This window comes from Lolium perenne, chromosome 4 (assembly GCF_019359855.2).
Source record: "Lolium perenne isolate Kyuss_39 chromosome 4, Kyuss_2.0, whole genome shotgun sequence".
Taxonomy (NCBI): Eukaryota; Viridiplantae; Streptophyta; class Magnoliopsida; order Poales; family Poaceae; genus Lolium; species Lolium perenne.
In genome coordinates, this window is record NC_067247.2 from 85,032,067 (window position 1) to 85,104,155 (window position 72,089).

General features: G+C 42.9%; 2 protein-coding genes across 2 annotated transcripts; both read right to left on the bottom strand.

Annotated features, from left to right (window-relative positions):
• Positions 1–8,141: 8,141 nt before the first annotated feature.
• LOC127346960 (putative 4-hydroxy-4-methyl-2-oxoglutarate aldolase 2) lies at positions 8,142–11,341 on the bottom strand. The gene is made up of 2 exons (XM_051373196.1): positions 11,306–11,341; positions 8,142–8,597 (listed from the first exon to the last, which is right to left on the bottom strand). The coding sequence occupies exons 1-2, from the start codon at positions 11,339–11,341 to the stop codon at positions 8,142–8,144; spliced, it is 492 nt and encodes a 163-aa protein (XP_051229156.1).
• A 1,355-nt stretch (positions 11,342–12,696) lies between these two features.
• LOC127293177 (phosphoglucomutase, cytoplasmic) lies at positions 12,697–19,616 on the bottom strand. The gene is made up of 18 exons (XM_051322744.2): positions 19,394–19,616; positions 18,047–18,128; positions 17,643–17,698; positions 17,262–17,375; positions 16,831–16,893; positions 16,615–16,734; positions 16,424–16,524; positions 16,203–16,262; positions 16,020–16,119; positions 15,777–15,934; positions 15,604–15,699; positions 14,596–14,659; positions 14,443–14,524; positions 13,946–14,121; positions 13,788–13,864; positions 13,452–13,584; positions 13,099–13,215; positions 12,697–13,004 (listed from the first exon to the last, which is right to left on the bottom strand). The coding sequence occupies exons 1-18, from the start codon at positions 19,469–19,471 to the stop codon at positions 12,933–12,935; spliced, it is 1,749 nt and encodes a 582-aa protein (XP_051178704.1). The 5' UTR covers positions 19,472–19,616; the 3' UTR covers positions 12,697–12,932.
• Positions 19,617–72,089: the final 52,473 nt, after the last annotated feature.

A 72,089-nucleotide genomic window follows, 5' to 3' on the forward strand; every position in this document is an offset into this window, starting at 1 on the left:
TGAAGCAACACAATGGAAGATTAAGTTTCAGCAGTTGCTTTCAACTTGTAACATGTATATCTCATGGATAATTGTCAATGCAAAGCAATATAACAAATGCAATAAGCAAGTATGTAGGAATCAATGCACAGTTCACACAAGTGTTTGCTTCTTGAGGTGGAGAGAAATAGGTGAACTGACTCAACATTGAAAGTAAAAGAATGGTCCTCATAGAGGAAAAGCATCGATTGCTATATTTGTGCTAGAGCTTTGATTTTGAAAACATGAAACAATTTTGTCAACGGTAGTAATAAAGCATATGCATCATGTAAATTATATCTTATAAGTTGCAAGCCTCATGCATAGTGTACTAATAGTGCCCGCACCTTGTCCTAATTAGCTTGGACTACCTGGATTATCACCGCAATACATATGCTTTAACCAAGTATCACAAAGGGGTACCTCTATGCCGCCTGTACAAAGGTCTAAGGAGAAAGCTCGCATTGGATTTCTCGCTATTGATTATTCTCAACTTAGACATCCATACCGGGACAACATAGACAACAGATAATGGACTCCTCTTTTAATGCTTAAGCATTCAACAACAATTAATTCTTTTCTCATTAGAGATTTGAGGATTATTGTCCAAAACTGAAACTTCCACCATGGAACATGGCTTCGGTTAGCGGCCCGATGTTCTTCTCTCACAATATGCATGCTCAAACCATTCAACTCAGAGTAGATCGCCCTTACTTCAGACAAGACGAACATGCATAGCAACTCACATGAAATTCAACAATGAGTTGATGGCGTTCCCCAGTAAACATGGTTATCGCACAACAAGCAACTTAATAAGAGATAAAGTGCATAATTACATATTCAATACCACAATAGTTTTTAAGCTATTTGTCCCATGAGCTATATATTGCAAAGGTGAATGATGGAATTTTAAAGGTAGCACTCAAGCAATTTACTTTGGAATGGCGGGAAAATACCATGTAGTATAGGTAGGTATGGTGGACACAAATGGCATAGTGGTTGGCTCAAGTATTTTGGATGCATGAGAAGTATTCCCTCTCGATACAGAGTTTAGGCTAGCAAGGCTTATTTGAAACAAACACAAGGATGAACCGGTGCAGCAAAACTCACATAAAAGACATATTGAAAACATCATAAGACTCCACACCGTCTTCCTTGTTGTTCAAACTCAATACTAGAAATTATCTAGACCTTAGAGAAACCAAATATGCAAACCAAATTTTAGCATGCTCTATGTATTTCTTCATTAATGGGTGCAAAGTATATGATGCAAGAGCTTAAACATGAGCACAACAATTGCCAAGTATCACATTACCCAAGACATTTATAGCAATTACTACATGTATCATTTTCCAATTCCAACCATATAACAATTTAACGAAGGAGAAACTTCGCCATGAATACTATGAGTAGAAACCAAGGACATACTTGTCCATATGCTACAGCGGAGCGTGTCTCTCTCCCATAAAGTGAATGCTAGGATCCATTTTATTCAAACAAAACAAAAACAAAAATAGAAACAAACAAACAGACGCTCCAAGCAAAGCACATAAGATGTGATGGAATAAAAATATAGTTTCAGAGGAGGAACCTGATAATGTTGTCGATGAAGAAGGGGATGCCTTGGGCATCCCCAAGCTTAGACGCTTGAGTCTTCTTGATATATGCAGGGGTGAACCACCGGGTGCATCCCCAAGCTTAGAGCTTTCACTCTTCTTGATCATAGTATATCATCCTCCTCTCTTGACCCTTGAAAACTTCCTCCACACCAAACTCGAAACAACTCATTAGAGGGTTAGTGCACAATAAAAATTAACATATTCAGAGGTGACACAATCATTCTTAACACTTCTGGACATTGCATAATGCTACTGGACATTAGTGGATCAAAGAAATTCATCCAACATAGCAAAAGAGGCAATGCGAAATAAAAGGCAGAATCTGTCAAAACAGAACAGTTCGTATTGACGAATTTTAAAATGGCACCAGACTTGCTCAAATGAAAATGCTCAAATTGAATGAAAGTTGCGTACATATCTGAGGATCATGCACGTAAATTGGCTTAATTTTCTGAGCTACCTACAGGGAGGTGGACCCAGATTCGTGACAGCAAAGAAATCTGGAACTGTGCAGTAATCCAAATCTAGTACTTACTTTTCCATCAACGGCTTAACTTGGCACAACAAAACACAAAACTAAGATAAGGAGAGGTTGCTACAGTAGTAAACAACTTCCAAGACACAAAATAAAAACAAAGTACTGTAGGTAAAATAACACATGGGTTATCTCCCAAGAAGTTCTTTCTTTATAGCCATTAAGATGGGCTCAGCAGTTTTAATGATGCACTCGCAAGAAATAGTATTTGAAGCAAAAGAGAGCATCCAGAGGCAAATACAAAACACATTTAAGTCTAACATGCTTCCTATGCAAAGGAATCTTGTAAATAAACAAGTTCATGAAGAGCAAAGTAACAAGCATAGGAAGATAAAACAAGCGTAGCTTCAAAAATTTCAGCACATAGAGAGGTGTTTTAGTAACATGAAAATTTCTACAACCATATTTTCCTCTCTCATAATAACTTTCAGTAGCATCATGAGCAAACTCAACAATATAACTATCAAATGAAACATTCTTATCATGAGTCTCATGCATAAAGTTATTACTCTCCACATAGGCGTAATCAATTTTATTAGTTGTAGTGGGAGCAAATTCAACAAAGTAGCTATCATTATTATTCTCATCATCAAATATAGGAGGCATATTGTAATCATAATCAAATTCACTCTCCATAGTAGGTGGTAACAAAAGACTACTATCATTATAATCATCATAAATAGGAGGCAAAGTATCATCAAAGTAAATTTTCTCCTCAATGCTTGGGGGACTAAAAATATCATGAAAACCAACTTCCCCAAGCTTAGAACTTTCTATATCATTATCAACAATGGTGTTCAAAGCGTTCATACTAATATTACTACCAGCATGCAAAGAAGATTTCATAGGTTTTTTAATTTTCGCATCAAACAATCCATGTTTTAAATCAGGAAATAGAACAAGAAGCTCATTGTTGTCCATTATGCCAAACTAGTGTAAACAAGAAACAAAAAGATGCAATTGCAGGATCTAAAGGAAATAGCTTCGAGCACACACACGACGGCAACAGAAAAATACTTTACCTGAGACCGTAGTATGAGTGCCTTTTACCTTTCCTCCCCGGCAACGGCGCCAGAAAAGTGCTTGATGTCTACGTTCCCCCTCCTTTCCTGTAGACAGTGTTGGGCCTCCAAGAGCAGAGGTTTGTAGAACAGCAGCAAGTTTCCCTTAAGTGGATACCCAAGGTTTATCGAACTCAGGGAGGAAGAGGTCAAAGATATCCCTCTCATGCAACCCTGCAACCACAAAGCAAGAAGTCTCTTGTGTCCCCAACACACCAAATAGGTGCACTAGTTCGGCGAAGAGATAGTGAAATACAGGTGGTATGAATAAGTATGAACAGTAGCAACAGTGCCAGAAAAGTGCTTGGCGCGTAGTTGATGGTGGTAGTATTGCAGCAGTAGTAACACAGTAAAACAGTAAACAAGCAGTAGTAACGCAGCAGTATTTAGGAACAAGGCCTAGGGATTACACTTTCACTAGTGGACACTCTCAACATTGATCACATAACAGAATAGATAAATGCATACTCTACACTTTTGTTGGATGATGAACACATTGCGTAGGATTACACGAACCCTCAATGCCGGAGTTAACAAGCTCCACAATAATGCTCATGTTTAAGTAACCTTTAGTGTAAGATAGATCAACGCTACTAAACCAAGTACTAGCATAGCATGCACACTGTCACCTTCATGCATATGTAGGAGGAATAGATCACATCAGTATTATCATAGCAATAGTTAACTCCATAATCTACAAGAGATCATGATCATAGCACAAACCAAGTACTAACACGGTGCACACACTGTCACCTTTACACACGTGCAGGAGGAATAGAACTACTTTAATAACACATCACTAGAGTAGCACATAGATGAATTGTGATACCAAACTCAGATGAATCTCAATCATGTAAAGCAGCTCATGAGATCATTGTATTGAAGTACATAGTAGAGAGATTAACCACATAGCTACCGGTACAGCCCCGAGCCTCGATGGAGAACTACTCCCTCCTCATGGGAGCAGCAGCGGTGATGAAGATGGCGGTGGAGATGGCAGCGGTGTCGATGGAGAAGCCTTCCGGGGGCACTTCCCCGCTCCGGCAGCGTGCCGGAACAGAGACTCCTGTCCCCCAGATCTTGGCCTCGCGATGGCGGCGGCTCTGGAAGGTTTCTGTGGGTTTCGTCAATTGGTGTAGGGTTTTCTGATCCAGGGGCTTCTTATAGGCGAAGAGGCGGCGCAGGAAGGTCGAAGGGGGGCCCACACCCTAGGGGGGCGCGCCCCCCCCCTAGGCCGCGCCGGGGTGTGGTGTGGTGGCCCTGCCTCCCTTCTCTGGCGGTTCTCGTGTGTTCTGGATGCTTCCGGGTAAAATAGGAACCTGGGCGTTGATTTCGTCCGATTCCGAGAATATTTCGTTACTAGGATTTCTGAAACCAAAAACAGCAGAAAACAGGAACTGGCACTTCGGCATCTTGTTAATAGGTTAGTTCCAGAAAATGCACGAATATGACATAAAGTGTGCATAAAACATGTAGATAACATCAATAATGTGGCATGGAACATAAGAAATTATCGATACGTCGGAGACGTATCAGTGGGTTGCACGATGGAGCCGGTTTGCAAAAGAGTGTGCTGGCTAACCACATGTTCTTGCGCCTCCCGCGCCAAGCAACCCAAGCGGACCACGATGAGCTCCCAACCTCCGATACTACGCCCGCGTGGAAGGATTTTATCTTTTTCATAGGCTTGAGGGAGATGACCAGCGTGGCGGTCAAAAGCACACACATGAGTGTGCCGAGTAGGCGAGGTGTGTAGAGCACGGTTGCCGACCTCGGGATCCTTGCACTGCCGTACTAGGGGTTGTCAAGCGCTTAGGTGTTTAGTCTGGGTAGCGTGCCCCTACTGCCGGTCCAACCCGTTGGCCGCGCCCACGGCATTGAGGCGGCGGAAACCTCGGGACATTCACAAAAGCTTGTGTTGGGATGACATGTTTTTCAAGGAGCACACCACCCCGCGCAACCGCTTCAGTATCTAATGTTATTTGTCCAGTGTCATTAAACATTGGTTTTAGGAAAGCTCTAATTAGTAACATAGAGAAAAGATGGGTCCATTTAAGTAGCTGATTGATGGATATACAGTTGTCAATGCAATCGGATGCTTTTGTTGGAAGCTAGCACCATCTAGTTCTTTCACCGTTAAATCATTTTATCTACTTTACATGAATTCTTATACAAAGTTCTTTCGCAAGGAATCTTTATGTGGTTCTTACATCACAAGGTATTGCTCACAAAGAATATAATTTAGCTAAAAGGAATTGACAATGCATTATAAAATGTTGTTTTTGTGGTCAAGATGAATCAATACAACATTCATTCATATCATGTCATTTAGCAAAAATAGTGTGACCACATTGTTCATATGATATTTAATATTATCGCTCCTTCTGATATCACGAATTTGTTTGGAAATTAGTTAGCGCGGGTTTCGGAAAAAGATAAAATGGAAATTTTAAGTTTGAGTGTGCGTTTCATTGGCTCATAGGGAGCATTCAGAATGATTATACTTTTAACAATGTAAAATCAACATTTTTTGTCTAGGTAATTCCGTTGTCTACGAATTGGATCCGTCTGTGGTCTTTATAACCAACGGAGAAGCGCAAGGATTGGCTACTAGCTTTAATTGGCGTTTTGATCATAGGTTAACACTTACTGGTGTAGAGCCACTTGATGTTTTCTTTGTATAGATGTCTGATTCTTGCATCAACCATATATGATCCATGATGTATTTTTTTAATAAAATAACAAGAAAAGGTCGCATGCATTGAAATGTGCAAATGTTGAGGCGCTGCCTTTTAAAAAAATATAAAAATTCATTGTTTCAGGCCATGCGGCATCGCGAGCCTCTTCAAGCTCTACATGCTGGTGCGAGTACTAGATGTCCTGAGGTTTGCCAATGGACTCCAGATGGTTACAGCGTCGTCTTATTCAAGTACCGTGGGATTTCGACGGCTTGTTCTAGCATGAAGGCTCAATTTCTATGACGCTGGATTATCCCTATGTGTAGCCCGGAGCATTGCTTTTATGCGTCTGGCTAAGTGGAAAACATCACCGTTCAGCGAAAACGTACCAGGGAACATTACTCTATATTAGAGCATCATAAGTAGACTTCACTACATGGATTGCGTCGGCCCTATTTCAAGTTCAAGTTCCTGCGATTACATTGATCAGATTCAATTGGTGCATATGAGTGCCATTTCATCAAATCTTTTATCCCTCAATGATCAATAAGAGCACATTTCCGACACTTATATCATTGATAAACTGGGACCCCAGTAGTCGAGCTATGCCTTTGTAAGATGTGTCAGGTGCGTGTGTATATATATATACACGCGCTCACCTGATGCATCCAGTGCTTGCTTCGTGCGATGTAAATGAGCTATTAACAAGTACTTTGGCTAGCACCATGTACCATTTGCAGCGGTCATTGACCAGGTAGACCGTAGACATGTATTGGGCATGGGTGGTATCAGGAATACAACTTTCTCAAGTCGCTGTGCTGCCCTCGCTGCCCCAACGCCGTTGAACACAGGAGGGATCACATCCTCAACTTGGAGATACATCAGGAGGGATCAAACCCTAAACCCACACACAGGCAGTTTGGAGATACAACAGGATTCGGACCCCAACCTGGAACTTCGACGGCATCAAATTATTATTCGCATCTGCCAAAGCTTCCTTGTTGCAAAGTTCTGAGCTTCAGATATAGAGCCAGCTGAGTGGCCCTTCTCTTTGGGTTGTATCGCTTGAGCTTGTTCTTTAGGCATGATGTGTTGTGGCCCTAGCAGACCTTTGGTGTTTCGGTAGTTTCTAGGTGTGTTGTACTCGACCTTGTATGAATGCGGTTGCTTTATTTATAAAACGGGGTGAAAGCCTATTTCGAGGAGTGATATATCGCCAATATATTTAGTTAGGGAGGGCAGAAGCAAGCAGAAACAAGAGTGCTCACTCATCCTCTTTTATTTACAGCCCAGTTCATTCATCCATCATTTTACAGGGGTCTGTCTACACGATGAGCTTGGTCCTGGAGACAAGGATCCTGTTGGCATCGGTGTAGAGCCAGGGGCATAGCTCCCCTTTGGGCAAGGTATGGCACTTGCCCTACCTTGATTTTGGCAAAAAAAACGAATATATATATGCACATGTGGATATACTATTAGTTTTGTACAGTTTTTGAAGGGAAAACAAAACAAAATGATGAGTTGGTGGACGGAAATGAGCTGTATCTGTTGTGCGATTCGTTCGCTTGGGAGAAGGACCAATGATCGTGATTCGAGGTCCAAAAAAGAAAAAGAAAAAAGCGACCGTGAGCCAGTTTCGTCTCTTCGTCTTCGAGGCGAGTCATGCCAGATGTGATTTCGCCCGGAAGACCAGTACTCGTCTTTGATTGTCTGCGTTGCTGGGCTGCTCGTGCCCTGGTTGCTTCCTCCCGATGAGATCCCTCTGACTCCCCCCCCCCCCCCCCCATCGGCCAGGCAGCCCAGCCGCACGCCCCTCCTATAAATCACACGGCACCTAAGGGGGAGGTACAATTGTAGAAGTTTTTGTCAATTTGCTGAAGTTTAAATTTTTGAATTGTGAGCTACGTAACATGAACAAACTATAATGTGTTTCATTATCAAGATAGAGTTGCACAACAAGATATCCGATAGTTGGCTTAATGATTTAATAGTGTGCTACATCGAGTGAGGAAATATTCAAAAGTCTTGATCTTCGTGAAATTAAAAAAAAATCAAAAGGAAGGTAAAGCTTTACCATTACCTGGAACTTCTAGAACACATTAAAGCTTCATTATCGGTACTTTTGTAGGTTATACTTATATTTGAATATGTTGATATTACCATAGTACTAGGTAACTATGCTTACCATCATATAAATTATTAATGTGTCAAGACAATTTATTCTTTTGCGTCATTTCTTTACATTTAAATTTCGCCCGACCTTAATTTTTTTTCCGTCCTTCGCCACTGCGTAGAGCCACTCGCCGTCGTAGACCTTTGTCCCCGCTATGGCCACCGGTGCGTGCTTCTCGCCCATCCCCTTCTTGTTGAACTTCATGGGGTGCGAGCCGAGCGCGCGCACGCCGATGTCGCAGCCATCGATCTTGTCCACGTCCCGGATGCACGCGTTCACCACGATGCCCGCCCACCCGTTGTTCAGCGCCATCTGCGCGAGGTTCCCACCCAGGATGGCGCAGCGCAGGCCGCCCTCCACCACCAGCACCCGGCCCTGCCCCTTCTCTAGGAACTCACGCACCAAGACGTTGTCCTTGAACACCTTGAGCGTCACGACGGGGCCTGCGAAGACCTGCCGCCGACCGTACATTCGGAAGATCGGCTGCAGGGCGTGGAGCTCCCCGCTGGTGAACTGGTGGCAAGTGGTAAGCCCGCCATCTTCTTAGTTTCTGGCCTGCATTATGCCATTAAAAGAAGATAAACCATTAGTGCTAAGCGAGGAAAACAATTGTCAACAAGAGTAAGCAAGGCTAGTCAGTCGAGAACCAACCTGAGATTGGGTGGTTAGGAGGGTGGTTGTACCCCCAGCACACCAGAGTTCAAACCCCAGGTTTGACATCTGTGTGTCTCATAAAGGCGGAATATTCATTCAATGGGAGGCGACGTTTCGGTCGACAGCGAGGCAGATGTGGTGACTTCATCAATTTCAAGATCCAATCTGTTGGCTTAGTCTCCGGAGGTGCTCATAGGGGTAGGGTGTGTGTGCGTTCATAGAGATGAGTGTATGCGCGTGTATGTGAGCGTCGGTTATACAGATCTTGATGGGATTTGTAGCATAGAAAACAAAAAAAATCCTACCGCAAGAACGAATAACAAGCCAAGATCCAATCTAGAAGATGGTAGCAACGAGAAGATCATGAGACTAACCCTCGAAGATTCCAAAGTCTACGAGATTAGATCTCGTTGTTGATGTAGTCGATCACTTGCCGCTATCAAAAGCGCGTAGAAGATCTTGACGGTGCCACAGTCGGGCAGCACCTCCGTACTCGGTCACACGTTCGGTGTTGATGACGACGTCCTTCTCCCTGTTCCAGCGGGCAGCGGATGTAGTAGATCCTCCTCGGAATCTCAATAGCACGACGGTATGGTGTCGGTGGTGGCAGAGATCTCCGGTAGGGCTTCGCCTAAGCACTACGGGAGAAGTGGGAGGAGGGGGCGGCTAGGGTTTGGGGAGAGGGGGCACTTGGGGCGCCGGCCTTGATGCCCTTGGGTGATGCGGCTGGTGTGGTGGCCGGCCCCCTCCCTCTCTCCCTCATTATATAGGTGGAACCCCAAGGGTTAGCCCAAAGATTTGACTAAGAGTCCAACTCCAAAACTTACCAAAGGGTGAAACCTAGGGGGAGTGGGACTCCCCCTTTCCTTCTTCCTTGGCCGGCCAAGGTGGTGGAGTCCACCATGGACTCCACCTTCCCTCTTGGTTGGCTGGTCAGGGTTGGTGGAGTCCATCCGGGACTCCACCTTCCATGGTGATTTCTTTCGGAAGGTTCTAGAACATTCTAGCGCCTTCCATAAATGCACCGGATCATTTCCAAACTTGGAAAGTGACTTCCTATATATGAATCTTATTCTCCGGACCATTCCGGAACTTCTCGTGATGTCCTGGATCCCATCTGAGACTCCGAACAACGTTCGAACTCCATTCCATATTCCATATCTACTTAAAAACGATATCAAACCTTAAGTGTGTCACCCTACGGTTCGTGAACTATGCACACATGGTCGAGACTCCTCTCTGACCAATAACCAATAGCGGGATCTGGAGATCCATAATGGCTCCACACATTCAACGGTAACTTAGTGATCGATTGAACCATTTACATACGATACCGATTCCCTTTGTCACGCGATACTTTACTTGTCCGAGGTTCGATCATTGGTATCTACATACCTTGTTCAACCTCGTTACCGACAAGTACTCTTTCCTCGTACCGTGGTATGTCATCTCTTGTGACCTAGTCACATGCTTGCAAGCTAATCAGACGACATTCCACCGAGAGGGCCCAGAGTATATCTATCCGTCATCGGGATGGACAAATCCCACTCTTGATCCATATTCCTCAACTCACACTTTCCGAATACTTAATCCCATCTTTATAACCACCCATTTATGCAATGGCGATTGATGTAATCAAAGCATCTTTCTGGTGTAAGTGATTTACATGATCTTATGGTCGAAGGACTAGGTAACTATGTATCGAAAGTTTATAGCAATTTTAACTTAATGACTTAATCTTATGCTACGCTTATTTGGAATGACATAACCTTGTTATTAATAACATCCAATGTTCATGATCAAGAAACCATGATCATCTATTAATCAACAAGCTAGTTATACAAGAGACTTACTAGGGATTCTTGTTGTTTACATAACACACATGTATCAATGTTTCGGTTAATACAATTATAGCATGGTATGCAAACATTTATCATAAACACAAAGATATATTATAATAACCACTTTATTATTGCCTCTTGGCATATCTCCAACAGATCTCAAACAGGGATGGTGCTGAATTTCCATTTAACAAGCATCAGAAAATTCTTCCTTCTTTGGAACTGCTTAAGTGCTTATTAAACAAAAAATGAAACTGATGACAACACTGCTAACATCACTGGGGTTTGTTTCACAAAATATCCATGTTTCAGTTATGTTTCAGATTTGTTTCCTAATTTTGTGTAAGGATTGGTCAGCACATGGCTAATGTCACTCCCGTAGGTGTAGTTGTCTTTAGAAAAGAGGTTTTCAGCGAGAACCAATGTTGATCTAAAATATGGTAGTCGAAGAAAAATCTTTCAATGATAGGTCGATGGCCATTATGACAACATATCATTGGTAGTTGCTCCGGGGAGTGCCCTGGGGGAGGGGGGGTCGGTGACACTGGTCCATCTCCGGCCTTCACGGATCTAGAGCATAACAACAACTGCCAATTATAAATGTGTTTCACAAGTTTGTTCCTAAAAGTAATGACATACTTATTTTGCAGGTCGTCACTGCTTGCTAGAATAACGTTGGGGAGCTCCTAGTGTCATACACGTTGATTTCTACAGAACATCTCGTACTCGTGCCAGTCTGTAGAGCTTGAAGAGGCTCACCATGCCGCATGGCCTGAAACAGTGAAAAAAAAATTAAAGAAGGCAGTGCCCCAACATTTGCACTGATCGATGCATGCGACTCTTTTTATTCTTCTATTAAAAAATTAATTTAAACAAAAATTACAGCATGGATCATATATGGTTGATACAAGAATCAGACATCTATAAAAAAAACATGAAGTGGCTCTACACTAATAACATGTTAACCCATGATCAAAACGCCAATTGAAGCTAGTAGCTAAATCCTCACGACAACGGAATTACCTACACAAAATGTTGATTTTACATATAATCATTCTGAATGTTCCATATGACCCAAAGTAAGGCACACTCCAACTTGAATTTCCATTTTATCTTTTTTCGCAACCCCCGTAACTAATTTCCAAACAAATTCATGATATCAACGGGAGCGATAATATTAAATATCATATGAACAACACGTCACACTATTTTTGCTAAGCGGCATAATATAAATAAATATTGTATTGTTCATCTTGGTCACAAAAGACAATATTTTGTACTGCATTGCCAAATTCTTTTAGCTAAATTACTTTTTGTGAGCAATACCTTGCAATGTAAGAACCACAAAAAGATTCTTATCTTGAGTGGTACTTTTATTTTCCTTGCGAAAGAATTTGTATAATCATTCGTGTAATGTAGATAATATTATTTAACCGTGAAAGAACCAGATGGTGTTAGGTTCCAAACAAAAGCATCCGATTGCATGGCCAACTGTATATCCATCAATCAACTACTTAAATGGAGCCATCTTTCTTCTATGTTATCAATTAGAGTTTTCCTAAATCCAATGTTTAATGACATTGGAGACATAACATTAGACAGTGAAGCAGTTACGCGGGGGAGGGGGGAGGGGGTGACGGTGTGCTCCTTGACAAACATGTCATCTCACCATGGACTTTTGTGCGTGTACCGAGGTTTCCATCGTCTCGACTCCGGGGGCACGGCCGGCGGGTTGGACCGTAGTATGGGCACGCTGCCAGACTCAGCACCAAGCCGCTCGACAACCCTGAGTAGGGCGTTGCAAGGATCCCGGGGTCAGGAAGCACGCTCCTACTTGAGGGGTAAGGTTGTTGCAGCCGCCTCCTCTGCCATGACCCAAGCAATCCTCATGTTTGTCAGCATGCCATGGTGGTAGTGGCGTGTAGAAGGTGTGGAAGGGGTGAGCCAACATGAAGTGCTACAGCAGTGTTCGCCGGGACGACCAGGTAGATCGATAAAGGTGAGGCGCTGCGCTACTTGCTAACACAAACCAGTAACATGTGCATCATTTTTCGTTCACTGATAATACAAATGTCGTAGCTAAGTGGATGATCAAGATAAGTTGGGCACACAAATACTCCACCAAAAAAACACACGTCAATATATCGCTTGAAGAATTCACTCTCGATTACATCACTGTGACAACATTACGGCCGCATACTGTACCAGCAGCAGTGTGTGCAGTATAGGCAACGAAACAGTGACGGCCTGGTACATACAATTTATTCATGTGCGAGATATAAAAAGAAAGCTATCGAACAGGAGGCCAAAACGGAACTGCATAAGCGGCCTCGGCACATATCTAAGTCAAAATTTATGTGATCACGGTTGGGGCAGATCGGCCAGTGTACTCCTGAATCTTTGAAAGCTTCAGGGCGACATCAACCTGGATAAGGAAGTACAATCAGAACTGCAAACCTCCCAAAAATGTGTGACGATTTGTTCAAAGCATAATGGGTATACACGCGATCTGATCTTACCAGTGGGGAAAGAGCATCCGAAGACTCCCTCCCAGTTTTGGATGAATCATTCTCATACTGCTCAATGTAGATACGAATAGTAGCACCAACTGAACCAGTTCCTGAAAGGCGGAACACCTGAAACAGCGCGAGCTAGTGTTAGTTCATCATCATTTGTAGCAACCATTATCAAACAGCTAGCAAAAAATGGATGGCCTCGACCACTAATAACCATTAACTGGTTATATTGCAACTTCAAATATGTGCATGCAGACTAAATATATGTTCTGCTTCATTTGCTTTGGTTTACGAAACAAAACAAGGAATATTTAAAGAGGACAGTTCAACCAATTAATAGCCATGATGTTTCATACCAGTCGGGAACCATCTCCGAAGAGATATCTGATACCCTGATGCTTGGAGACAGAGCCATCAACAGGATCCTTATACTCAAACTCATCAGCAGAGACAACATCCGCCACATTAGGCTGGATTTCCTTGATCAACCTGAGGAAAAGGAAAACAATTTAGATCTACCGTCTTCTAATGCATATGCTTTGTCAGTGACATGGAAGTATCAAGCTTTGAGGGCTGAGAAAAGTATGCATCAAGTAATTTTCATATCAATTCCATTTGTATGCGTGAGAATTTTTTTCATATAGGTCTTCATTTTGGATTATTGCCTACTGCATTGAATAGAAGTAACCTACTTGTTAACATCAGACAGGGACGACTGCAGCTTGACTAGGTTTGCCATAAGTTCCTTAGCAGCTTCTGCATCAACATTCTTTAATAATAAACAGTTATGTTAGCAACTTAACATTATCAAATGTGTTGTATGAACATATAGGTCAGTTGAGTGAAGTACCTCATAGTCATATCGTGTATAATAATGGCGACCATAAGTAGCCCAGTGCTGAAGAACAATATCTTCAACAGTAACAAGTTTATCTCCTCCAAGGTTGTCTTTGTTCTTGTAAGCTAGGATAGATAGCCATGCTAGAACAGCCCAAATACCATCCTTTTCACGAATGTGGTCAGAACCTAAAACAAAGTAAACAATGTAGGATGTCTAGTTAGTGGAACGAATATCGACAAACCTTTGACTTGACTTTGATTAATTCATGACCAATTAACCAAAATAATATAAGCTATTTATCTGAATATATCAAGTCTCCCGTCGTGTTCCGTACTTCCGTAAAACATAAGGAAACCAAGTTTATGGAACATCCAAAGGAAAGAGATGCTACATGCCATAATCCATTTTACCAGAAGGCAAAACCAACTTGTTCAATCAATTCTGGTTGCTTTTTTTTTGTGATTAAGACATGCATTGAAGGTAAGCTAAGACTTCCCAAACATTACCAGTGCCAAAGCTTTCTTCACCACAAACTGAGCACATTCCAGCATCCATCAGGTTCCCGAAAAATTTCCACCCAGTAGGCACCTGAAACATGAAATTTTTCATATATATTTGTCCATTATTTGAAATTAGTGACTGATGATCATAATACTTACCTCGAAGAACTTGAGATTCAAATTCTTGGCAACTACATCAAGGGCAGCTGATGTCGGCATGCTCCTGCAATTTCACCACTGGATCAACTTACTGAAGCACAACAGCACATTTTAAATGGTAGGTGGCATGGCAATTATAATCCCGGCCACGTCATACAAGATCGAACAACAACATAGATACAAATCGTAAATGGCATTTTACCAATCTAAATACCACAGTACATAAAAAACCTGGAACAGGATTAGTTAGACAGAGCAGCTGAACGTTTAAGCGGGATATGGATGCATTTCTAATCAATGTTGCTGCAAAATATGTGAAATTCACGCCTTACATGGATGAATGTACACTCTTTTTCTATGTTATCACCTTATCGGAGCAGCAAGAATGCTCTTATCACCGTTTTCCCAATCGGAATAAAGGTCAAGACTAGATGGCACTTGGCAGATTTCTGCCGCAGCAGCTGGCTGATCATAAACTCTACGACGTACAAGCCATGGGGCCAGCAACAATAAATATATCAGGCATCCACAGTTGGGGTCCCATTCAGAAGATTTTTTCAGTGACATGCTGGCAGTTGCAGGTACGGCAGCTTTCCAGTTAAGTATAACTTACCACCCTTTTCATCTGTACATTTTGTATCTTTTTTTCTCAAACAGTAGCAGGTCTAGCAAAACAGTCGATAGCTCCAGATTGGTGTTTTAGATTCTAGACTATCAACGAGACAAAAGTTTCTGTAACTAGCTGTGAGCCTGTAACCGACCAGTTACCATCGGGAAATGGAGAGCTACCACAGTATCATGTCTACTGTCCAGCATTAGGACAGCATGACTACTATCTTCTATCGTCGGCATGCTTATTCAGATGCAGAACTGCTTAGTGAAATACGCATGGTTACTGCAGGCAGCAGTGCTATCTGCATCTAAAGCCTTGATTAAACTACATACGAAAGTTTCAGCCATAAAAAAGGAGCGTATTCTAGAAGATCAATATGCTGGAGATATTTTTACCTGGCAACTCCCTTCAGGCCAGAAGCAAAGTAAGGAATCGATTGAACAGCATTGGCTGCAATGATGGCAACCGAATCTGATGGTGTCACGAAGAATCTATAACAGAAGAAGGTATACATCATCAACTGCATCAAATGCTTTTGTAGATCTTCAAAATGTAGTCTAAACAATACCTTTTGCCCAGAACCATGTTCCGGTCAGCATCTCCATCAGCTGCAGCACCAAATTCAGGGGGCTCAACATTTGAGCTTGACTTCCCAAGACCCATCCGTTCAACCAATTCTTTTGCATAGGTGAGGTTAGGATCCGGATGACCACCGCCAAAGTCCTCCTGTAAGAATAGAAATGGAAAATTAACACCACCCAAAATATGTTTTCAACTTGGGATGACACAAGAAATCAAGAACACATTATACCTTTGGAACACAGTTCAACAGTGAGCTTTCACTAGCGCCAAGCTCGTCCACAAACATGCGCTTTGCGTAAGCTCCAGCAACACCATGGAGGCCATCAAAACTAAAATCACAAACCAAGGATTTAGATGTGTTATGGGTTGTTCATAAGAAGCTTGTAGCAACATTTGTGCTACAGGTAAGTACCAGAACGAGAACTTTGGAGATGCCAGAAGCTTTTTAATTGCCTCGAAGTCAAAGATTGACCTGGAATTGAATGGATAAGAGTTAATATTCTCCTTTAAAAAATTAAGACCCTAGGGATTTCCCATTGTAACATTCAAGATAAGCTGACACTTTAGTAGAACAAAACATCAAACAATACTTGAAATAAAAATACTTAATGTATCCAAATAGAAGGTACATACTTCATTAGCTTTATGTAATCTGTAGCAGAGTCAAAGACATCAACATCAAAAGGACCTTCAGGTCCAGTGAAGGTAGTGACACCTAACGCAGAAACATCAACCTACATAGGGGGGAAATAAAGGAATAAACAGGGGTCCGAATATCCTGCGAGCAAAAGGAACAGAAAAAAATGTCTAGGAACAAATCATACATCTGGAAGGTCTTCCGCAATGAGGTATTCAGTAATTGTCTTTGTATTAGAGAAAATCTTGTCAGTAACAGATTCAGGGGCAGGTCCACCATTTCCCATGTTATATTTGATACCAAAGTCCTGGTAAGTCAAACATAAGGTGTGAATTTACAAAGAACATCAGCTGCACTTGATTCGCAAGGCAGATAGTAATAGTGAACATCATAAGTATGTTACCTCGGTCGGACCACCTGGATTGTGACTGGCTGTTAAAATGAAGGCACCAGTAGCCTTTGATCCCTGTTATTAATTGTGTTAATAAATCACTAGATGCATAGTTTGTTGTAACAGGAAAAGAAGGATATGGTGATTAATGTTTACATGTGTTCATATAAACATGTGGGTTAGTGGTAATTGTGCATTTGGCATGACAATGCCAATACCCGACGAAAGGGACCAATTGGATAAGTTGGTAACTAACAGCAAAATATGAAAATATAAATTGCTGGTCAAGTGGTTTGAATACAAGACCTCTTGATTTGGATATACAGATAGTGTCCCAACCAAATACATATTTATGTTATTTTTTAGATACGTGATCCAATTATATGCGGCTACGGCAATCAGGCAATGGCCCATGCAGGCACTTTAGGAGAAACAAAACTTACATCAGCAGCAATTCTTTCCCGGATTATAGCAGATACAGCTGGAGTAGACAAGAGAGTGTCTTGTCCAACCCAGACACGTCTCACTCCATTAGCAGCAGCCATTTTTGTGATGATCTATAATAATAAAAAAGTATGTCAAATTTCCAAGCATAGCTCACTGAAAAATGACGATGTGCTAACATAATACAAGTCAAGCATATAGAAGAGTTACATAAAATAGGTGATTTAGAGTTTAGACTGTAAATAAGTTAAATCTTGCAACATTTTTTAAAAAATGTGAGTGCTAAGACAAAAATCTGGAAATGAGGTCTGCAACAGCATCTTTAAAACTATACATGTGACTTATAGACCTTACAAAATGAATAGACAATTGTGAATCACCTGAACAGCATCCTTTGAGAAATAGCGGCCATCACCAGAGACAACAATGGTCGCACCTATATGGAAAGAGGACAGCTTGTATGAGAGAACTGTCGAGACAAGACAAGGAACATCGCGGAATATCTCAACTGTATTAACTCCTAAAAACATTTACAGTCTAAACGGCAAAGAAATGTGTAAGAGTAGCTCAATTATAATTTATTTAGCCCTTCTGATATCTTGAAAACTGGATATATCTGGCATGTTCTTGCTACTAAACAGTTACAGTTAACATCTGGAAATGGAATAATGACTATAGTTAAAATTATGTGAAGGCCTGGCAGTACTAGATTATTTTCCAAGAACAGGCAATGTGCAGTCGGATGTTCTAAGCAGGACGCATGTTCGTCTGATAAGCAACTAACCTTTCACTTCCTCAGCTGGAAGGGCATTAAATGTCGACTGGACAAAATTCGCAAGGTAATGAGGCTGCTGGAATACTGTAACCTGATAACAGTAACAGTCAACTATGAATAAGCATATATTACCAATGAATTTTGGTGGACTGCTGACAGAAGATATATCAAGAGAAGAGCTATGTCATAAGCCATCAGTGATCATCATTCATAAACATCCAATCCTTTTTTATGCATTTAAAAACTGCGCCAGCTAAACTATCGATCCGATTATCTTTCTTAAAGACAGGGTCAGCTGGCTATGAACACTTTCTTAGATCAATCAATTGGAACTATGATATCTATAAACACTTGCACCAGGAAATACAGATCACATGGAGTTGGCTCCCTGAACATGAGAAATAATTTATTGCTCTAAAACTCATTAAATAACGAAATTCAATTGCGCTTTCACTTATCATGAAAAAAGCCCTCTAGCACCATAAAAAATCCCACCCAAACATAAATTAAGCCACAGTTTATGGACAGTCACCATGGCCACGGAGAAACGAAACCAAAACAGCAGGTGACCAGAGACGTGCTGTATAAAATACGCAGGGTGGGTCTTGGAGCACTCTGCCGCACGTCACGTTCAGAGCTTAGGAATCTAAACTGCTCTACTCAACGATTGCCACCTTTACAGCGTGTGAACGTACGCGGCATATTCAAGCAATAGTTAACAAATCGTCATGATCTTCTGCACCATATTATTTACAAAAAAAACTACGGAAACACTCCTGAATTAAATATGAGGCAGGATCCAAAAAAAATGATCAGAGTAACTATGGCACAGCCACATGCCAAGCCAGATTCCAAACGCAACGAGAGGTTCGAGTGTGGCTGCCATGGCAAGAGATCCTCGCAATGAGTAACGAGTAACAGACCCCGCGACATCAAACGGCCAGTGTGCACTTGTAAGGCGTGCTCGGCGAGATCCAGCGATCCTTGACGGAGCCGATCCGTGCTGCTGCGAACCTCCCGGATTCGAGTCACGCTGGTCCAGTCGCGATCCGACGTTCAGAACGGGAACGGCTGATCCCGCGGGAACGCGCGGGGCCTAACCAATTCGATCGATCAAGCGCACGCACGCAAGCACGCGCGCGCGCGCGGAACACGGTTAGGCCATTGGAGCAGGACGCGGATCGATCAGCCCGATTACGGAGAAGTAAGAGCTAAGCAGCGGCCGACGTGGCGGCGAGCGAGATCCGCGGCCCGGAAGAGGAGCGGTTATCGCGGATCGGGGCACGCCAAGGCTAAACTAGGCTGCCACGGCGCATTGAGAGATCCGGATCGGGAGCAGGGAGCAGGGGGGCGGACCTTCTTCCGGAGGCCGGAGGTGCCGGGCTTCTGGCCGTCGAAGGGCGTGGTGTCCTTCTTCGCCACGGAGAACACCATGACTGCTGCTGCTGCCGGCTGCGCGCCGGGCCGCGGCCGCCGCTGCGCGGGCGAGAGGGAGGCGGAGAGCTGGCGGTGGAGGAGGCGGTGGGGAGATTGGGAGTGAGGTGGGGAGGGAGTGGTGGTGCGGTGGCGAAGGCGACGAGGGCGTGGCGGTATTATAGCAGCGGGCGCCCAGGAGCACAAGCGGATCATTCCTTTTCCTTTCTTTTTCTTTCCCCTGTTTCTTTTGTACTAGGAAATTTGGTGGGTTTCTTTCTCTTCTGGTTTGATAATTGATGGAAAGCTGATGGAGTGATGGTGGATGTAAAAAAAGGTAGTATGGGGGAAAACAAGGGGAGCTGTTTCTACCATCCGAGGGGCGCGCTGGAATTCTCAGCGGGTAGCTTGTTGTTGTTTTACATTTTGTTTGACATGTTTCGGTGAATGGTTCTTAAAATGTTACACTATTAGATCAGCGTAACTTTGGATTTTTTGCGGTGTTGATTTTTCAGATTAAAAGTTGCACAACACTACCGTGAATGAGCATATGAATTTAGGCACCGACTGAAAACCTGGTAACGGATTATTGTAAAGAGATGGAGCAAGTTTTGCGCACCACCCTAGTTGGACACTTGGGTCTTCTTATCGTGAGCCTACCCCCACCCATCCCTTTTACATTTTGTAACCTCCAATGGTGAAACCGGTGACATGGAAAACTATCCCATTGTCGGTCAAACAACAAATCTCGACAAGGTATAAGTAAGAAGGGTTATATCCATCTATCGATGGCGGCATTCCAACTTACGATGACAATAGAGAATAAAATGGGTGCCTAGGATTTGGTGGATAGGAGCAATCAAGAGCAGAGAGGCGGCGTAGCGATCAGGATGGTCAACTGATCTATGGTGGAGTAGTCGTCGTCAGTGCACCATCAAGAAGAAGAAATAGCAACATGTAAAGAGGATTCTCAGAGGGGAACCGGGTAGGACAATGATAGGGGGAATTGCAGGGATAATTGCAACAACTCTACCGGTAAAACAATGAATTTTCTAAAGGAAGTTCATTGTGTGTAGTCATTTTTTTGAATATGTGCGGAGCTAGTGTTAGGCCGAGATCAGTTGGCATTGACTCCCCCGCCCAAAAGCTCTACATACACAAGCTAGCATGCAAATTACACCCAAGCCCATGAATTATGCATCAAATGTAACGTGCAATAGCCAACCTAGGCTCTGCCCAACGAGGCCTAGCGATTAGCAAGGGAAAAGGCAACAGATGGATGGATTGAAAGCTCAAACAAACAGAAATGAAGCAACGTCGCCGCTTCTTGGATAGTTGAATTGCTCGACTTACCTCATATGGTCCCCCTCGCTCAACGCCTCCCTTAAAAAGCTATTTACTTTCCTATTCACGATGAGTAAGGACCCCTTAAGAAGATCCATCCAAACTCTCAATACCAAAAATTTGAGATCATAATCCTTCTATTATTTGTTAGGGTTTCTTGCATGCTTTGTGTAAGGGTACATTGCCCCTATGTGTGGTTTTGGTAATTGATGACAACCCCTATGGACTAATGTTTTCATTAAGTTTATGTGAAGGAATATTCCATAGGTACTACTTGTTCTCCATGTGTTGGATTCAAGTATGGATGCCATGAAGATAAAGGTATACCTTGTGTATTGGCATCAAGATCATCGATTTGAAGATACATATGTGATATGATCAAGAAGAAGAAATGAAGATGGAGTTCTTATGTGGAACTCAATATTAGCCATGCTCTATCTTAAGTGAGTATGAGAAGATACAAGGTTGAGTTGGGCAAGTTCAAGATGAGCATCTTGAGTGGATCACATGCTTGAAGCTTGTCGTCCATTTAGTGATAATGGACATGTGAAGATATGCATCAATGGAGCTTTCCCGTCATAGTGTATGGGGGAACATTTGTGAGTCTCCACGAAGCAACATTGATCAAGTGAGGCATTCCGGCTTGAGTGAAGCTTGAAGAGTTATCATCAAGATCAAGCGGGATGCGCAAGGCAAAGGTATGACCTTGATAGGTTTTCCTTTTACCGGTCTCGAGGTGGTTGATGGGAGACCGGATTATAGGATATATAGCCGCACTATTAAGAGGGGCTTTCGGTTGAATAACTCGATCACATCGTCTTAGGGAGCTCAATCCTTTGCATACTTTGCATATCCTTATTGCTTCTTGGTGTTTCTCTGTGTGAGGTTCTTGAGCTTGTTGCTAGCTTTACAACAAGCCCAAGTTCATCGAAAACGGAATCCGCATGCATCTTCTATTGCGTTTTCGAGTTTGGACGTCTTCACCGTTTCTTGACGGTGGGAGACTCCCTCTCAAAAATCATCTAAAAATATTTTGTTGGGGTTCTATTCGTCGTTATCTTTCCAACAAAATTGGTTTCATGCGAATCGGAGTTCGGGAGCATTAGTTATTAAAGAAAAAGGAAAAGGGGAAAAGAATAAAAAGGAAAAAGGAAAAAAAAGGAGGAGGGGCAGCCGGTCGGCCACCCGGCCTGCCGGGCCATGCGCCGGCCCACCCGGCCATGACCGGCCCGGGCGCCTTTGCCATCCGGGCGGCGTCCAGTGGGCTTGGCCACCCCATCCGGCCCAGCGCCGGTCACCGACCGGCCCGCCCGGCCGCCATCCCGCCCGACCGGCCTCTGGCCGAGGCCGGGCCTCACCGCCCCGCGGCCCACCCGCGGCCTGCGCCTCCGCGCGACCACCTTGTCGCCCTGTGCGGCGCGCCGCCCTGCCCGGTGTTGCTGGGCCGGCCCGACCGGATCCCCTGCTGGGCTCCTCAGCGCCTGGGCCGGTCGGCCGGCCTGGCAGCCGGCTGGGCAGTTTTTTCTGCCCGTTTTTCCTGCATCTCCCTTGTCTTTTCCCCCCAACGGTTTTTTTGCTCCTAGCTATAAATAGACCTTTCTCCCACCTTGAGCAAGTAGTTCTTCCCATTCTCTCTCCTCCATTGTTGCATTTTGAAGAACTTGCTCTCCCCTTGGATTCCTCCAACCATTCTTGCTCATTCTTGAGGATTTGTGAGAGGAGATCTAGATCTACACTTCCACCGATCCATTTCTTCTCTAAGTGAGGGAAACTCTTGGGATCTAGATCTTGAAGTCTTTGGTTGACTTTCCCCCTTGTTCTTCCTCTCCAATCTCATCCTAGCATCCGTTGCTTTGGTGGGATTTGAGTGTGAAGGACTTGAACACCTCCGGTGTTCTTCCTTTGCATCATTGCATAGTGTTGAGCTCTCTACCACGATTGGTTCGAGTGAGAGACCGTGAGCTTGTTACTCTTGGAGGGAGACCTCCTAGTTGGCTTGGTGATTGGTGCTCCGGTGATCTCTTCAAGAAGATTGTGAAGAGGCCCGGGCTTCTCCTTCGTGGAGCTTGTGAAGTGGTTGTGGAGCTTGCCATCTCCGGAGCGGAGGAAAAGCTAACCATAAGGAAAGGGCCATTATCCTTCGTGGGTGTGGTTCGGAGAATAGGGTGAGCCTTCGTGGCGCGGGGAATCCTTCGTGGGACCTCCACTCCTCCAAACGTGACGTACCTTCTTGCAAAGGAAGGGAACACGGGAATACATCCTCGTCTCCGCGTGCCTCGGTTATTTCTATACCCGAGCTCTCTTTCCTTATGATAGCCATCGTGCTTGAAGTACATATATCTTGCTATCACTTGTGCTATATATATCTTGTGCCTATCTTGCTTAGCTCTAGTTGCTATTGTTACACTTAGTTGAGCTTAGCATATTTAGGGTTTGTGCTTGTAAACTAAACGATAGTTTAATTCCGCATTATTACAAGACAAATCCGCAAGAGTTTGTAATTGCCTATTCACCCCCCCCCCCCCTCTAGGCGACATCTCGATCTTTCAATTGGTATCATAGCAAGGTCTCTCCTTGTTTAAGGCTTCACCGCCTTGAGAGTAAAGATGTCGGCTAGTATAGTGCACAATGACACAATTGTCTTTAATGGCACAAATTATCTTTTGTGGAGAAATTGCTTGCTTTGTCATCTTCGGACCTTGTGTCCACATATAGAGCAATTTCTAGATGTCGGTTTTTCTCCTCCGATGGATTCTCAAAATCTATCTTTAGAGGATGAGAAAAACTTACATCTTGAAGCTCAAGTATCTAATGAGCTTTTATTTTCCTTGAGACCCGATTTTCGTAGGTTCTTGATATATATAAAGCGAAAATCGTCTCATGAGATGTGGATCAAGCTTAAGGAAATGTTTGGTGGATCCACTTCTAAATTGGTCGGTGGTGACTCCGAGGAGCTCTCTTCCCCTTCACATCATGAAGAGCTCCAAGTTGCTTCCACCTCCGGTCGTGATGAGTTATCGTCTTCTTCCACTTCACCAACGTGTAGCAAGACACGAGGTAATGATATGGTGAGTGGTGAGGAAAATTGCAATATTGATATTGTGCTCAATAGTGATGATTCTTCATCTCTATCCCATTGCAATGCTTCCTCTTTGGACTTAAACACATCTAGCATTGAAAATAATCTACATGCTTGTGTTGATAGTCCTTGCATATCATGTGTAAATTGCTTACATAGATCTCATGATGATATGCTTACCTTGTCTTGTTCCCATAATCAAAATGCTTCTATTTCCTCTAGTTGGTTGTTGACTAACAATGTAGAGGAAACCGAACAGTCTATGGATCAAGACACGATTTCAAATGAGGATTCAAGAATATCTTCATCTTCATTCTCCGGTTTGCACATGTGCCTTATGGCAAAAGGATCAAAGGTATCTCCTACTTTGACTCCTAACACATCCTCTAATGATGAGAATGATGATGATGATAATGATGAAGAATATAATACCTTGGTGCATAATATGGCAATGGTATATGCTTCTCTTCATGGTAATAATGAAGCTCGTGCTAATCTCGAACACTCTATGGATACCTTGAATAAATATAGGGAAACCATAGTGGAGTTGGAGTCCCATGTTGAAAATGAGGAAATGATATTCACTCTCCTCAAGCATGAGCTAAAAGATGAGAAGCATACTAATTTTATGCTTACACAAAAAATTGAATCCTATATGCATGAAAATGAGAAAACTATTGTTGATGCTTGTGCTACTAACTCTAATTCTTGTGAAGCATCTACCTTAGAGGAGAATGTTGAGCTAAGGGCTCAACTTGAGTTGCTAACTAGCAATTATAGGGAATTGGAAGAAAGTCATAAAAAGCTCTCAAGCTCTCATGATGATCTTCTAATTTCCTATGATGGGCTAAAGTTAGCTCATGAGGCAAGTATCACTAAGGTAACATCTTGTGAGCCTCCTATGGATGTTAGCACAATCTTGAAGGAGATATGCCCTAGAGGCAATAATAAAGTGGTTATTATTTATATCTTTATGTTTATGATAAATGTTTATATATCATGCTATAATTGTATTAACCGAAACATTAGTACATGTGTGATATGTAGATAACAAGAAGTCCCTAGTATGCCTCTTAAACTAGCTTGTTGATTAATGGATGATTAGTTTCATAATCATGAACATTGGATGTTATTAATAACAAGGTTATGTCATTGTATGAATGATGTAATGGACACACCCAATTAAGCGTAGCATAAGATCTCGTCATTAAGTTATTTGCTATAAGCTTTCGATACATAGTTACCTAGTCCTTATGACCATGAGATCATGTAAATCACTTATACCGGAAAGATACTTTGATTACACCAAACACCACTGCGTAAATGGGTGGCTATAAAGGTGGGATTAAGTATCCGGAAAGTATGAGTTGAGGCATATGGATCAACAGTGGGATTTGTCCATCCCGATGACGGATAGATATACTCTGGGCCCTCTCGGTGGAATGTCGTCTAATGTCTTGCAAGCATATGAATAAGTTCATAAGAGACCACATACCACGGTACGAGTAAAGAGTACTTGTCAGGAGACGAGGTTGAACAAGGTATAGAGTGATACTGAAGATCAAACCTCGGACAAGTAAAATATCGCGTGACAAAGGGAATTGGTATTGTATGTGAATGGTTCATTCGATCACTAAAGTCATCGTTGAATATGTGGGAGCCATTATGGATCTCCAGATCCCGCTATTGGTTATTGGTCGGAGTGAGTACTCAACCATGTCCACATAGTTCACGAACCGTAGGGTGACACACTTAAAGTTGGCCGCCCCCCTTGAAGTGGCCGGCCACCCCCTCCCAAACCCTAGCCGCCCCCCTCTCCTCCATATCTCCCGCGTAGCTTTAGCGAAGCTCCGCCGGAGTTCTCCACCGCCACCGACACCACGCCGTCGTGCTGTCGGATTCAAGAGGAGCTACTACTTCCACTGACCGCTGGAACGGGAGGTGGACGTCGTCTTCATCAACAACCGAACGTGTGACCGAGTACGGAGGTGCTGCCCGTTCGTGGCGCCGGAAGCGATCGTGATCAAGATCTTCTACGCGCTTTTGCAAGCGGCAAGTGAACGTCTACCGCAGCAACAAGAGCCTCATCTTGTAGGCTTTGGAATCTCTTCAAGGGTGAGACTCGATACCCCCTCGTTGCTACCGTCTTCTAGATTGCATCTTGGCTTGGATTGCGTGTTCGCGGTAGGAAAATTTTTGTTTTCTATGCAACGTTATCCTACAGTGGTATCAGAGCCGTGTCTATGCATAGATGGTTGCACGAGTAGAACACAATGGTTTTGTGGGCGTTGATGCTCTTGTTATCTTTAGTTTGAGTACTTTGCATCTTTGTGGCATAGTGGGATGAAGCGGCTCGGACTAACTTTACATGACCGCGTTCATGAGACTTGTTCCTCGTTCGACATGCAACTTGTATTGCATAAGAGGCTTTGCGGGTGTCTGTCTCTCCTACTATAGTGAAGATTCAATTTACTCTTCTATTGAAAACATTAGTATCAACGTTGTGGTTCATGTTCGTAGGTAGATTAGATCTCTCTCGAAAACCCTAAACCACGTAAAATATGCAAACCAAATTAGGGACGTCTAACTTGTTTTTGCAGGGTTTGGTGATGTGATATGACCATAATGTGATGATGAATATGTATGAGATGATCATTATTGTATTGTGGCAACCGGTAGGAGCCTTATGGTTGTCTTTAAATTTCATGTTGAGTAGTATTTCAAAGTAGTTGTAATAGTTGCTACATGGAGGACAATCATGAAGACGGCGCCATTGACCTTGACGCTACGCCGACGATGATGGAGATCATGCCCGAAGATGATGGAGATCATGTCCGTGCTTTGGAGATGAAGATCAAAGGCGCAAAGACAAAAGGGCCATATCATATCACATATGAACTGCATGTGATGTTAATCCTTTTATGCATCTTATTTTGCTTAGATCGCGACGGTAGCATTATAAGATGATCCCTCACTAAAATCTCAAGATAATAAAGTGTTCATCCTTAGTAGCACCGTTACCAAGTCTTGTCGTTTCGAAGCATCTCGTGATGATCGGGTGTGATAGATTCAATAAGTACATACAACGGGTGCAAGACAGTTTTGCACATGCGGATACTAAGGTGGCCTTGACGAGCCTAGCATGTACAGACATGGTCTCAGAACACGTGATACCGAATGGTAGAGCATGAATCATATGGTTGATATGATGAACACTTTGAGTGTTCGCCATTGAAATCACACCTTTTCTCGTGATGATCGGGTTTAGGTGCGGTGGATTTGGTTCGTGTGATCACTAAGACAATGCGAGGGATATTGTTTTGAGTGGGAGTTCACCTAGATTTTTAATTATGTTGAATTAAAATTTGAACTCAATTTGTCATAAACTTAGTCTAAACTTTTGCAAATATATGTTGTAGAGATGGCGTCCCCAATCAATTTTAATCAGTTCCTAGAGAAAGAGAAACTTAAGAGAAACGGTAGCAACTTCACCGACTGGTTCCGTCATGTGAGGATCTTCCTCTCTGGCGAAAATCTGCAATATGTGCTTGATGCACCGCTAGGTGACCCTCCTGCAGAAACTGAAACCGATGAAGTAAAAGCTGTTTACGAGACTCGGAAAATTCGGTACTCTCAAGTTCAGTGTGCCATCCTGTGCAGTCTGGAATCCGATCTTCAAAAACGTTTTGAGCACCACGATCCTCATGAGTTGATGAAAGAGCTGAAAGCTATTTTTGAAACTCATGCGGCCGTGGAATGCTATGAAGCATCGAAACAATTCTTCGTGCATGATGGAAGAAGGCAGCTCCGTTAGTGAGCACATGCTCGCCATGACCGGGCATGCGAAGAAACTCAGTGACTTGGGAATAGTGATTCCTAACAGACTGGGGATTAATCGTGTCCTTCAATCACTGCCACCAAGTTACAAGAATTTTGTGATGAACTACAATATGCAGAACATGAACAAGGAGTTACCTGAACTCTTTGGCATGCTAAAAGCTGCTGAGATTGAGATCAAGAAAGAGCACCATGTGTTGATGGTCAACAAGACCACCAGTTTCAAGAAACAGGGCAAGTCTAAGGGAAAATTCAAGAAGGGTGGCAAGAAAGCTGCCACGCCTCCTGTGAAACCTAAGAACGGCCCTAAGCACGATCTTGAGTGCTATTACTTGCAAGGAGAAGGGACAACTGGAAGCGTAATTGCTCCAAGTATCTGGCTGATACGAAGAGCGGCCTTGTCAAGAAGAAGAAAGAAGGTATATCGGATATACATGTTATAGATGTTCATTTCACCGGTTCTCGTTCTAGTACAGGTATTTGATACTGGTTCGGTTGCTCATATTTGTAACTCGAAACAGGAACTAAAGAATAAACGACAACTGCTGAAAGATGAAGTGACGATGCGCGTTGGAAACGGATCCAAGGTCAATGTGATCGCAGTCGGCACACTTCCTCTACATCTACCTTCGGGATTAGTTTTAAGCCTAAATAATTATTATTATGTACCTGCGTTGAGCATGAACATTATATCTGGATCTTGTTTAATGCAAGACGGTTATTCATTCAAGTCTGAGAATAATGGTTGTTCTATTTTTATGAATAATATCTTTTATGGTCGAGCACCACAAAAGAATGGCTTATTTCTGTTAGATCTCGATAATAGTGATACGCATATACATAACATTGATGCTAAGCGAACTAAATTGAATGATAATTCTACTTATATGTGGCACTGTCGTCTTGGTCATATTGGAGTGAAATGCATGAAGAAACTCCATACTGATGGATTACTTGAATCACTTGACTTTGAGTCACTTGATAGATGCGAAGCATGTCTAATGGGTAAAATGACTAAGACTCCATTTTCTGGTATGATGGAGCGAGCTACTGACTTATTGGAAATCATACATACCGATGTGTGCAGACCAATGAGCGTAGCATCGCGCGGTGGTTATCGTTATGTTCTAACCTTCACAGATGATCTGAGTAGATATGGGTATATCTATTTCATGAAACATAAATCCGAAACTTTCGAGAAGTTTAAGGAATTTCAAAGTGAAGTAGAAAATCAACGTAACAAGAAGATTAAATTTCTACGATTTGATCGTGGAGGTGAATATCTGAGTTATGAGTTTGGCATGCATTTAAAAAAATGCGGAATACTTTCACAATTGACACCGCCGGGAACACCTCAACGTAACGGTGTGTCCGAACGTCGTAATCGAACTCTCTTAGATATGGTTCGTTCTATGATGTCTCTTACTGATTTGCCGTTATCATTTTGGAGTTATGCATTAGAGACAGCCGCATTCACTTTAAATAGAGCACCATCAAAATCCGTAGAAACGACACCGTATGAATTATGGTTTAATAAGAAACCTAAGGTATCGTTCTGAAAGTTTGGGGTTGCGAAGCCTATGTAAAGAAGTTACAACCGGACAAGCTAGAACCCAAAGCGGAGAAATGCGTCTTCATAGGATACCCTAAGGAAACTATAGGGTACACTTTCTATCACAGATCCGAAGGCAAAATCTTTGTTGCTAAGAACGGAACCTTTCTTGAGAAAGAATTTCTCACTAAAGAAGTATTTGGAAGAAAAGTAGAACTTCGATGAGATTGATGAATCTATACTCGTTGATCGAGTAGCGCGATGCGGAAGTTGTACTGTACCGCCTACACCGGCAACAAGAGGAAGCTAATGATAATGATCATGAAACTTCGAACGAGGAAACCATCGAACCTCGCAGATCGACAAGGGAACGTACCACTCTGATTGGAATGATCCTTGTCTAAATGTCATGATTGTAGATAACAATGATGAGGACCCTGCGACGTATGAAGAAGCGATGATGAGCCCAGATTCCAACAAATGGCAAGAAGCCATGAAATCCGAAATGGGATCCATGTATGATAACAAAGTATGGACTTTGGTAGACTTACCTGATAGCCGAAAGGCTGTCGAGAATAAATGGATCTTCAAGAGAAAAACAGATGCTGATGGTAATATTACTGTCTATAAAGCTCGGCTTGTCGCAAAGGGTTTCCGACAAATTCAAGGAGTTGACTACGATGAGACTTTCTCACCTGTAGCGAAGCTAAAATCTGTGAGGATTTTGTTAGCAATAGCTGCATTTTTCGATTATGAGATTTGTCAGATGGATGTCAAAACGGCGTTCCTTAATGGAGACATTGAGGAAGAGTTGTATATGGTACAACCCAAAGGTTTTGTCGATCCTAAAAATGCTGACAAAGTATGCAAACTTCAGCGTTCAATCTATGGACTGAAGCAAGCATCGAGAAGTTGGAACCGACGCTTTGATAAGGTGATCAAAGACTTCGGGTTTATACGGTGTCATGGAGAGGCTGTATTTACAAGAAAGTGAGTGGGAGCTCTGTAGCATTCCTGATATTATATGTAGATGACATATTGTTGATCGGGAATGATATAGAACTATTAAGCAGTGTTAAAGGTTATTTGAATAATAGTTTTTCAATGAAAGACCTTGGTGAAGCATCGTATATATTAGGCATCAAAATTTATAGAGATAGATCAAGACGCCTAATAGGGCTATCACAGAGTACATATCTGGACAAGATTCTAAAGAAGTTTAGAATGGACGAAAGTAAGAAAGGGTTCTTACCTATGTTACCAGGCAAAGTCTTGAGTAAGACTCAAGGACCGACTACTGAGAAGAAAGAGAAAGGATGAGTAAAATCCCCTATGCCTCGGCGATAGGATCTATCATGTATGCCATGCTATGTACTAGACCGGATATAGCACATCTTTGTTAGTTTGACTACTTGAGATATCAAAGTGATCCAGGAATGGAACATCGGACAATGTCAAGAATATCCTAAAGTACTTGAAAAGAACTAAGGATATGTTTCTTTGTTATGGAGGTGACCAAGAGCTCGTTGTAAGTGGTTACACCGATGCAAGTTGGAACACTGATCCTGATGACTCTAAGTCACAATCTGGGTACGTGTTTATATTGAATGGTGCTTTGCGATGGCTGGGCAAGCTCGAAGCGGTGCACGGTGGCGAAGTCTTCAACAGAATCAGAGTACATAGCGGCTTCAGAGGCTTCATCAGAAGTGGTATGGATGAAGAGGTTCATTGTAGAGCTCGGTGTGGTTCCTAGTGCATTGGACCCATTAATCATTTACTGTGATAACATGGGTGCCATCGCCAATGCACAAGAGCCAAGGTCACACAAGAGGCTGAAGCATATCAAGCTGCGTTACCACTCGATTTGCGAGTACATCGAAGATGGAGAAGTAAAGATTTGCAAAGTACACACTGATCTGAATGTAGCAGATCCGTTGACTAAAGCTCTCCCTAGGGCAAAGCATGACCAACACCAGAATGCCATGGGTGTTAGGTATATTATAATGTAATCTAGATTATTGACTCTAGTGCAAGTGGGAGACTGAAGGAGATATGCCTGATGACGCGTAAAGCACACGCTCGTTGGGAACCCCAAGTGGAAGGTGTGATGCGTACAGCAGAAAGTTTCCCTCAGTAAGAAACCAAGGTTTATCGAACCAGTAGGAGTCAAGAAGCACGTTGAAGGTTGATGGCGGCGGGATGTAGTGCGGCACAACACCAGGGATTCCGGCGCCAACGTGGAACCTGCACAACACAACCAAAGTACTTTGCCCCAACGAAACAGTGAGGTTGTCAATCTCACCGGCTTGCTGTAACAAAGGATTAACCGTATTGTGTGGAAGATGATTGTTTGCAGAAAACAGTAGAACAAGTATTGCAGTAGATTGTATTTCAGTAAAGAGAATTGGACCGGGGTCCACAGTTCACTAGAGGTGTCTCTCCCATAAGATAAACAGCATGTTGGGTGAACAAATTACAGTTGGGCAATTGACAAATAAAGAGAGCATGACCATGCACATACATATCATGATGAGTATAGTGAGATTTAATTGGGCATTACGACAAAGTACATAGACCGCCATCCAACTGCATCTATGCCTAAAAAGTCCACCTTCAGGTTATCATCCGAACCCCCTCCAGTATTAAGTTGCAAAGCAACAGACAATTGCATTAAGTATGGTGCGTAATGTAATCAACAACTACATCCTTAGACATAGCATCAATGTTTTATCCCTAGTGGCAACAGCACAACACAACCTTAGAACTTTCTGTCACTGTCCCAGGTGTCAATGCAGGCATGAACCCACTATCGAGCATAAGTACTCCCTCTTGGAGTTACAAGCATCTACTTGGCCAGAGCATCTACTAGTAACGGAGAGCATGCAAGATCATAAACAACACGTAGATATAACTTTGATAATCAACATAACAAGTATTCTCTATTCATCGGATCCCAACAAACGCAACATATAGAATTACAGATAGATGATCTTGATCATGTTAGGCAGCTCACAAGATCCGACAATGATAGCACAATGGGGAGAAGACAACCATCTAGCTACTGCTATGGACCCATAGTCCAGGGGTAGACTACTCACACATCACACCGGAGGCGACCATGGCGGCGTAGAGTCCTCCGGGAGATGATTCCCCTCTCCGGCAGGGTGCCGGAGGCGATCTCTGGATCCCCCGAGAAGGGATCGGCGTTGGCGGCGTCTACGGAAGGTTTTCCGTATCGTGGCTCTCGGTGCGGGGGTTTCGTCACGGAGGCTTTAAGTAGGCGGAAGGGCAAGTCGGGAGGGGGCACGGGGCCCCACACCACGGGCCGGCGCGGCCAAGGGGGCCGCGCCGCCTAGGGTTTGGGCACCTGTGGCCCCACTTCGTTCGTCTTCGGACTTCCGGAAGCTTCGTGGAAAAATAGGCCCTGGGCTTTGATTTCGTCCAATTCCGAGAATATTTCCTTACTAGGATTTCTGAAACCAAAAACAGCAGAAACAAAGAATCGGCACTTCGGCATCTTGTTAATAGGTTAGTTCCAGAAAATGCACGAATATGACATAAAGTGTGCATAAAACATGTAGATAACATCAATAATGTGGCATGGAACATAAGAAATTATCGATACGTCGGAGACGTATCAGCATCCCCAAGCTTAGTTCTGCTCGTCCCGAGCAGGTAAAACGATAACACAGATAATTTCTGGAGTGACATGCCATCATAATCTTGATCATACTATTTGTAAAGCATATGTAGTGAATGCAGCGATCAAAACAATGTATATGACATGAGTAAATAAGTGAATCATAAAGCAAAGACTTTTCATGAATAGCACTTCAAGACAAGCATCAATTAAGTCTTGCATAAGAGTTAACTCATAAAGCAATAATTCAAAGTAAAGGCATTGAAGCAACACAAAAGAAGACTAAGTTTCAGCGGTTGCTTTCAACTTGTAACATGTATATCTCATGGATATTGTCAACATAGAGTAATATAATAAGTGCAATAAGCAAGTATGTAGGAATCAATGCACAGTTCACACAAGTGTTTGCTTCTTGAGGTGGAGAGAAATAGGTGAACTGACTCAACATTGAAAGTAAAAGAATGGTCCTTCATAGAGGAAAAGCATCGATTGCTATATTTGTGCTAGAGCTTTGATTTTGAAAACATGAAACAATTTTGTCAACGGTAGTAATAAAGCATATGTATCATGTAAATTGATTAAACTAAATAGACACTCCTCCATGGTATGTGATTGATGGACGGCACCCGAAGGATTCGGTTAGCCATGGCTTGTGTAAGCAAAGGTTGGGGGGAGTGTCATCATCATAATAAAGCTAAAATAAAAAGGCACTCCTTCATGGTATGAGATTGTTGGCAGGCACCCGAGGATTCGGTTAGCCATGATTTGTGAAAGAAAGGTTGGAAGGGGTGCCACACAAAATGAAAATAATATGGGAGCCGCTCTTAGGAGGTTGTCTGGCAAGGGGGTTAGAGTACCCGCTACCAGTCGTTGACAACAACAAACACCTCTCAAAATGTTACTTTTATTCTCTTTATATGATTGCAAAAATTGAAAAAGCTCTAGCACATGATTTAATCCCTGCTTCCCTCTGCGAAGGGCCTGTCTTTTACTTTATGTTGAGTCAGTAAACCTATTTCCCTCCATCTCAAGCAAGCATTTGAGTAGTTGTGATCAAACCATTATATTGTGATTTGCTACATCATGTCTTTTATTCTTCTTTGTTTAGTACAAGTTTTATCTGAATGAATATAGCTTTGCAAGTTATCAATGATTATGAGAAGACCATTACGATTGAGTATGCAAGTTGTGCCTTATAAACTTTAACATGAGAGCGCTGCTCAATGAGATAAATATAATCTGTTAATTGTTCTCTGACCAAGAACGAAGTTTGCCATCACCAATCATGATTTCTCATGCACCTTTACTTGTGATTACCTTATACTTGTTTCAATATGAGTTATAAGAGGTTGTTTACTATAATGTCCTGTGTGAATGAATATGATGCTTCTTGTCCGTATTTTATTTATCGACTCTTCACTCCATAAACATGTGGTCATGTCTATCGAGCTCAGTTTCGCTTGGGGACAAGCGAAGTCTAAGCTTGGGGGAGTTGATACGTCCAATTTGCATCACTATTTTATATCATAATTTGCTGTTATTCATTGATATATTTCATATTGGGACACAATACTTATGTTATTTCATCTATTTTGCATGTTTCATCATTATTGGAGGATCGAACAGGAGCCAGGATTCTGTTTGGAAAAAGCACCGTCGTAACGCAATATTTCGGAAGATCAACTCTGGAAGGAAATTATACCAAAAATCCTATTTTTCAAGATGACGAAGGAAGCCGAAGGAGGAGCCGGGAGCAGCCGGGGTGGGCCCACACCCTAGGGCGGCGCGGCCCAGCCCTGGCCGCGCCGGCCTATGGTGCAGGGGCCCACGACCCTTTTCGCCTCCTTTTCTTCGCCAAACCCTTCGTCCCGAAGACCTAAGCCACAGAGGGTACCTCGCGAAGAGTTCTGACCGCCTCTGCGGGCGGAGAACACCAGAGAGAAAAGAGCTCTCCGGCGGGCAGGAATCCGCCGAGGAAATTCCCTCCGGGAGGGGGAAATCGACGCCATCGTCACCATCATCGAGCTGGACATCATCGCCATCACCATCATCATCATCTCCACCATCATCACCGCCGTCATCACCGCTGGACACCGTCACCGCCATAGCAATTTGGGTTTGATCTTGATTGTTTGATAGGGGAAACTCTCCCGGTATCGATTTCTACTTGTTGTTGATGCTATTGAGTGAAACCATTGAACCAAGTTTATGTTCAGATTGTTATTCATCATCATATCACCTCTGATCATGTTCCGTATGATGTCTTGTGAGTAGTTCGTTTAGTTCTTGAGGACATGGGTGAAGTCTAAATGTTAGTAGTGAACTATGGTTGAGTAATATTCAATGGTGTGATATTTAAGTTGTGGTGTTATTCTTCTAGTGGTGTCATGTGAACGTCGACTACATGACACTTCACCATTTATGGGCCTAGGGGAATGCATCTTGTACTCGTTTGCCAATTGCGGGGTTGCCGGAGTGACAGAAACCTAAACCCCGTTGGTATATCGATGCGGGGAGGGATCGCAGGATCTCAGAGTTTAAGGCTGTGGTTAGATTTATTCTTAATTACTTTCTTGTAGTTGCGGATGCTTGCAAGGGGTATAATCACAAGTATGTATTAGTCCTAGGAAGGGCGGTACATTAGCATAGGTTCACCCACACAACACTTATCACAACAATGAAGATTATTTAGCCGTATGTAGCGAAAGCACTAGACTAAAATCCCGTGTGTCCTCGAGAACGTTTGGTCATTATAAGTAAACAAACCGGCTTGTCCTTTGTGCTAAAAAGGATTGGGCCACTCGCTGCAATTATTACTCTCGCACTTTACATACTCGTACTTTATTCAACTGTTACATCAAACCCCCTGAATACTTGTCTCGTGAGCATTTACGGTGAATCCTTCATCGAAACTGCTTGTCAACACCTTCTGCTCCTCGTTGGGATCGACATTCTTACTTATCGAAGATACTACGATACACCCCCTATACTTGTGGGTCATCAAGACTATTTTCTCGCGCCGTTGTCGGGAGTGAAGCGCTATTGGTAAGTGGAATTGGTAAGGAAAACCTTTCTTGTTGTGCTGATTTTATTTCTTTCTTGCTATAAGTCATTATGGAGAGATCTTCTCTTCAATTTTTATTTGGGAAATCTACTACTACTGCAACGGTAGTGGATGAGGCGCCAGGTGAGGAAGTAATACCATATAAAATACCTATGAAAATTATTGAACGTGTTATGGATAACCGCTATGAAGGGGGTGGAACTGTCCATCCCGGTGATCATTTACTGTTTTTGCATGAATTATGCGGTTTATTCAAATGTGCAGGTATTGCTATGGATGAAGTGAGGAAGAAACTATTCTCTTTATCGCTGTCTGGTAAAGCGGCGCATTGGTATAAATTACTGGATAATGGGGATTCTCTTGAATGGAATGATATTGTGCCCCAGTTTTATTCTAAGTTCTATCCTCCAAGTGAAATTCACAAGGATCGGAATCGCATATATAATTTTTGGCCTCATGATGGAGAGAGTATTGCCCAAGCTTGGGGGAGATTGAAGTCTTTAATGCTCAAATGCCCCATTCATGAGCTCCCTGGTAATGTTATTATTGATAATTTCTATGCAAGACTTTCTTTTCAAGACAAGACCTTGCTGGATACTTCTTGTTCTGGATCATTTACACGCAACAAAGAAGAGTTTAAAAGGGACCTTCTTGATCGAATCCAAGAAAATACTGAAGGTTGGGAGAACGACAAGGATAGAGAATCAGGTATAATTTATGATTATAAATGCATTGAAGCTTTTATGGATACTGATAAATTTCGTAATATGAGTGCTCCATATGGTCTTGATTCTCAAGTTGCTGTAAATCTTTTTAAAGCTTTTGCCTCTCATTATGAATTGCCAAAGAAGAACTTTGATAAGTATCATGAACCATATAAAGATAAAATTGATTCATCTATTAATAAATGTGTTGTAGTTGAAACTGCTGATCATGTTATTCCTGAGGTTTATATTGAAAAAACTCCTTTCCCTGCTAAAATGAAAGAGTACTCTGTTATAAATAGTGCGGTTCATAAAAGTGAAAAGAAACCTGTAGAACACGAAGAACAAATAAAAGTTGAACCTCTTTGTTGCAATAATTAAAGATCTTGTGGTGAAAACGTGGAGGATGGTCATATTATTTTCTCGTGAAGATGCTTCTAATATTGTCTCACATCCTAATAAACCCAAACAAGCTAGTGTTCCTATGCTATCTGTTAGAATTGGTGATCATTGCTATTATGGATTATGTGATATTGGTGCAAGTGTTAGTGCTATTCCGTATGAGCTTTACACGGAGATTATGCACGAAATTGATTCTTGTGAACTTGAAGATATTGATGTGGTTATTCAAATTGGCGAATAGAGAAACTATTTCTCCAATTGGTATTGTTCGAGATGTGGAAGTTTTATGCGGTAAGATTAAATATCCTGCTGACTTTTTGGTACTTGGTTCTGCTGCTAGTGATTATTGTCCTATTATTTTTGGTAGACCTTTTCTAAATACTTGTGGAGCTATTATAGATTGCAAGAAAGAGAAAATTTTGACTAAATTTGCTGGTGAATCTTATGAGTTTAACTTCTCTAAATTTACTAAAACTCCTTATAAAGCTGATTTGCCTAGTAATGATTTTAAAATGGAGCAATGTGCATCTATTGTTCTTGTTCCTAATAATCCTTTGCAGCAACATTTGGAGGATAGCGAGAGCGAAATTTTTAGGAAAGAAAGAGATGAGCTTGAGGAAATTTTTCTTCGCCAACCTATTCTCAAGCATGATTTACCGGTGGAAGATTTGGGTACAACACCGCCACCAAAGGAAGATCCTGTTTTTGATTTAAAGCCTTTACCTGATAATCTTAAATATGCTCATATTGATGATAAGAAAATATATCCTGTTATTATTAGTTCTAAGCTTTCAGAGATTGAGGAAGAAAGGTTATTAGAAATATTGAAGAAGCATCGAGGCGCTATTGGCTACACTCTTGATGATTTGAAGGGGATTTCTCCATCTATATGCCAACATGCTATTAATATGGAAGATGATGCAAAGCCTGTTGTTGAACCTCAGCGTCGTCTAATTCCGAAGATGAAGGAAGTGGTAAGGAATGAGGTATTATGACTTCTTGAAGCTGGTATTATATATCCTATTGCTGATAGTAGATGGGTTAGTCCTGTGCATTGCGTTCCCAAGAAAGGAGGTATGACTGTTGTGCCTAATGATAATGATGAGCTCATTCCTCAAAGAGTAGTTGTAGGGTATAGAATGTGCATTGATTTTCGAAAAGTTAATAAAGTTACTAAGAAAGATCATTACCCTTTACCATTTATTGATCAAATGCTAGAAAGATTGTCTAAAAATACTCATTTTTGCTTTCTTGATGGTTATTAGGTTTTCACAAATTGCTGTTAAAGCTAAAGATCAAGAGAAAACCACCTTTACTTGTCCTTATGGAACTTATGCTTATAGACGCATGCCTTTTGGTTTATGTAATGCTCCTGCTACTTTTCAAAGATGCATGTCTGCTATTTTTCATGGTTTTCGTGAAAGTATTGTAGAGGTATTCATGGATGATTTTTCCGTCTATGGGAATTCTTTTGATAGTTGCTTGCGAAACCTTGATAAAGTTTTGCAGAGATGTGAAGAAACTAACCTTGTTCTTAATTGGGAGAAATGCCACTTTATGGTTAATGAAGGAATTGTATTGGGACATAAAATTTAGAGAGAGGTATTGAAGTTGATAGAGCTAAAGTTGAAGCAATTGAGAAGATGCCCTATCCGAGGGATGTTAAAGGTATTCGTAGTGTTCTTGGTCATCTTGGGTTTTATAGGAGATTTATTAAAGATTTCTCCAAGATTTCAAAGCCTCTTACTAATCTTCTTCAAAAAGATGTACCATTTGTTTTTGATGATGATTGTAAGGAAGCTTTTGAAACTCTTAAGAAAGCCTTAACAACTGCTCCTATAGTTGAACCCCCTGATTGGAACTTACCATTTGAAATTATGTGTGATGCTAGTGATTTTCTTTGTAAGTATTTGTTCTTGGACAGACGAGTAGATAAAAAGCTGAATGTTATTCATTATGCTAGTAAAACTCTTGATCTTGCTCAAAGAAATTATGCTACAACCGAAAAGGAATTATTAGCTGTAGTCTTTGCTTGTGATAAATTTAGATCTTATATTGTTGATTCAAAAGTTACTATTCATACTGATCATGCTGCAATTAGATACCTTATGACAAAGAAAGATGCTAAGCCGAGGCTTATTAGATGGGTACTTCTGTTGCAAGAATTTGACTTACATATTGTAGATAGGAAAGGTGCTGATAATCCTGTTCTTGATAATTTGTCTAGATTGGAAAATATTGCTTATGATCCTGTTCCTGTTAATGATAGTTTTCCAAATGAACAATTGGCTGTAATAAAGGTGAGCTCGCGAGACAGGTCCTTGGTATCTTGATTATGCTAACTTTATTGTTTCCAAGTACTTGCCTCCAACCTTTTCAGCTCAGCAAAGGAGGAAATTCTTTTATGATTTGAGGCATTATTTCTGGGATGACCCACACTTATATAAAGAAGGAGTGGATGGTATTATGCGAAGATGTGTTCCCGAATATGAACAACAGGAGATATTGAGTAAATGTCATTTTAGTGCTTATGTAGTACATCACTTGGGAGAAAGAACCGCGCAAAAGGTTCTACAATCAGGTTTTTATTGGCCAACTCTCTTCAAAGATGCGAGAAAGTTTATTTTATCTTGTGATGAATGCCAAAGGGTTGGTAATATCTCCAGACGCAATGAAATGCCTATGAATTATACTCTTGTTATTGAACCGTTTGATTGTTGGGGATTTGACTTCATGGGACCTTTTCCGTCTTGAAGGTAACACTCATGTACTTGTTCTGTTGATTATGTTACTAAATGGGTGGAGGCTATACCTACAAAAAGTCTTGATGGTGAGACCTCTTTAAGAATGCTCTTAGATATTATTTTTCCTAGATTTGGAGTACCTAGATATATTATGACTGATGGAGGTTCTCATTTTATTCATGGAGGTTTTAGAAAAACTCTTGCTAGGTATGGTATTAATCATAGAATTGCTTCGCTTATCATCCTCAAACTAGTGGTCAAGTAGAGTTATCAAATAGAGAGATTAAATCTATTTTGGGAAAGACCGTTAATAAAACTAGAAAGAATTGGGCTAGTAAATTGAAGGATGCACTTTGGGCTTATAGAACTGCTTATAAAAATCCCATGGGAATGTCACCTTATAAAATGGTTTATGGGAAAGCTTGTCATTTACCTTTAGAACTAGAGCACAAAGCTTATTGGGCATTAGAGAATTAAATAAAGATCCTAAACTTGCTGGTGATAAGAGGTTGTTGCAATTGAGTTCTCTAGATGAATGGAGAAGTGAAGCATATGAAAATGCTAAACTCTTTAAAGAGAAAGTTAAAAAATGGCATGATAGGAGGATTATCAAAAGAGAATTTAATATTGGGGATAAAGTCCTATTGTATCGGTCTCGTCTCGCATTCTTTGCGGGGAAATTACTCTCGAAATGGGAAGGACCATATGTTGTCGAGGAGGTGTATCGTTCAGGAGCAATCAAAATTAGCTCTCTCCAAGGCAATGCTACGCAAGTGGTGAATGGACAAAGACTCAAGCATTATATCTCAGGTGATTCCTATAATGTTGATGTTGATATTATTCAAGTGGAAACACCGGAAGATTTCATCAAAGGGCAAATTGACGGTCCGCACTTAACTCGACTTTGAATAGGTACTTGACGGTAATGAAAAGTACGCAATTTACTTTCCGAACAATATTTTTACTGTTTTTGGAAAATATGAGAAATTACGAGTTCGAAACGGAGTGGAAATGACGCACGAGGGGGTGCCACCATAGGGCGGCGCGGCCTGACCTGGGCCCGCGCCGGCCTATGGTTTGGCCGCCTCGTCGCCCCTTTCCGACTCTGGTTCGATCTGGTACTTTCCGTTTGTCGTGAAAATTTTTGCTATATAATCTCCCGGACCCCTGGAGGTCCGTATATCGTTTTCTCGACGTGTTTTGTTTCGAGTTGTTTCTGCCAGGATTTGCTTCGGATCTAGAGCCATCATGTCTTCGTCGGAAACTCCGAAGGACAGCTCCGACAAGGATGTTGGCAACTTGTACATGGAGGAGCTGAGGATGCACCCCAAGGAGTTGCTGCTCGTTGAAGGAGAACTGCAGGTCAAGGATGTCCAGGGTCCTAAAGGAGAAGGAAGCCTGGAAGACAGGATGGAGAAGCTAGAACAAGAGGTTTTCAAATACAAGAAGATGGCCGAGCGTGAGGTGGATATTTTCCACAGGATTGTGTCTGAACTCATTGCTGAACATGAGAAGGAAACTGCAAAGCTTTGGAGCGATATCCTCTCACTTCACGACACCACCAACAAGCTCCAAGCACAACTCTATGATTTTCGTAATCGAACTGTGAGTATGAAAACAGGTTTAAATACATAAGCCGTCTTGCTAGTTTCGGGATCCCCGAGACCAAGATGTCGTTTCTTGATGGAGAGCCTCTTCCTTGGAAGTTTGATGACGGGAGTTCATCACCACCATCACCGCAGGAGTAATTCATCATCGGTATTGGCATCCCCTTGGTTTGTTCCAAGCTTGGGGGAGTGCCGCGGTATCACATTATCACTACCTTTTACTTTTATTGTCAAGTAGTATCATATCATGAGTAGGGAAGTTATCATATAAGATGGGTTGCGTTTGGAAGTATCTCTCCTTTAGTTGGTTATCTATGTATCCCTTGGTGTGAGTTATCGTTATGGAATATTAATGAGAAGTCTTATCATTTACATATTGCACATCTTATTTTAGTTTGCAATCTCTACTATATGATTCACCTTGTTGTTAGTATTGGTATCACTTTGGGAGCATTGAATAAATCTATTTGGTTTTGGCAAACTTAGCATTGGTCAATAGCAACAACACTTTGAGGTTTAAATAGAAAAGAGAAATACATGTAGATGTTTCATTGTCTTTCTTGTTAGCTCATAGCTTATTATTCTGAAGTTAAAATTGTTTGTACTTACAAGGAAGATGCATGATTGTTTCTATCACATGTATATTTGTTTGTTTCCCTCGACTCTTATGCTTGCTAATTAACCTTGCTAGCCAAAGACCTGTACTGAGAGGGAATACTTCTCGTGCATCCAAACCTTAACCCAAACCTATGCCATTTGTGTCCACCATACCTACTTACTACATGGTATTTTCTCGCCATTCCAAGTAAATACTTCATGTGCTACCTTTAAACAATTCAAAACTTAGTATCTCTTATTTGTGTCAATGTTTCATAGCTCATGAGGAAGTATGTGGTGTTTTATCTTTCAATCTTGTTGGGCAACTTCCACCAATGGACTAGTGGCTTCACCCGCTTATCCAATAATTTTGCAAAAAGAGCTGGCAATGGGATTCCCAGTCCCAAATTGATTAAACTAAATAGACACTCCTCCATGGTATGTGATTGATGGACGGCACCCGAAGGATTCGGTTAGCCATGGCTTGTGTAAGCAAAGGTTGGGGGGAGTGTCATCATCATAATAAAGCTAAAATAAAAAGGCACTCCTTCATGGTATGAGATTGTTGGCAGGCACCCGAGGATTCGGTTAGCCATGGTTTGTGAAAGAAAGGTTGGAAGGGGTGCCACACAAAATGAAAATAATATGGGAGCCGCTCTTAGGAGGTTGTCTGGCAAGGGGGTTAGAGTACCCGCTACCAGTCGTTGACAACAACAAACACCTCTCAAAATGTTACTTTTATTCTCTTTATATGATTGCAAAAATTGAAAAAGCTCTAGCACATGATTTAATCCCTGCTTCCCTCTGCGAAGGGCCTGTCTTTTACTTTATGTTGAGTCAGTAAACCTATTTCCCTCCATCTCAAGCAAGCATTTGAGTAGTTGTGATCAAACCATTATATTGTGATTTGCTACATCATGTCTTTTATTCTTCTTTGTTTAGTACAAGTTTTATCTGAATGAATATAGCTTTGCAAGTTATCAATGATTATGAGAAGACCATTACGATTGAGTATGCAAGTTGTGCCTTATAAACTTTAACATGAGAGCGCTGCTCAATGAGATAAATATAATCTGTTAATTGTTCTCTGACCAAGAACGAAGTTTGCCATCACCAATCATGATTTCTCATGCACCTTTACTTGTGATTACCTTATACTTGTTTCAATATGAGTTATAAGAGGTTGTTTACTATAATGTCTGTGTGAATGAATATGTAGCTTCTTGTCCGTATTTTATTTATCGACTCTTCACTCCATAAACATGTGGTCCTGTCTATCGAGCTCAGTTTCGCTTGGGGACAAGCGAAGTCTAAGCTTGGGGGGAGTTGATACGTCCAATTTGCATCACTATTTTATATCATAATTTGCTGTTATTCATTGATATATTTCATATTGGGACACAATACTTATGTTATTTCATCTATTTTGCATGTTTCATCATTATTGGAGGATCGAACACGGAGCCGTGGATTCTGCTTGGAAAAAGCACCGTCGAACGCAATATTTCGGAAGATCAACTACGGAAGGAAATTATACCAAAAATCCTATTTTTCAAGATGACGAAGGAAGCCGAAGGAGGAGCCGGGAGCAGCCAGGTGGGCCCACACCCTAGGGCGGCGCGGCCCTGTGCCCTGGCCGCGCGGCCTATGGTCCGGGGGCCCACGACCCTTTTCGCCTCCTTTTCTTCGCCAAACCCTTCGTCCCGAAGACCTAAGCCACAGAGGGTACCTCGCGAAGAGTTACAGCCGCCTCTGCGGGGCGGAGAACACCAGAGAGAAAAGAGCTCTCCGGCGGGCAGGAATCCGCCGAGGAAATTCCCTCCGGGAGGGGGAAATCGACGCCATCGTCACCATCATCGAGCTGGACATCATCGCCATCACCATCATCATCATCTCCACCATCATCACCGCCGTCATCACCGCTGGACACCGTCACCGCCATAGCAATTTGGGTTTGATCTTGATTGTTTGATAGGGGAAACTCTCCCGGTATCGATTTCTACTTGTTGTTGATGCTATTGAGTGAAACCATTGAACCAAGTTTATGTTCAGATTGTTATTCATCATCATATCACCTCTGATCATGTTCCGTATGATGTCTTGTGAGTAGTTCGTTTAGTTCTTGAGGACATGGGTGAAGTCTAAATGTTAGTAATGAACTATGGTTGAGTAATATTCAATGGTGTGATATTTAAGTTGTGGTGTTATTCTTCTAGTGGTGTCATGTGAACGTCGACTACATGACACTTCACCATTTATGGGCCTAGGGGAATGCATCTTGTACTCGTTTGCCAATTGCGGGGTTGCCGGAGTGACGAAACCTAAACCCCGCTGGTATATCGATGCGGGAGGGATCGCAGGATCTCGTAGTTTAAGGTTTTGTGGTTAGATTTATTCTTAATTACTTTCTTGTAGTTGCGGATGCTTGCAAGGGGTATAATCACAAGTATGTATTAGTCCTAGGAAGGGCGGTACATTAGCATAGGTTCACCCACACAACACTTATCACAACAATGAAGATTATTTAGCCGTATGTAGCGAAAGCACTAGACTAAAATCCCGTGTGTCCTCGAGAACGTTTGGTCATTATAAGTAAACAAACCGGCTTGTCCTTTGTGCTAAAAAGGATTGGGCCACTCGCTGCAATTATTACTCTCGCACTTTACATACTCGTACTTTATTCAACTGTTACATCAAACCCCCCTGAATACTTGTCTGTGAGCATTTACAGTGAATCCTTCATCGAAACTGCTTGTCAACACCTTCTGCTCCTCGTTGGGATCGACATTCTTACTTATCGAAGATACTACGATACACCCCCTATACTTGTGGGTCATCAAGACTATTTTCTGGCGCCGTTGCCGGGGAGTGAAGCGCTATTGGTAAGTGGAATTGGTAAGGAAAACCTTTACTGTTGTGCTGATTTTATTTACTGCTGCTATAAGTCATTATGGAGAGATCTTCTCTTCAATTTTTATTTGGGAAATCTACTACTACTGCAACGGTAGTGGATGAGGCGCCAGGTGAGGAAGTAATACCATATAAAATACCTATGAAAATTATTGAACGTGTGATGCGTACAGCAGAAAGTTTCCCTCAGTAAGAAACCAAGGTTTATCGAACCAGTAGGAGTCAAGAAGCACGTTGAAGGTTGATGGCGGCGGGATGTAGTGCGGCACAACACCAGGGATTCCGGCGCCAACGTGGAACCTGCACAACACAACCAAAGTACTTTGCCCCAACGAAACAGTGAGGTTGTCAATCTCACCGGCTTGCTGTAACAAAGGATTAACCGTATTGTGTGGAAGATGATTGTTTGCAGAAAACAGTAGAACAAGTATTGCAGTAGATTGTATTTCAGTAAAGAGAATTGGACCGGGGTCCACAGTTCACTAGAGGTGTCTCTCCCATAAGATAAACAGCATGTTGGGTGAACAAATTACAGTTGGGCAATTGACAAATAAAGAGAGCATGACCATGCACATACATATCATGATGAGTATAGTGAGATTTAATTGGGCATTACGACAAAGTACATAGACCGCCATCCAACTGCATCTATGCCTAAAAAGTCCACCTTCAGGTTATCATCCGAACCCCCTCCAGTATTAAGTTGCAAAGCAACAGACAATTGCATTAAGTATGGTGCGTAATGTAATCAACAACTACATCCTTAGACATAGCATCAATGTTTTATCCCTAGTGGCAACAGCACAACACAACCTTAGAACTTTCTCATCCTTGTCCCAGGTGTCAATGCAGGCATGAACCCACTATCGAGCATAAGTACTCCCTCTTGGAGTTACAAGCATCTACTTGGCCAGAGCATCTACTAGTAACGGAGAGCATGCAAGATCATAAACAACACGTAGATATAACTTTGATAATCAACATAACAAGTATTCTCTATTCATCGGATCCCAACAAACGCAACATATAGAATTACAGATAGATGATCTTGATCATGTTAGGCAGCTCACAAGATCCGACAATGATAGCACAATGGGGAGAAGACAACCATCTAGCTACTGCTATGGACCCATAGTCCAGGGGTAGACTACTCACACATCACACCGGAGGCGACCATGGCGGCGTAGAGTCCTCTGGGAGATGATTCCCCTCTCCGGCAGGGTGCCGGAGGCGATCTCCTGGATCCCCCGAGAAGGGATCGGCGTTGGCGGCGTCTCTGGAAGGTTTTCCGTATCGTGGCTCTCGGTACTGGGGGTTTCGTCACGGAGGCTTTAAGTAGGCGGAAGGGCAAGTCAGGAGGGGGCACAGGGGCCCCACACCACAGGCCGGCGCGGCCAAGGGGGGGGCCGCGCCGCCCTAGGGTTTGGGCACCCTGTGGCCCCACTTCGTTTCGTCTTCGGACTTCTGGAAGCTTCGTGGAAAAATAGGCCCCTGGGCTTTGATTTCGTCCAATTCCGAGAATATTTCCTTACTAGGATTTCTGAAACCAAAAACAGCAGAAAACAAGAATCGGCACTTCGGCATCTTGTTAATAGGTTAGTTCCAGAAAATGCACGAATATGACATAAAGTGTGCATAAAACATGTAGATAACATCAATAATGTGGCATGGAACATAAGAAATTATCGATACGTCGGAGACGTATCACCAAGTAAGTGTTATCTTCGGTCACGTCCCCAAACAACGTTCGACAAACGTGCTGGATTAGTTGATCGGGGCGTGTTGCCACGTTTATAGGGCGATGTCGCAGCGTGTTGCCACGTTTATAGAGCGTCCGTTCCCAACAATGTCCCCCAAAACGACATGTTCAAAACAAATAAATTCGATAGAAATTAAGTATTTCTTTTAAATTTTATTATATTTTACAAAGTTGAATGAAATGGCTAAGTTTAAACTAAACCTACCATGCTCGCCGTCGGTCAGGGTGGGCGACGGGCCTAGCCTCGCCGTCATTCTTTCCTGGTGGTTGCTCGCACGCTACCCGCTCCCGTGCTCGCCTCGTTGTCGCCGGAGCTTCACTGCGACGTTGGGCCTTCGGTTGCGCTCGCCTCCTCCAGGAATCCTTGTTCAGGGCGAGCATCCAGGAATCCTCGTTCAGGGCGAGCTGTGTTGCTTCGCGGAGGGCGGCCCGGGCTTCGGCCTGAGCGTTGATCTCAAGAATCCTCTGCCAGTTGACCGCCATGAGGAGGCAGCCAGCCTCCTCCCTCGCCGCTTGCTCGACGGAGCACACGATGATGGGGTGGCAGGCGGACACGTTGGCCTCCTCTTGGCAACGAGTGTCGTCCTGAAACTGCCACACTAAGGCGTATAAAGCGAGGATAGCGACTTGCTTCGGGTTCGTCGGCTCCTGCTCCTCCGCCGCTCGCGCCCGGGGTTCACCATGAATGACGCCTCCATCTTGTTAAACTCGGCTTACATGTCGGAGTCATCAGAGTCTGAAGGAATGGGCTCCAGCGGCGCAGGTCCTGTCGACCGCGCACGGCCATTGCGGCCGAGTACGTAGTGGCGAGGAGGCGCCTTATTGTTAGGTTGAGCCTTTTTATAGCCGGAGATGATGGCGGGAAGAGGAGGAGAAATAGCAGGAAGTGGTAGGAGAGGAGAACAAGCGGCTAGGCATAGTCTAGTGCGCCCCAAAGACTATCAAGAAATGGTTTGAGCGACCTGACTAGAGATGCTATGAGCATAGCTAGCAATAACTTCAAAAAGAATAGAAGCAGCGAGAGCAGATTTGGGGCACCAGATTGGCTCCTGTTTTTGTAATATTTAAAAACTATATTTGTGTCTTTCAAAAAATTATAAATTTTATTCCATGAATATATACACATGTTCTCAATAGTCGTGAATTTTTTGTGTGGTAGAAACTGCGTTGTGTTTTGAGCCAAGGAAAAATAACAAATTTGTAGAGATGGAAAATTCAGATATTTGTCAGAAATTTATCTTTTTCGTATAGCTCAAAATATAATAGATTTTCATCTAAAATTTACATCGTACCTTCGAAATGTTTATATGTATGTGCGCATTTAGTTTCATAGTTTTAAGAATCAAAAATATGTTCTTTAAATATTGTGAGCACCGCTGCTCAGGTGCCAAAAAGATTTAGCAGAATATATAACTGTTACTCTAATGAAGCTTAATGTACCTCCTCCCCATCATGCTTCAAGAAGAGAAATGAAAAGGGAGATCGCACCCTCCCGCAACTCGAAATACTCCATCTAGTCATGCTTTGCCATGTGCACGTTGAAAGAAGGAAACGGGTGCTCGTATTTTCCTCCCACTTGGAGCGAATTGTTTTTCCTCTTCTGGTTAGATCGAGGTTAGATCGAGCTCAAGCAATGTATAAGAGCATCTCCAACAGACGCGCTAAATCGCGACGCGCTATACCAGCGATTGGGCGCGCTGTATACCGCTGCCGCGCGGTATAGCGAATTTGCCTCCGGCAGAGGCTCTATTTTGCAGCGCGCGCTGGTGTGCGAAAAACGCACCTCCGGTAGAGGCTCTATTTTGCAGCGCACGCGCGTCACAAACTGCTAATCCGATCGTTTTTTTTTTGAAAATTCATCAAACGAACTATGAAAATATGATCGAAATACGAATATATTTTAAAAGTGCAACGATACAATGCGACATTTAAACGAAAATACTAAAATAAACTACTCCTCCGACTGGTCGTCGGACTCCCAGTCGAAGTCGGAGCTGCTCAGTGTCGTGTCCGACACCGGCGTCGACGTCGTCGTCCACTAGAAGTCGAAGGAGGAGGAGGAGAGGACGATGGTCGACAGCCCTGCGCCGTTCTTCTTTTCCTCCTCCTTCCTCCTCGCCGCCGCCTCGGCCCTCGCCTTCTTCCTCGCCGCGGACTCGGCGCGGCGCTTCTCGCGGCTCGCCTTTTTCTTCGCTTTCAGCGCCGCCTTCTCCTCCTCCTTCTGCGCGTAGAAGGCCTCCGTGGCGGCGACGTCCTCGGGGAAGCGGCGCGCCCATTCGAGGCGCAGCGCTTCGTCGCGCTCGGCGATGAGGAGGCGCTGCTCCAGCTCCCGATGTCGGCGCTGCTGTTCGCGCGTGATCATCGGCGGCGGCGGCGCCAGCATCTCCGCTTGCTCCCGCGTGAAGACGTCGTGGAAGTTCATCGTCCGCCGGGAGCGGCCGAGCCGCCAGGCGACGGCGTCGTACGCCCGCGCCGCCTCGTGCGCGGTGTCGAACGTGTCGAGGCGGATCCGCTCCTCGCCGGAGCGGATTTCCGCGTCGAACCGGCCGCTCGGCCGCGCCCGGACACCGTGGTAGCCGGAGGAGGGGCGGCGGCGCGGAGGCATCTCGCGGAGGCGGCGCGGTCGGAGGCGGAGCGGCCGGAGGTGGAGCGGCGCGGGAGGGAGAGAGGCGAGGAGGGAGACAGACGCGTGGAGGAAGTGGCAGTTGGACGTGTTCGCGTGTGGCGTGTTTATAGCGCGCGCGGCAGCGCACGCGGCAAGTTTCCCGCGCGGGATAGCGCGAAAGCGCGCGGACGGCAAAAATTTTAGCGCGCGCCTTTTTCCCGCCACCGCTGGAGCAGCGCGGCAGCGCCCGCGCGCGGTAAACCTGTGATTTTTTTGCCGCGCGGGGCTTTTAACGCGTCTATTGGAGATGCTCTAATGTCGAGCGCCTTTCTTGCTGCCGAACCTTCTCGTACCAACATATGACCGTCGGTTCCTACTGTTCCCAGTTCGCGGCCCGCCAGCCACGTACTGTTAGCTGGCTTGCCCTGAAGGAGCTTTTCGTGCCATTTTTCTCAGTTAATAAGCTGTCCAAAACAGGCGGTTGCTGTTGCGCAATCGAACTGATCTTCGTAGTTTTGCTCTGAAGTTTGTACACCCTCTCACCATTAGTACACGCGACAGTAAGCAAAGATCCCCTGATCGCGAACACTTGTTTCCCCTAAGACTGCTCATAGTGGGAGTAACATAGCTAGTGACATCACACATCTCAAGCTATTTTGGTGACATGGCATGTGAATAAATGAAAAAAAAGAGTGAGATGGTAACTAGCTATGTTACCATAACATCACACACCCCAAGGCAAAATGAGTCTACAACATAATAAATAACACAAAGCATGACACCACATATAAGTTACTACCCACTATGAAGGTAGTAACGTAGACTAGTAACATGGCATATGTTACTAGTCTAAGTTACTCCCCACTATGAGCAGCCTAAGATAATCTTTTTCTGTACAAGGAAGATTGTTTGTTTTCGAATCCCGTGGCATGTCGATTTGGACATGTCATTATCGAAGTATCCGATTCGACTGCTACCACGTGTCCTTGAGATTTACCTCCTGCGCATCACCGGTGGATACGGCACTGTGAGAGAGACGTGGCGAATAGAAATTGCCCGACTGGAGACCTACTGATCGAAAAGGTATTTCAGAAAGCAAGATGCAGAGGTGGCCGAGAGCAAATGGTTCAGGCTTGCACCAGAGCCTCTTTTTTTTTTTTGTCTTGTTTTTTTTTTTTTTTTTTTGAGGCAGGCTTGCACCTGAGCTGGTACATGCCGATGGGATAAAATGGTTGGCGGGCCTTGGCTGTCGTGCCAACCACTGTTCGGTAGTCCTGTCTGGTCCACCAAATCCGCCGTACGCCCAACCCGAACTCCCTTTTTTCTACATGCAAACAGACACAGTACGGGCTATACCAGGATTACGATCGACACAAGTGGCCAAGCCGTGAAACAATCTCCAAATTAACAAACTTCAAGATCTCAGGTGTATCGAGCACAAATGTCTTTCCTTCCGGGCACAGGATATCCCATGCGCGTGGCTGCCATCCGATTTGCTTTCTGTTTTCTGCTTTTAAATTTGTGCTGCAAATAACATCAATTCTGTTATGTTTCAAAAATCTAATATGTTATGATTCACGACCCGCAAAGAAAATGATTCACGAAGAAACCTAATGTTTTCGTGCACATGATGTCCCATGCACAGAAGAATCGCGGCTCTCTTGTATCCATAGGTAAGTAGTGTGGTGTGAGATCTGCATTTGAACCGGTACATGAGAAGGCAACCTAGGAGGCGGCGGAAAAAGGCACAAAGCCCATCTAGGGTTCAGTCATCCTCGCCGGTGATACCGTCGGTCCGCCTTCGTTGGCCTTAGGGCTTTGGAGGTGTGGCAGACCACGGTCCCTCGCCGGCGGGGAGTTTTCGTTCTTAATTTAGTTTGCTTTTCAGTCTCTTTTTTGGGATGGTGAGGCGGCGGCTACGTCCTGAAGTCAGAATAAGGTCCTCCCCGTCCTATCCTCGCTCCGGTGGTGCATCTAGCGCTGACGGAGGGCGCGTGGAGTTGTGTGCCCATCGGATCTCCTGGGATTCGGTCGGTTTTCGTGTTTGTTGATGTGGTTTCATGATAATCTCTTCCGATCTACGGTTGTTATCATTGGCGATGGTTGCTTCTCTGGTGCGCTGGTCCTTTGGGACCTTAGCACGATGACTTCTCGTCTGTCTACTATAATAAGCTCTATTACGACAAGCTTTGCCTGACTCCGGCGATGGAGGGCGAGGACAGCGGCGCGCCTTCGGCTCGTGCTAGTGTTTGTAGTCGTCGCTAGGTGATCCGAGTACCAATTTATATTTTTCTTTACTTTTTGGGTTATTTATACTATTGTTGATGATTATTAATAGATCGGTTGATTTCTTGCAAAAAAAACAGTAGTGTGGTGTGGCAGTCTTCATGAGGATCTCTGTCGTCACCCTTTTAGTAACGATTAATTGATAAATTTGAGCATCAAATGTTAAAATATTAAATGAAAGGAAATAATGCACCGAACACAACCATATACTTTTAGTGATGGTCGTTTATGGATTTCCGTATGCGGTGTCTTCACCGGGAGGTCGCGCAGAGAAGGTAGTATTTTTTGGGGCGCAATTTATCTTCCGCACCGCACACGAATAAAGATCTTCCATGTGCGACTAGGGGCCTTATATAGCCGTTTTGTACCAGCGAATGGCTATCAAACAAAACTATTCTCAAATCAAAGACTAAATGAAAGAAAACATAAAGATCAAATGTTGATTCCTAACTGAAACCAAAACAAAACAAACATGAAGATGACATTTATTCCATTACTTATTCTACTTATTTGCGATCAAACCCACCTAGGTCTTCGAAAAGTTCTCGGGAAACTCTCCAATCATGCACGGTGTGTATGGGAATGCCCCACGGATGCCCACACACGGCGTGTAGTGGTATCTCTTGGGGCGTAGGTCACCTAGACCCTGGACCTTGTGGGTGTTCAGATGATATGTGTTGCCGCTCTGAACGTCGAGAAGAAGTACATAATCTCATTGAAAGGATGGAATCCGAGGATGTAGATGCCACCAAGATATTTCATCCCCTTCTTCGATATCAACATAGTCATCCTCATCAGAATTCCACCAATTATATTCCTCCGCCGCTACATGCTGCTCTTGGTTGCCATCTTCATTGATGTCGTTGTCTTCCGCTGGTGGCCCTTGGCCGTCGTTGTTACCATTCTCGTTGTAGCCATCTTCGTTGATGCCATTGTCCTCCTCCGCTGGTGCCTCTTGGTCGCCATTGTTACCATCTTCATTGATGTCGTCGTCCTCCTTTAGAACCCAAGGCCCATTGATCTGCTTACGGTAGCTTATACGTGACACAGCTAGCAAACCGGTGGTCTACAGATCATTTTCGTGCCTCAGCATCCACTTTGCCCGACCACACGACATGTTGACGATCCAAACACGAAGATCGTACCACTTGCGGATTGCCGCGAAGTAGACCCCCTTCTCAGATTTCCCGAGATAGCACAAGTTTGTCATCTGCGACGCTCGTCGGCGTTTTGATCACTTGGTAGATATTTTGTTGCAAAGACAACCTGCAAATCGAGCACCAATCAGTGGTGTTCAGACTTCAGAACACAGGAGCTCGCTGCAGTTAACAATTTGCAGCTGGAATGGTTTCTGGTAATGCATCGAACAAGGAGCAGCATAGCAAATTTTATCCGACTATGCAGTGTGCACACATAAACTAATTTTAAGAGGAACACTAAACCATCTACTGTAACGATTAACAAGATCGATCATGGATTATGGCAACTGAAAACATGATGCGCTTGAGAGTAAAATGCAATGCCTAATTAGCTCATGATGTAGGCGCCTCGGCAGTCGGCAGTGCACATACAGATCTCCTTGCCAGTACGTTGCGAGGCGGTGTAGCGCACCGAACAGCTCCGGTTCATCGGGATCCAGCCGCACGTCGGCCACCGTTCCGGCGGCTTCTCCAAGACGAACAAGAGCACACGCTCCTCCCACCGCCCGGTCCTCGACGAGAACACGTGCACCATGTGCTCCGACGGCGGCCACTCCATCGAGCCATACGGGTCCTCGGGCTCAGGTTCGGCGTCCTCCGCCGCGCACGGCTGTTCCGACGCCGATCCTGTTGAAGAGACGCCGCCATCTCGAACGGACGTCGACGGTGGAGTGGTCGCGGCGGGCGTCTTCGGCTTCTCCGGGTCCTGCACGGAGGGGATAAGGACCACCTCGTAGTGGCGCGACACGACGGGCTCGAAGACGAGGTGCATCAAAGAATCCCTAGCCCGCGCGTGCGGCGGCAGGCGCGCTCACCGCCTCGTGGCCGGGTTGACGATGTGGAAGTCAAGGCCGTCGTCGTAGAGCACGAGGCCGTTGCAGTGGTCGCGCACGGCGCTCCACCTGCCGCGCGGTCGTCGACGGCCACCGCGTCGAACAGAAAACTGTGGTGGTCGCCGACGGGGCTCCAGTGGCCGGGGTTGTCGCGGGGCACGAAGTGGAGGCTACCGCCGGGGAGGTTGCAGCCCAACGACCTGCTCGCCAACGTCCTCTGGCGCCTCCCGCCACGTGACCTCGCGGCGGCGAGGTGCGTGAGCAGCGGGTGGCGCGCCGTCGTCGACTCCTACTGGCTTCTTCACCCGTACGTCCTCCCGATGGTGCTGGCCGGCATCTTCGTCCACTACATCGACTACTGCGCCGATAGCACCTCCTCGTCCGCCCCGGCTCTTGGGCAACGCCGCCGCAGTTTCCTCCATCTCCATCGTAGAGTGAGCTTGCGCCGGCGCGGCCTCAGTGCTCGGTTAGTTAAGACCGTCTTTCCCGTGCGAGTGTGACCCGCCATATTTGCTTGAATTTAAATATGACGGTTGCAGATAGGATCAAGTGCGTGATTTTAGCGATCGAATTTGACTGGCGACGACTTGGTCAACTTTACACTCGGCCTAGGAGCGCTACGGGGACACGAGGAGGGCCGGTCATGCTTCACTTTGGGATAGAGATTTTTACTAGTGATCTCTATTATAAAATCTCCTTTTTCAAAAAAAAAAACTAGTGATCTCTATTTTAAAAAGTAATTAAAAATCACATTTCTAAGTTTCAGAAAAATCTGAAAATAAATTATGATGTAGCCAGTATTGTATTCCACAAACATGTATATTTTCAGCTGGAAATAATTCGTATTTTGGGCTACACAAAAATAACAAATATGTGGATCTGATTATAGTGATTCAAATCTTCAAAAAGAAATCAGACTTTGTCATTTTTGTGTAGCTCGGTAAAAAATATATTTGTAATTAAGATTTTGTACGTTAGTGGGATACATCATCAGCTCGTTCTAGAATTTTGTTACATAATTTTTGTACACACATTTTTTTTCGATAAAGGATGCTTTATTACTTTGAAAAAGCAATTACATCCAGCCTCTGCATAACCAGGATGCATGCAGCCGTTTATATGTCTCGAGTCAACAGATAAAATAAAAGGCGAAATACATATCGGAGCGATGAATCATATAACGCCTAGGATGTGGGTGGTGCTCTAATCCGTAAACTATGCTGCCACCTATGTAGGGAAAAAGTATCCCTCGCCGTAGCCTCCAACCGTGTACAGACCTCCGTAAACAGCTCTTGGTTATTCACTCGCTGAAGAGGTAACCACGAACGGAGAATAGCTGTACATCTGTAGATGACCTGCAAAATTGAACAATTTTTATCATTAAAAATCTTGTCATTTCTACATAGCCAAAGCGCCTAGATAACTGATAGTGCCCCCACCCTAAGGAGCAACTTAAACCTTGAATCAATACCATGAAGCCAATTACCAAAGACATTGGCTACACTAGTCGGAGGATACAGGCTAGACGCTACTTGGATGATCGACCATATAGATCTCGCAAATTGGCAATGGAAGAATAGGTGTTTAATAGTTTCATCATGATGACAGAAAACACACCGTGTACTCCCATGCCAATTTCGCTTAACAAGATTATCTTTGGTGAGGATGACCCCTCGACGAAGATACCATCCAAAATTTTTAATTTTTAATGGTATTTTCATCCTCCAATTTTTTTTTTATTATCAACTGGTATGTCAGAATGAAGGATCGCATTGTATAACGATTTTACTGAGAAAGTGCCATCTACATGTAGATTCCATCTGAATTCGTCCGGTCCAGTCGATAGTTGTATATCTTCTAACCGGTGAATTATAGAATTCCATGCCACTAGCCTTTGCCCAAGTAAGACTCGTCTGAACGTCACATTCGGAGGTGAGGTAGCCATTACCGTAGCAATGGTATCACCCTTGCGATGAACAATACTATACAAGGCAGGATACTGTTCACATAAGGGTGCATTGTCTAACCAATTGTCTTCCCAGAACCGTATCTGTGCTCCATTCTTAATCAAGAAAGTACCATAGCGAAAAAAGACATTTTTTGTCGCCATAAGACCAGCCCAGAAGTGTGAATCCCCAGGTTTCCAAACCACTTGGGATAGTGTCTTCGAGCCGATATACTTTCTCTTGAGAATATTTTGCCAAATCCCATCTTCGGTAAGAAGCTTAAACAGCCATTTACCAAGCAGAGCTGAATTTTTGACCTCCAGGTCATGAACTCCAAGCCCGCCTTGATCCTTGGGACTACAAACTATACTCCATTTAACCAGCCGATATTTCTTTTTCTCGCTGTCCCCTTGCCAAAAGAATCTGGATCGATAATAATCGAGTTTGTGCAGAATTCCTTTCGGCAAAAGAAAGAATGATAACATATACAGTACCATATTAGTGAGTACCGAATTAATGAGTACCAATCTTCCTCCCAGGGATAACAATTTCCCCTTCCAGCTACTAAGGCGTTTTTGTAATCTTTCTTCCACAATTTTCCATTCAGCAATTGTAAGTCTCCGATAATGAATCGGAATACCCAGGTAGCGAATAGGAAATTGACATTGCCCACAACCAATCAGCTCTGTATATAGAGCCGTATCATTTTGGGCATCACCGAAACAGAACAGTTCGCTTTTATGGAAATTGATTTTTAAACCCGACAACTGCTCGAAAGCCGCCAAAATTAATTTGAGATTGCGAGCTTTTTCGAGATCATGATCCATAAAAAAATTGTATCGTCGGCATATTGAAGGATAGATAAACCCCCATCAACCAAATGTGGGATCACACCTTCAATCTGGCCATCAGACTTGGCCCGCTCAATGAGTATAGCCAGCATATCCGCTACAATGTTAAATAACATTGGAGATAGCGGATCCCCTTGGCGTAACCCTTTTCGTGTTTGGAAATAGTGTCCGGTGTCAGCATTAACCCGGATTGCCACACTACCTCCATACACAAAATCATTTATTAGAGCACGCCATTCAGGAGAAAAACCTTTCATCCTGAGTGTCTGCTGAAGGAAAGACCACTTGATTTTGTCATACGCCTTTTCAAAATCTAATTTTAAAATAACCCCATGAAGTTTTAAATTTTGTACACACATAATCTAATTTTTAAATTTTTAAATACGATGAGAGCACTGGTGCTCAAGATCCTAAATGACTTTTCGCCACTTTGCCATTTTCAAGTTCCTGTTTTCTTTTTTATTTTTTCTCTATAAATATTTTTATCTTCTTATTTTTTATATAAAATCCTTGTCAAATTTCTAAAATCATGAATGTGATTATCTAAATTATCTTTCTACATGAACGTGCATTTTCCATTTTCTTTATTTTCCCTTTTTTCCTTTTATCAAATTATGTTTTATGGATAAATGAAATCTATTGAAAATTTATGAACAGGTATTTAATGTACTCCCTCTGTGTCTAAAAAAAGCTTCGCAACTTTTTCTAGCTACGAATAGTCTATAGCTAAACCATATCTATATATCTCCATATCTAGATGAAGTATAGAAGATTTTTTTAGGAACAGAGGGAGTATGATTTATATGAAAATTAATTTATAAATATAATTTTGTGTGTATTAATATTATTTTACAAATAGGTAAATGTAATTTTGCATGCATAACATATAGCTAGGTTTTAATTCGAGAGATTCTATTTTAATTCTCAGTTATAGGAGTTACTTTATAGTTTCTTGAGTCTATGATTCAAAGCATTTAGGTATAATGGTTGTCAAGTTTGAATAATATGTGGGACAAGGCGTTTTGGCTCATAGGTGTAGATGCACCTATTAGGAAAAGTAAAAATTTAAATTTATTTCAAAATGTTAAAAAAATCGAATAAAACCCCTCACCGTGCATCCAAACATCCTATGTTACCTCATAAATTTTTTGCGGGAAAAATATGTTTTATGTGACCTATGTAAAAAAGACAAATAAATGTCTCTAAAAACTTTTTGGGAGCATCAGAAATTGTCTTTTTTGCACAGGCAGTAGAAAATAATATTTTTTCGTGACACTTTGTGTGCAGGCATAGAATATGTGGAAGTACATCCCGAATTTAATTTTGAAATTTTTAGATATTTTGAAATATGTTTTTTCAGTAATAGATGCATCTACACCTACGAGCCAAAATGAATTTCTGTAATATGTGTTCCTAAAAAGAGAATTATTATCATATAAACATAAATTTTGAAGTACTTGGACATCTTATTCAATACGCATGAACATAAATAGAACCCATATATCTTTCTTGAATTAAAATATTTAAAACACATTTCAAGATACTTTTAGTAAAATATTTTTCTATATTTATATATATTAAAAAAGAACCCTTGTTAGCGGGTCGCCATGTTTGGCTTTCAAAACCACGGGCTAGTTTGAACATTCCCGTAAATTTTGACTCCTTTAGATAAAAGACATGCAGTTCTAAAAAAAATTTATGCGTTGGTGTTTTGTTTGTGGGTTTCCTAAACCATACAAGAAAAAAAAATAACGCATGCACAGTTGGCCGCTGATGGTCACTTTGTGATGGAATTCGCTCCACCACGGCCCCGCCTGTCTTCTTTTCTCGGCTATGGGTAAGACTACCTTCTCCCATTTGTTTGGGGCACAACAACACTTGAGGGAAGTAGACCTCCTTGTAGAGAAAAGGTCAGAGTGATTAGCTTTTATGTAGAAAAGCTACAGGAGAAACACCTTGTTGGCTTGTTCAAGACAAAAAAAAAAAAAAACGCGTTCAAAACAAAAACGTCCATGATCGACTCTTGCCCACCGCAAAGAAAGGGAATCGAAGCATATAATGTACTATACTAGAGGCTGTGAGTAAATACTTGATCTAATTTCACGGCTGCTACTACTACACTCTCACTTTTATCTGGCATGACAGGGTTCTATGCGCTTTCTTCTCAAGGTATATGCATATTGACACTCTATATGGCGCCCCTTATCGAAAAATACAGCTTGATAAAAGGGTGATGCTTCATGATCCGGCTATTTTGGCATAATCTTGTAATGCTTGATGAATTAATATTTTGTTGTAGATCAACAATTCAAACTATCAATTATTTTGTATGTTCCTTTTTTTCGATTGATGTATGTTCTGTTTTTAATGAGACGCATTTTTTTTTTGAAACAGGGCAATAGACTTGCCATTTTCATTAATATAGAAGAGGTCTTAGAAAATTACAAACACGAGGCCTAGGCAAAAACCTAAGGCCAACAAACAAGTCTACTCTCGCGGCATAAGGACACTCAAAGCCTTAGCCCCGGCTAAGGATCAAAGTCTAGCCTCAACCTTTAATGAGACGCATTGATGTGAACCATACGACTAATGATGGGTTCTCAATTATATACATTTGTGTGATGAGAAAGTATTCTAGTCACATGAGAGCATGGGAGTTGACCGTCAGTTTGCCGGGATGTTTGAATGCATTTTATTGTCCTATGTGCGTAGCAACCAAAGCTGTGTGTCGCAGAGGTATGTCCCTACTTTCATTGCTGAGAGGTGAGAGCTAAGATTTGTTCCGGGTTGCAGCATCTTCCTCTAGGAGCTAGCCTACAGGTACAAGATGGTGTTCAGCTATGACTATGAGCATGTGAAGCAATGTCTCTGTAACTAACCCATCGCCCGTGCATGCATAACAGGTTATGAGATAGGTCGGCAGGTTTGGCTGATAGGATACTGCGGGCCAAGAAGCAACATGTACATGCTCTATGACCATGTCTTTCATTGCTCTTCCATCATAGTTCAAGTGTCGTTCAGCTAGTACTTTGTTGATCAGGGGGAGAAAGACATGCAGTGCAATCATCAGGCTTCCAAGCAGGTTTCCCAAACACGAAATAAAGCATGCATCTAGACAAGAAAGACACGGAAATCAGTTGATCACTGATGCCCAACTCATCTCAATTCTTGTTAATCATCTCCGCCAGCTTCACCAATGCGGAAAAACAGTTTGCGATGCCGTTACAGCAGCTCCCCGTTGCCGCTGCTGCGTCGATCAGTTTCTCCGTCCGCGTGCGAGGAGGGACCGTCGAGGCAGCAGTGGACGGCAGGTACATGATCTCGGAGGGCACCAAGAACGCCTTTTTCATAGTGGCTAAGCTTTTCTAGGGCAGGGGGCAATGGTCCCCTACTCTGAAAATTTTCTTAAAGATATTTATTTATGTTAAATTTATATATCTATATCTATACCTAATAATAAAGAAGCACTATACCCGCGCGTTGCTGCTAAACAACAAAAGATAGACTTAACTAATACTCACGTCGGCAATATGGTAACATGGATACCAATATGCTTCAGTCACAACATGTCCAAGCTAGGACACCAGGACATGCTAGGGTTGTAAAAGAATAGAAACATCAACAAATTGACTGAATTCCTAAGCCAAATATTTCTTTTCATGTCTTAGGATGAATATCTTCTTAAAAAGAAAGGTTTAAAAGTTTTATAGATATTAGATTAAAATTTTCATGTGGTTGAAGAATTACAAATATGACTACACGTCGGTCCTCGTCTCAGTACTCCAACAACCAAGTAAGACATCACTCATCTGCTTAAACATAAAAAAATCTCATGAATGGACAAGGTAAAATAAATCAATCTGCAACTTTAATTTATCGAGTAGCGGTCAAGACGCGAGACTCCTAGGGTTGTCAACTATGTCATAGCAAAATGTTTCATAAAATGTTCCATAAAATACAACCAATTCATGCTTGACCCAAATATAATTTGCTAAATAATAGTGAACCGTACATGTGTTTTCTCTCAAAAGACATTAAATGATTAGTTTGTGATCCATTTATCTGTCACATTAAGCAACATAAGCATCTGATATATATGGTAGGAAGAGTGACCTTGTGGCAGTGACTATACCCTTTTTTCTGAAATTCTTCTCACCGTATACAAACAAAATGGGAAGAACACGACATCTTTATCACATAATGATGTGCCAATTGGCCATGATGTAGGTATACAGCTTCAGCCTCTCCACAATGTATTCCAGGTCAAAGCCAAACCTTAGTGACCGGGGCTCCATCTTGAGGCGAAGTTTGTGCCCAGCTAGTCTTTAGGATATGCCATTTGCGGAACTTTTGCGTCGAGCTTGCAAGGGTGCTCTCTAAGAATTTGAGCCTCACGATGATTTCGTTTGCTATAACAAACAATGATTAGCATTCCTTATGGCATTAGCTACCTTATTACACTCGCCCTAAACCCTAGGGCGAGTGTTCCTGCAGGGGTTCGACATCCACGCGTTCTTATGCCACAGAGTTGGTTTCCTAGTAGGTCGCGGCTTCCAGGCGGGCCCGGCGAGGTGGCGATGGAGAGGCAGCCTACCGGGAGAAGATGCAATTGGGCATCGGGGGTGGAATCTTTTCCAGCCCACCCTTGGTCGCTCCATGTAGTCACGGGAAAAGTGTGTGCGCAAACGAAGCAACAAGTTGTTGGTCGCTGCATCCGCCAACGAGTTTAAACCAACGAGAAACGGAGTTGTGCCCGTCGTAGGAAGGGAGCCCAAATCCGTTAGTATTCCACTTCCACCATGGCTGTAGCCGGAAATTTATTTTAACTCCGATTTCCTATATGGATGCATGCTATGCAGCGTGAACGCTTGCTATTCCGCCAAGCATCCGTGAATCCACCATGTGCTTGCCGTTGGTGAGTGGAACTGCATCTGAATCGAATCTAGGAAGCCTACGGCCGGTAGGAGGATGTACGCGCTAATTTCTTTTCTTCTCCTCCGGTTTTCCAACCTTCGTTTTTCCCCTGTCCGGCAAACTCGTTGGGAAAACGCGTTCAAAACAAAAACGTCCATGATCGACTCTTGCCCACCGCAAAGAAAGGGAATCGAAGCATATAATGTACTACTATAAGATGATTGGGAGAAAAATGAACCGAAGCAAATTGGAAACCGTAGCCTAGGACGCGAATTTTTGACACATGGGTGCTATGCACTCTATAAAACCTAAAATTCGTGGTAATTTTAAATATTGAAAAAATCTAAATTCTTCTGGAAACAAAAGATGATCAAGTATTTTACTAGTATAAAGATGTTTGGGCTCCAAATGATTTCCATGGTATCCTGGGTAAAAAAGACAAGTCTATGACAAACATAGCGTGAATAGTACATGGACATGGTGTTTGTTTAATTTTATCTTTTTACCACAGATCCAGTGATAATATTTTTCTCGTAAAATATTTTTATACAAGTACAATACTTGATCATCTTTGGTTCCCAAAAACATTTTTTTTTGAATTAGCACGAATTGTTTTAGATGCACCGGGTGCTTAGCACCTATGAGCATTGATGTATTTTTCCCTTAGCCTACCCATAAAAGAATCTCCAACAGACGCGCGCACTTTCGGCGCGCTATTTTTTTTGTATAATGCAGGTTTTCGCTATTTTTGGGCCCAGGCGCGTCTCTAGGTTTTCCAGAAGCGCGAAAAAATACAGCGTGGGAACAACGCTTTACCAGACGCGCTAAAATACAGCTAAAAAAACAAGTTTTACATACATATTGATTGAAAATAAGATTAAACATACTACTAAAATATGATTTATTAAACTACAACAAGAACGACAATTAAACGGATACAATACAAACATCTAATCGAAGAAGTTGAAGTCCGATTCGGACGACCCCGATGGCTCGGTCAATAACAAATCTGTCAAACATTCTTCGTTGTCATCGATCGTCGACGGGCCAGCTTCCTGCGCCTCGATGAACCGCTTGCGCACGCGAATGCTCGCCTTCTCCGTCCTGCACGCGAAATTCTAGCGTCGGATGGATGTATTTTTTTTGGTTTAGGGAGGTTCATTTTCCCAGCGGCGAGCTCAGGATGGATGAAAGTTCTTGACAAATTACGGCGAATTTTGACAAAATTGGGCGAAACTCATTCAAAATTGGACGAAACTCATTCAAACATAAGCGTCGTCGTTCGCCATTGTCCGCTAGCTTTGCTGGAGATTGGGGAAGATTGGGGAAGATGAGAACAGGGCAGCCAACATGGTGAATGCGGCCAGACGCGGTGGTTCGGCCATAAATAGAGGTAGACGCGCGTGAAACCGACGCAACGGCATTAACTCACCGCGTGGAAGCTACGCATCCAGCGAAGACTGACCGGCGGCAGGCTTTTACAGCGCGCGGAAGACGATGTGATGAGGACGACGATCGGTCTCTCGCCGACAAGTCGGGGCCACCAGCCGCGCGAGAAGTTTTCTCGGCGTTTCCCGCACTTTCGTTTTGTTCGGAGTCCCCGAGCGCTCCCCGGGGGGGCGGAGATGGCCTGGGCTCCCTGGATGGATGAAAGGCCTAATCCTGATGAAAACGAGGAGCCGGAGGCGCGACTGGGCAGTTTTCGTCCATCCGGATGAAAAAAAGGCGTCCTGGAGGTCTCGTCGGGGAGACGGCTGGAGATGCTCTGATGTACTGTCTTTTCACCTATCTCATGTTCTTTTCCAAAATTTACAAACTTCTAGAAAGTTGAGAATTCTGAAATAAGCAGCGACTTTAAAAAAATGGATTTTAAAATTCGAAAAATTCCAAATTCAAAAAGGTTTAGAACCAAAAGTTTGAGCACTTTTAAAATTTAAAAAATATCTTATTTATTTGGGATTTCATATATTATATGAAAATGTTGAAAGCTTGATTTGAATTTTTTAAAGTGCAATCTCTTGAAGTTGAATTTTTGGAAGTTTCAATTTTGAAGGTTCAATCAATTAAAGTTGAATTATTGGAAGTTTAAATTTGGAATGTTGCATATGCTGAAAGGTGGGACTGAAGTTTTCGAAAGTCAGGACTATACTTTATGAAAGTGCCAAAAAAAGAAAAGTTAGAGAAAATAAAAAGTACCAAAAATAGATCGCCAAGCCTCTAGCAGTCTGTTACACAATTTCTTTATCTCCTACACCTACTTTTCCTCGTTTTAGTTTTCACCAAGCCATGCCATCAATGTATTGTTTGCTGCAGAACTCAATTGTTACCGAGTTTACTTCTACTCCTACGATGTGTTACTACTTTGTCTTTCACAGAATCAGATGTACTGAAATTTTTGCCCGTTCTTTTGCTCTACATAAACATTTAACAGATTGCTATTGTACTTCTGTTTCTCTTATCTAGAATAAACTATTACTGCCGCTTTCGCCGTCGGTCATGCAATCTAGACACCAACAGCAGCATATACTACTTCCCACCAAACATACTGTATTCCCTACTGGAAGTAACATCAAGATGAACCAGAAAATCACATTTGTAACGAAGTACCACCTGAGCAAATTCATCTACATCCCATTCCACACAATGAACAGAGGAACCATCACAAGGGAGCCACCTCCAGGCTACAAGCCTACAACAAAAGACATAATGAACAGAAGAAACCACCAGCAGCAAAAGGCACAAAGTATATGTCGAGATAGCGATTGTCTCAAACTGAGCAAATTTACACTGCAAAATCGCTGAGCCAACACCGTCCAAACTAGAACTAAGTAGGAACAGAAGGACGCAGGAAAAAAACTAAGCAGACACGACCTCCTCACAACTCTCAGGTTTCTCCAAGTCGACGAGCACTGACAGACGAGTTCAGGACACCTCCGTTTCAGTGAGACTCGCCTCCCGCAGCCGGTGCTGCTTGCTTCCCCCCCTCCACCACCACCACCGCCGGAGTCTCATTGTCCGTGACCTCGTGCTCGACTTCTTCCTGCCAAACACCTGCAACCCACCACAAAGCATATATGGATTAGCCTTCAAAATCCTCCATGATATTTAAGTGAAGTCTGACAGAGCACAGAATGTAAAGGTGCATAGCAAATAATGAACAGAACATTCTGCATTGAGTCTAGATTACTACTAGTACAGCAGATAGCATCGGTAGACATCAGATCAATGTAGTAGACTACCACTCTACAAGTGTGAGGCGTTGTGTTGTAAATTGTTTGGATCCCTGTACCAATAACTGGATGCATAGAAATAGCTTGTCCTATTTACCATACAGTTTAGCAGCACAAATTGCTAGCTCTTTACCTTTCAACCGAGCCCAACCCCACCGCTCTAAGATTATGGTAGCAGCTGGCAGGCTGAGAAGCATAAACAATCTAATCACTAAGTAGGCTAAGTAAACAAAAGTGCATAAGCGTGACCTTCTACATGAACAGAGTCCATAGATTTTGGAGTGTACTGTTAAAACGATGTGTTAAACACACCAATGATGAGTAGTCAAATCAGCAGCAGCATGGCAGATATTTATGAAACAAATCAGATCAATCATCTTTCTTTTTAAGGCTGACTCGGTGGGCTTCTCATTTTGTGGACAGCTATGTTTTTTCTGGAATTCTTATATGAGTAATAGAGTAAGTATAATTATAATAAAGCCTCAATTTCATTGATCTCTCAATACTAACAATACAAACACCAGCAAATATCATGCTTTTACATGCAGGGAAGCCATTTCCCACCAACATCAAGTACCACCCTATGCAGCTTGTTAAAAACACACTAAAATAAGAAAATATACTTTTTATGTGGAATGATTTAAGAAATATAGCAAGGAGAATATTTGGAAGTGACCTCTTAGCTAACTTATAATTAAGTACATGATATGCCGTTTTCTGTTGCAGCACATCCCTGCAATCTATTTTTCTTTGCAGGAAAAAAATAATGGTTGTGTAAACAGTCTTATTTCAAATGATGGGACACATGACACCTACAAATGGAAGTAAAAAAATAACAAGTTCAAGAACAGCGACAATGCAAATATTAACAGTCTTAACTTCAAATGATATGTATCCAAACTTCAGCAACCTACACCAGCAGCACCATACTGTCTAAGGTCAAATAAACTCATCATGTTATGTGCTATGGTGGCACACTTTATTCTTGTATTATTACCATTTTGTAATCTACTTAGTGTAAATCAAGTTGCTCTTATCCATGTAAGATGATGATTAAGCAAACTTTACCTATTTGAAGAGTTAAATAATTAATATAGCAAATCTAATAGTAGCAGCTGATGCTGCTTTTGATGAAAGCAAACCCAAGCTGCAGAAAATATAATGAACATGCCTATTAAGAAAAGAAGAAGGAAAGAACATCGTTTGCAGACTCTGTTAGAGATCACCAAAGAATAAACAAATTCATTGATGGAAGCGTGATATTTATCTGAATTTAACACTTCAAACAGAAACAAGCAAATCAAGCATACAGATCAGTTGTCAGTATATACAACTTAGAGCTTACCATGTTCAGTTGGAAGAGGAAAAATAGGAGGAATAAGATTCTGAAGCTGTTATTCAGGAAGAAGTCAAACTGGAACATCAACCCAAAGAGCACGGTGAAAAGTGATGATAGTAATGTAAGAAATCCCTCCCAAGTATGCCAAGATAACCAATAAGCCGATTCATAGAGCTCCATAGTAGACATAGCCTTCCTGACGGTGCATCAGTCTTAGTCAGAAATCCTACCTCAGTGACGGTGGATCGGTCATAGTCGCAGCCAAATCCTAAGCCGAGTTGTGAGTCTGTTCAATTCAAATCGTAATGTGTATGTTAGTTCAATTCAAAGGCTGCAATTAAGTTCAGAAGCTGCAATCTAAAAGACACATTATGCATACTTCAAAAATAATAAATGTCAACCATGTGAGCTGGAAAAGAAGTGCACGCCTCCCTAATTCACAACTAAATAAATCACAATGTCATGCATCAACATTCATTTTAGTGAGCTCCAGAAATGTACCACGACATGATTTTTTGTACAATCCTAGCATGGCCTTTTGTAACCCCACGGAACACCTTATGTGCTAGCAATTTTGAACTGTTTCTATCTATTGGTTCTTTACGTGCTAGCAATTTTGAAGTAATTAATGAGATATCTTCCAGCAAAGTTTATTGGAAGCTAGCCTGACACCATCTTCCAGCCAAGGCACACCTTGCGTCAGCCACAAAACATAGCATTTGCCTTGAACTATAAGCACTAAGAACTGAACACAACCAATAAGGTTACTGATACAGATATGAGATATGGACAGATGCTAACCTGACATGAACGACAACTTCAATCCCACTGGTTTAGTTTCGTTGGATCAGAATGAGTAGCAAATTGAAATATGTGGACAGAGATGAGGGCCTAACCTGAGGTAGAAGGAGGCTGCAGGGAGGAACTCTCTCAGAGCATAGGGTTACAGAGATAGAAGCACCTTATATAGGCCAGGACTGGGCTGGGCCAAATGGGCCACAATAGAGAACAAGAAGACAGCCCAACAGATACACCACCAGATATCCAACACTCCCCCTCAAGATGGGTGATAAATGTCAATCATCCCCATCTTGGCACAGGCAAGATTACACTCCTTTGAGCCCAGTCCTTTTGTTAAACAGTCTGCCACTTGTTGTCCTGATCTCACATAAGCCAATGAGATAATCTCTGCATCAATCTTTTCTTTAATAAAGAATCTGTCTATCTCCACATGTTTAGTTCGCTCATGCTGGACAGGGTTATTTGCTATGTTTATGGCAGACATATTATCACACCACACTTTCAAGCTTCCTTGCCTTAAAATTTTCAGCTCTCTTAGAAGGTTTCGTACCCACAACATTTCACCCAGGCCCTGTGACATAGCTCTGTACTCAGCTTCGGCTGTTGATTTCGAGACAACAGATTGTTTCTTACTTCTCCATGACACCAAATTTTCTCCAACAAAAACACAATACCCTGAGGTGGATCTTCGATCATCTAAGCAGCTAGCCCAATCTGCATCACAATATCCATCTACATTTAGGTGTCCATTACTTTTAAACCACACTCCTTTTCCTGGAGTGCCCTTCAAGTATCTCAAGATTCTTTGAGCTGCTTCCAAGTGTCCATCCCTCGGATCATGCATATAGCGACTCACTACACTCACTGCAAATGATATATCTGGTCTCGTGTGGCATAAGTATATTAGTCTTCCAACAAGTCTTTGATATTTCTCCTTGTCTATGGGTTCTCCAGACTCTGCTGTGATTTTATTGTTCTGGTCAATAGGTGTTGAAGCCACTCGGCACCCCAGCATGCCCATATCATCTAAGAGATCCAAAGTATACTTTCTTTGAGATAGTGATATCCCTTTTGACGATCTTGCAACTTCTATTCCAAGGAAGTATCTAAGTTTTCCCAAATCTTTCACCTCAAAGGCTTGACTCAAGCATCCTTTCAGTTTTGCGATTTCCACAACATCATCTCCCGTGATGATAATATCATCAACATACACAACAAGGATAGTGATTTTCTGCCCCGAATGTATGTAAAATAAGGTATGGTCTCCATTGCATTGACCATATCCCATGCCACACACCACTTGTCTGAACCTGTCAAACCAGGCCCGTGGAGATTGTTTGTGACCATATAGAGATTTCTTCAGTCTACATACCTTCCCTTTAGTTTCAGGTCTGGCAAATCCTGGTGGCATCTCCATATACACCTCCTCTTGAAGATCACCATGCAGAAATGCATTTTTGACATCGAGTTGATGCAAGGGCCATCCAAAATTTGCTGCACAAGAGATCAATATTCTAACAGTGCTCATTTTTGCCACTGGTGCAAACATCTCATCATAATCAATGCCATAAGTCTGACTATATCCTCTTGCCACAAGTCGTGCCTTATATCTCTCCACTTTTCCTTCTGCATTTTGTTTTACAGAATAGATCCACTTACAGCCTACCGTATTCTTCCCTTTAGGGAGATCTGTCAACTCCCATGTTTTATTTTTCTTCAAGGCCTCTAACTCTTCCATCATAGCATTGCACCATCTCGGGTCCAACCTGGCTGCCTTCCAATCCTTAGGAACAGATACAGTTTGCAGTGAAGCAATAAAAGCCCGAAAAGAGGGTGACAATGCCTCGTAAGAAATATAATTTCCTACGTCATAGTCATCATAACTCAGTCGCTTTGGGGGCCCAACTTTCCTTATCCCTTTCCTTATTGCAATTGGCAAGTCTAGGCTATTATTGGACTCAGTCTGAGATTGATTCTCCTCTGCAGAATCTACACTTGTGCTTCCTTGATTTTCTGGTCCAATGGGTTGCTCCCCCTGCCCCTGGTCTTGTTGCTCCTCCAGTCCATCTACTTGTTCCCTTTGTACTTGTCTTCTAGAGTACACAAGTGGATTCTGCAGCCATCTTTGTGGTGGTACAGGTCTAGGTGGTGTAGGTGTACCAGGAATTGCAGGAATCTCCGCAACAATAGGAATTTGTTGATGTTGTTGTTTGTCATCAACTTGCTGCTCTTGATCACCACCTTGCTGTTGCTCCCCCTCTTGAGCATCACCAAGATGGTCAAGCCCCTGGAACAAGCCACTAAGATCACTCTCACCGTCATAAAAAGGTTCTGACTCACGAAACGTAACATCCATGCTTACAAATGTCCTCCTGTCAGTGGGACTCCAACACTTGTAACCCTTCTGTCTGGAGGAATAGCCAATAAAGATACATTTGATAGCCCGATGATCTAGCTTGCCAACATATGGCCTATGATCCCTTACAAAACATGTACAGCCAAAGAGTTTGGGTGGTACAACAAAGTCATTGTTATTCAGAAGGAGTTGGCAAGGAGACTGCATACCTAGAATCTTTGAAGGCATTCTGTTGATCAAATATGTAGCAGTCATAACTGCCTCACTCCATAAGAATTTGGGAACATTCATGGTAAACATAAGAGATCGAGCCACTTCAAGAATGTTCCTATTCTTCCGCTCAGCAACTCCATTATGGGGAGGAGTGTCAGAACATGAAGTCTGGTGCAGTATACCTTGCGAAGATAAGAAAGCAGCAAAAGGTTTGTTGATATATTCAGTACCATTATCAGTTCTGATCACTTGCACCTGAACATTGAATTGGTTTTTCACATAGGCACAAAAACTCTGGAAACAAGTGAACACTTCATCTTTGTGACGCATAAGATAAATCCAAGTCATTCTGGAATAGCAGTCAATAAAAGTCACAAAGTACTTCATGCCACTTACTGACACAACAGGACACGTCCGTACATCAGAGTGCACTAACACAAATGGGGATACACTTCTGATCCCTCTACTAACATAAGAGGTTCTCGTATGCTTAGCATATTCGCAGGCATCACAACATAATTTGGTTTTGTCCACTCCATTCATTACATTAGGAAAAACTCGAAACATTTTATCAAACGCCATGTGGCTCATTCGACAATGATGAACTAGAGCCATACTCTCCTTTCCTCCAATAATCGCAGCAAGCACAGAACTAGCATCATGACCCATCTTGTCACGATCTATGTGCCAAAGACCTCTATGCCTGGTTGCAGTCCCAATCTTCTTGTTGCTCTCCCTTTCCTGAATTAAACACATATATCTATCAACTATTATACGGTAGTCCTGTTGATCAATCAGGGCACTTAGAGAAAGCAGATTTACTGGAAAAGCAGGAACATGTAGAACTGATGACAATTTTATGTTGGGTGTACATTGCACCGACCCCTCCCCTTTTATAGATTGTGTTGTGCCATCTGCTATTTGGATAGTGCCTCTATGTGTGGGAGAATACTGAGTATAAGAGTCAAACTCACTAATATTTCCAGTAACATGTTTGGATGCTCCAGAATCAAGAATCCAATCTGAATTAGCATTATGAGTGGCTATAGAAACTCTATCAATATTACCTTCATCTTTGTAGACATAGTGAGCAAAGTTCCCAAATGTTGCTTCATTTTGTCCTTCTTCCTTTGATTGTCCCTGAGAGGTACTGGTAGTTGACTCTGAAGCTGCTGCCATATGTGCCTTGGGTGATATAGTGTGCTGCTGTCCACCACCCCTACCATACTGTTGTCCATATGGCTGTCCACCACTTCTGCCATCACCTCTTCCTCTGTAGCTTCCTCTGCCATGTGTGTATCCTCCTCTCCCCCTACTGGGTGTAGCAAAGGAGGTACACTGATGCTTCAAGTGTCCCTTCTGCCCACAAGTATAGCAGTCTCTCATCTCTTGTCTCTCGGTAGTGTAGAAGGTCGGATGAGGGACAAAATCGCTTCCCTTTGTCATATTCATACGCACTTCCTCTCTGGACATAGCTGCAATGGCTTCTTTGAGAGAAGGGGTAGTGGTTTGATGCAGTAAAGTAGCCCTTCTCCCCTCAAAATCTTGATTAAGACCTTTCAAGAACTTCATGACTCGCCGACGTTCGATCCAGCTTGCAGCAGCACTCACACATTCCCCATGGGCAAGTTCCAGAGGATCAACATGATCTAAATCTCCCCAAAGATGCTGCAACTCAGCCACATATGCCATCACAGTTTTGTTTCCTTGTTGCAAGTCATGCACTTTATCCTCAATCTCAGCAATCAACATAATGTTCCCCTTTCCAGAATAAACATTTGATAGGGTGTCCCATACCTCTGAAGCTTTTGTGAGTGCCTCTACAGAAGCAGCAATGTTAGGAACCAAAGAGTTAAGCAACCATGCCACAATAAGAGAATTTATGGCATTCCACTGTTTCCATTCCGGACTGGTCTTATCTGCTGGTTCTGCAACTTCACCACTCACACGTTCATCCAGCCCTTTCGAGTTCAAAATCAACAGCGCTCTCCTTGACCACCGGAGATAGTTGGCCACTCCTTCCAGCTTGATTTCATTCGCCGACAGCTCAAGTTTCTGACCGATGTTGGTATGGGGAACGATTGCTCCCCCTCCAGCAGATCCTCCTCCATCTCCTTTGGTAGTGATAAGTTCTGCCAGCTTCTCCAGAGCCTTGGCCAAATCTCTGTTGTCCCCCATGCTTGATACCAAACTAACCTCTCAGAACCACCAAAGGACTTACCCGAAGGATGCCTCTTCGTCTCCTTACTTGTCACTGCCTTCCCCTCCTGGCCGCCGCAACAGCCTGCTCCCTTCCTCTTCCTCACAACCACCGCAGCAGCCTACTCCCTTCCTCTTCCTCTTCCTCCTAGCCGCCACAGCAGACTAGGCTTCCAGATCGGCAGTCCTTCCCGTCGTTGCCCTCACTGCCCCTTGCTCTGATACCATGTGGACAGAGATGAGGGCCTAACCTGAGGTAGAAGGAGGCTGCAGGGAGGAACTCTCTCAGAGCATAGGGTTACAGAGATAGAAGCACCTTATATAGGTCAGTACTGGGCTGGGCCAAATGGGCCACAATAGAGAACAAGAAGACAGCCCAACAGATACACCACCAGATATCCAACAAAATAGTAATATAATCTGCAAGATTAAGAGAAGATTTTCATATCAAATAGTAGAAGAAAACATTAGGTTCACATCCATACACTAATCACAAATTCATACAGCAATATTTGTTTCGTGCACGAGAGTTAAACATTAGGTACACAGGATCTTAATAAAAAAGGGAGAAACACAAGAAAATAATGTAATGAGTGTCTAAAATGTAAGGAACGCGCAGGTCTAATCA

Bases quoted from the DNA above. Each gene is read 5' to 3' on its own strand.
- LOC127346960 (XM_051373196.1), bottom strand. From the start codon at position 11,341: ATGGTGAGCCTCTTCAAGCTCTACAGACTGGCACGA. The intron at 8,598-11,305 runs GTACGAGATGTT...ACTTGCCACCAG, and splicing joins AGCTCTACAGACTGGCACGA to TTCACCAGCGGGGAGCTCCA.
- LOC127293177 (XM_051322744.2), bottom strand. From the start codon at position 19,471: ATGGTGTTCTCCGTGGCGAAGAAGGACACCACGCCCTTCGACGGCCAG. The intron at 17,699-18,046 runs GTTAGTTGCTTA...CTTTCCATATAG, and splicing joins TCCAGCTGAGGAAGTGAAAG to GTGCGACCATTGTTGTCTCT. The intron at 16,263-16,423 runs GTATGTACCTTC...ATTCAATTCCAG, and splicing joins GATTACATAAAGCTAATGAA to GTCAATCTTTGACTTCGAGG.